At 41.7% G+C, this 72,089-nt stretch overlaps 3 protein-coding genes across 3 annotated transcripts; all 3 read right to left on the minus strand.

Annotated features, from left to right (window-relative positions):
* Nucleotides 1-5,758: 5,758 nt before the first annotated feature.
* LOC120286932 lies at nucleotides 5,759-7,427 on the minus strand. Its single transcript, XM_039299547.1, has 3 exons — nucleotides 7,000-7,427; nucleotides 6,258-6,896; nucleotides 5,759-6,128 (listed from the first exon to the last, which is right to left on the minus strand). The coding sequence occupies exons 1-3, from the start codon at nucleotides 7,425-7,427 to the stop codon at nucleotides 5,759-5,761; spliced, it is 1,437 nt and encodes a 478-aa protein (XP_039155481.1).
* A 15,545-nt stretch (nucleotides 7,428-22,972) lies between these two features.
* On the minus strand, nucleotides 22,973-24,053 carry LOC104416115. Its single transcript, XM_018860132.2, has 2 exons — nucleotides 23,875-24,053; nucleotides 22,973-23,710 (listed from the first exon to the last, which is right to left on the minus strand). Exons 1-2 carry the CDS (start codon nucleotides 24,010-24,012, stop codon nucleotides 23,186-23,188), a joined length of 663 nt encoding a protein of 220 aa, XP_018715677.2. The 5' UTR covers nucleotides 24,013-24,053; the 3' UTR covers nucleotides 22,973-23,185.
* Nucleotides 24,054-48,987: 24,934 nt separating this feature from the next.
* On the minus strand, nucleotides 48,988-52,584 carry LOC104416117 (protein SIEVE ELEMENT OCCLUSION B-like). The gene is made up of 6 exons (XM_010027554.2): nucleotides 52,402-52,584; nucleotides 52,245-52,316; nucleotides 50,898-51,352; nucleotides 50,477-50,571; nucleotides 50,260-50,393; nucleotides 48,988-49,488 (listed from the first exon to the last, which is right to left on the minus strand). Exons 1-6 carry the CDS (start codon nucleotides 52,582-52,584, stop codon nucleotides 48,988-48,990), a joined length of 1,440 nt encoding a protein of 479 aa, XP_010025856.2.
* Nucleotides 52,585-72,089: the final 19,505 nt, after the last annotated feature.

The following is a 72,089-nucleotide window of genomic DNA, read 5'->3' on the forward strand; positions in this document are numbered from 1 at the left end:
CACTCCTTGTTTGGCATGATTAATGTTTCAACTTTTATCCGAATAACATCATTCTTACGAGCTCCCCTCTTCGAGAATTACCGACATGAAGCGCGTATAGTGGCACCCAGAAAATAGGTGGTGGGAATGAGGCTATGCCCCCGGTTTTTTTTTTTTTTTTTTTTTTTACCTCTCATTTAAGAAAAAGAGATATTCAACCGTTTGTGCGGAGACTTGATGGGTCTTTTGAATCAACTTTTCCCTCCGCCATTTTCCTCATCGAACGGTAGCCTCAAAACACAAATAGATATGCATGTATGTGATATACGTATGATATCTATGATGCTATGCATGATGCCATGTGACTCAGTTGCGCATGAAGTGGCTCTTCGACTTTGATTTCAATCATGGAAAGTATTTCTTGACTGCATCTGAGTTTACAGTCTAGGCAATTCACTTGCCATCCATTTCAACTAAAATCATAGCACCACCAGGCGAATCTTTTAATGACATACGGCCCTTCATAGTTCGGGGTGAATTTTCCACGAGGGTCTGTATAATCGGAAGCACTTTCCTCGGCACCAGGTCATTGACTTCAAAGTATCTAGGACGCACCCTTCGATTGAAGGCTTTTTGCAACTCGTCTCGATAGCATTGGCCATGACACACAACTTGCAATCTCTTCTCATCAATCAAGTTTAACTGCTCATGCCTCTATTGCATCCACTCGCCTCATCGAGCATAGATTGGGAAAGGACCCTTAGAGAAGGGACCTCAACTTCAACAGGTAAGACTGCATCCATCCCATACACGAGTGAAAAAGGAGTTGCCCCTGTGGAGGTGCGGATAGAAGTTCGATACGCCATTAACGCGTAAGGAAGTCTATCGTGCCAATCACGATAATTTTCGGCAATCTTCGATAGGATTTTCTTTATGTTCTTGTTCTCCGCCTCCACTGCTCCATTCATTTGAGGACGATATGGTGACGAGTTCAAATGCTTAATTCGAAACTCACTAAACAATCCATCTACGACTTTGTTGTTCAAATTAGTGCCATTGTCGGTAATGATCGCCTCCGGCACCCCGTAGCGAGCGACAAATGAACTTTGCCACATTTTTTGCAGTAACATTAACATATGAATTGGCCTCGATCCACTTGGTAAAATAGTCTATCGCCACTAGGATAAATCGATGCCCATTTGAAGCTTTAGGGTTAATGGACCCAATCACGTCAATTCCCCACATTGAAAAGGGCTAGGGTTGAGACATTTGGTGAAGTTCATTTGGAGGGGCATTTATCCTATCTCCATAAATCTGGCACTGGTGACACCATCGTACGTGCTGAATGCAGTCAAACTCCATGGTCAGCCAATAACCAAGTCGCATGATCTTTCTCACCAAGTGTCCATTCATATGGGGGCCACACTCCCCTTCATGTATCTCTTTCATCAAACGATCAGCTTCTTTAGCGTCGACACACCTTAGCAATGTTGAGTCGAATGACCTTTTGTAGATGACATCTCCACTGACGAAGAATTTCGATGCTAACTTTATTAAATGCTTTCTATCTGCTGCTTCACTTCCTTCGGGAAATTCACCACTCGCAGATACTTCAAGATGTCATGATACCAAGGCTGTCCGTCCGGTTCTTCTTCAATCATCATGCAATAAGCCGGGCGCCTAAAGATTTCAATTCTTAATGGTTCAATGTCCAAGCCTCCAGCTATTTGTAACATTGAAGACAAGGTAGCTAGGGCATCGAAGAACCGATTTTGAGACCTTGGCAAGTATTCAAATTCTATTTCTTGGAATTCTTTCGTCAACTTTCCCAGAACTCATGATACGGAATCAATTTAGAATCCCGTGTTCGCCATTCGCCTTTAGTCTCGTAAGATGATAAGGGTTGAATCACCATAAACCCGCATCTTTCGGATCTTCATGTCAATAGCAGCTTGAGGCCGAGAATGCACGCCTCATATTCGGCAATATTATTCGTGCAAGGGAACGTCAATTTAGCGGCAACAGGGTAGTGCTGACCATCTGGGAGATAAGAATCGCCTGGTACCCGACCAGCTAAATTAACTGCACCATCAAAGTACATCGTCCATTTGTCACTTGATACAAGTAAAATTTGTTCCCCGCATCACTATCCTCATCGGATGTCCCGGACCTCTCGGGACTTTCTGCCAACATGTCCAAGTATGGCGCGACCTTTAACGGACTTCGCCCCAAGCTCGAACGTCAAACTCTGAAATTAAGATTTGCCACTTGGCCAACTTGCCAACCGATCTTAGCCTTCTCCAAGAGGTATCGATGGGATCATTTTCGGTCACCAACAGATTCGGTGATGGAGCGTGTATTGCCGCAGCTGTGCAAACCCAAATCAAGGCCACGCAAGTTCTCTCAACTTCGTGTAGTTCATCTCGGAAATAGTAAACTTCTTGCTCAAGTAATATATCGCGCATTCTCTCCCGTCATTTGGTCTTTTACGTGCTAACATGGCTCCCAACGATTCATCATGTATGGTCGAGTACAAAATTAAGGGAATTTTAAGGAGAGGGGGTACTAAAACTGGTGCGTGAGTGAGATAGTGTTTTTATCTTCTCGAAGGCACCTGGCACTCGATATCCCACTCAATCTTTGCGTTCTTTTCAAGAGCTTGAAGAATGGCCTCGCTGTTTCAGACAACTGACAGATGAACCTCGCCACATAATTGAGCCGCTCCATCAAGCTACGGACCTCCTTGGTGGTGGTCGGGGCTCGTAAATCACAAATAGCCTTAACCTTTGACGGATCAATCTCTATGCCCTTGTTACTAACCATGAACCCTAACGGCTTCCCGATCTCGTCCCAAAAACGCATTTTTGTGGGATTAAGGCGCAGCTTGAATTTCCGAAGACGTTTGAACAGCTTTTGCAAGACTCCAACATGGTCCTCACCCTGTCTTGACTTTGCAATCATATCATCCACGTATACCTCAATCTCCTTGTGCATCATGTCATGAAACAACGTGACCATGGCCCTTTGATACGTTGCCTCAGCATTCTTTAGACCAAAAGGCATCACTTTGTAGCAGAAAGTTCCCCAAGGAGTTATAAATGATGTTTTGCTCCTATCCTCCTTCTTCATACGGATTTGATTATATCCAGAAAAACCGTCCATGAAGGAGAATAACTCAAATCCTGCCGTGCTGTCAACCAAGACATCGATATGTGGGAGTAGAAAATTGTCTTTGGGGCTTGCTCGATTTAGATCACGATAGTCAACACATACCCTGACTCGCCCATCTTTCTTCATTACAGGCACAATATTTGCTACCCAATCAGGATAACGTGTTACTTCGATAAAATCTACTTTCAGCAGCTTCATTACTTCCTCTTCGATCTTCTTGGACAATTCTGGTTTAGTTCTCCTGAGTCTTTGCTTCTTGGGTGGCATATCAGGATCTGTTGGTAGAGCATGTTCCACAATTTCGGGGTCCAATCCCGGCATATCGGCATATGTCCCGCGAACACATCTTGATATTCTTTCAAAAGATTAGTTGTCTTTTCCGCCTCGACTACGAGAGACATGCCCCGATCCTTACTTCCCGACATTCTCTGCGTCACCTAAATTTATGGTGATTGTTCGCTCTTCGGTCAACGGCTTCGATCCTTCATATCGATTCCATTCGCGTTCAATCCCCTTGATCGTCATCGTCGGTGTCATCGGAACCCGAGAGACTTTCTTCATGCACGTCCGAGTCATATGCGTCCTTATTATGATTATGCATAATGTAATGCCTGAGATGCGATAAAATGAGTTAGAGCAATGTCGACAATAAAAATAATGCATGTCGTTTTTCGAAGAATTTTTGAAGTATTTTTTTGTAAAAGTTTCAAGAACTCATCCTCATATCCTCGGATTTCCTCGTCCTTGCAAGGCAGTCAAATAAGGGAGCATGTAGAGACCTAGGCCTCAGTGACCATCATAGGACTAGTTTGATGTGCCTCCACATGTCCTTAATAAAACATGTGTCTATTTTATTGAATGAGGAAAGATAAGGCCGTATTTTAACACACACCACCCACGACCAATGGCTCAAGATCGGGGTTGACCATAGTTCACATTATAGATGACATAAACGGGAAATAAAGAAAGAAAAACTATGAGATCCCACGTAGGGAAGACATAAAACAAAAGACTAGGCTAGACGAGAACCGCCCCTACTTTGAAGGGACAACCATGACTTCGTAGGAGGACTCGGCCTCCTCGCATGCCCGGGATGGCACATATGATGTCTTCCTCGAATAGCTCAGTCACACCATAGATGTCCCCCTCTTCCTCGAATAACATCCTTGGAGGTCCTGGAAATGTTTCTTCCAACAACGGATGAAACGGGCCTTGATCGCCCTCACCCTCCTCGGTTTGGGCAATACGTTCACTCCAATCTCTATACCCACCTCGGCCTCCTCCGGCATTCCGGCCTCTCTGCCTTCCACGGCCCCCTCGGTTGCCATGACCACCTTGCTTGCTACAACCTTCTCGCCCCTCAACATATCCTAGGCCTCTCCTCTTCGAGTTTTTATGAGCTTCAATGGGCTTTCGCACACCCTGACCGTGTGATCCAAGGCCCTCTCCAGGATTATACCCACTTGCCAACATAATTTTTCCCGCAGCTATGGCCGGCTTAGACAAATTAGGAGCCTTTGTGAAGGACCCTATAGGTACATGGACCATGGATACCAGCTCGAGGGTTTGAAAGCTGGATTCCTCGATACACTCTGGCTCCACATAGGGGATGGCTGTCTCGTGATAGATCTTGAAGTCGGATTCTCCATGGACCGTGATAAGCCTGTTGTCCACCACAAATCGTACTTTCTGATGGAGGCTAGAGGCAACCGCACCTACTGTGTGGATCCACGGTCTCCCTAGCAGAAAATTAAAAGCACTTGGTATATCTAACACCTGGAACACGGCTTGGAAAAGTACTGAGGGGCCGCAGCTCAAGCTCAATTTCCCTATCACATCCTTCTTCATCCCATCAAAAGCCCGCACAAATCGACTTGCCAGTACGCATTCTCCCAAGATCAATGCCAAGACGGTGGAGAGTAGCCAACGGGCATATATTGAGTGCCGAACCGTTATCAATCAATACTCTGCAAACAATAGTGCTTTCATGTTTCACCGAGATATGTAGCGCTTTGGTATGATTAGGACCATCGGGGGAGAGATCTTCATCAGTAAAGGAAATTTGATCTTTTAATAGAACGGCCCCAACGAACTCCTTCAATTGGACTTCATCAATTGACTCTGGCACATGCACCTCGTTAAGGACTTTTAGCAAGATGTCCCTATGCTTCTCGGAAGATTTGAATAATTCCAGGAGGGAGATTTGAGCCGGCAACTTCCGCAGTTGATCCACCACGTTGAACTCACTAGACTTTACTACAGCCAAAAATTGCTTTGCCTCCTCCTCGGTTATGGCCTTCTTTTCTATTCCCTTATCAGGTGCATAACAGTGGCCTGATCGCGTGACAGCATCTACCTCATTTGTTCCGTAACCCCAAGGTACAGCTTTGGAATCGAATTTGGGAGGATACTCCAAAGATTACCATTCCGTCTTCCTCCTGGGGAGGCAATTCAATCGTGACCGGCATTGTGTGTCCTCCCGTGACTTCGATAGTCGACATCTCTTCGACCATAAGGTCGATCACTGTGGGTTCAGCAATTTCCAGCTCGATATCACCTGCGAGCTCCTCATCAGACAATTCAATCACCATCGGGGTAATCATAGCTATCAACCCTTCCTCGTATAAAGTCTTCGGGTCTTCGAAATTCCATGCATAGCCTTCCTCGCCCGAGACATACCAGCAAAGTTGCAGAAAGATGAGCGGAATGATGATGGCATTATCACGGATACGACCTTCTCTTCCTCTTCTCCGCGTCTGATTACTCCCATGGTTATCATCCTACGGACGCGGTTCACTTTCTCTTCTAGGGTCACATCCTTCTGGCCTTCATAGTATCCCGCTAGCACTAGGGATTCATACAACTCGGAAGCATCCAATACTAGAGGTTGCTGACTCGCCCGTGTGTCCTCGGAAATTGAGTTCACTCCCCCTACATGATTTGGTAGAGGGTTCTGTTGCACGTTGGGCTGAGCTTCCCTGAAAGTCAAAATGTTATTGTCTAGAAGCTGTTAAACTTTGTATCTTAGCATGTGACAATTATCTACATCATGCCCCATTTCTCCCATGTGGTTTTCACAGGTCTTGGTTATATCGAACCCGGCGAACCTCGGGGGGTTATCTCTAGGCACCTCCTTTGCGACCATCCTCTTTTCAAGAAGCATGGGCAATAACTTTGACAGCGGGCGTGGTGGTGGAGAAAACCCCTTTCGAAACGGCCTCTTGCCATTATCGAATGCTTGTGATGAACTACCTGGAACCATCGTAGGCTTGTGCGCGGGTGCTGCAGTTGGCCGAGGGAAATGGGGCTCTTGCACAAGCGCTACTTCAATTGCAGCCTCCATATCTTTTCTTGCTGGGAATTTCTTCGCACCTCCGTTTGAACTCTTTCCCTCAACCATTGCCCATTCAACTCCTTCACCTACCTCAACTAGATGTGAAAATGTTTGGCAACCCGAGAATACTAACCCTTGGAAGTATTCATAGGGCAATGTCTTGAGGAACAGCTGCTTCATCTCCCTCTCATTCAAGGCCGGCTTCACTTGTGAGGCCATGGTCCTCCACCTTTGCGCGAAGGCCTTGAATGACTCATTCCTCTTCTTCTCAACGCGAGTCAACTCTTCCCTCGTGGGGGCAAGCTCGGTGTTAAACCGGTATTGTTGTAAGAACTCATTGGTTAGGTCATCCCAACTAGTGAATTCTTCAATGTCCAGCGCAATGAACCACGTCAGGGCAATGCCTTCCAAACTATCTTGGAATGTGTGTATGAGGAATGGCACGTTGTCGCATAGCGAGCCATTTTCTCATCTAATACCTAAGGTGGGTCCTTGGGCATCCCGTTCCGTCATACTTTCTTGTGAACTCAGGCTCCTGGAAATTCTCAGGAAAGCTTGTCTTGGTGTATGGAGATAACCTATCAGCTCCTTTCAACTCGTAACCTTGCAAGACATATAGTCGCTCTTCCATCTTTGCCAAACGTTTTTCACTCTCGTCACTTAGGCGGGGTGTTGGGTTTTCCTTCGAAGGAGGATCCAAATTGACGATGACTGGCGTGACAGAAGGAGCTTCTCCGGCAATTTCTTTCCCGGGGAGATCAACAACGTGCGTGCCTCCCGTCGACGGGGAAGCATGTCCTGATAACGTAGGAGTGGATGTTCCAATGACAGCTACAGCGGGGGGTTCCTTAAGCTTCTGGCTTATTTCAAGCATCATTGCGGTGAGTTGGGCCAGTTGGTCCTCCATCTTTGCCATGCGCACGTTGGTATCATCGTTCTCCATTCTGACTTTTGCGCACGTGCGAATTGGGGATCTCCGCTTGGCCGTGTCGATGATCAGTAGAAGACAATTGATCGGTTAGTACCTGAAGCAAAGGTAGATAAGCATATATAAGTACAAGTAATAATTAGGCGGTCGGTCCACGACAAAGATCTAATCGCCACAATTTGCTCGTTTCATTGAAAGCCAAGTTGCTACATAATACAAGAAAAAAAACGCAAAAGAAAACCCTTAAACAACAAAGCTATTTCAAAGACGAAAAGACATTCTCCTAACTCCCAATTTTCAACATCGAGACTCGAGACAAACTCCATAATATTGCAACGTATGCGAATATGGTCCGCTACATATCGTGCTCGACTCAATCTAACTAATGAGGATGGCTTCCGCTTGTGGCAGCTCCACTAACTCGGGTTAACTTCGAAGCACGCTCATCGGCTTCCTTGAGCTCCCTCTTGAGGCGCTTGATCTCAGCTCGGTGGGTGATCTTCAATGGCACTTTAAGAATCTTCGGGCGAAGGCTCTCTGGAATCTTGTGTCTAAGGATGTATTCTTTCGAGGCATAGTAAGTCTTTTCTTGCCCCTCCAACTCTTCTTCGGGCCAAATTAACTTTCGGGGGTGGCACATATCCCACATCGACTTGACCAACGCAACAGAGTCCTCGTGATCTTGGCATCCGTCAGGGAAGTCTATCCTAAGCGGGTCTTCCTGGATCGCCGGCGGAAGCTGCTAAACCTCTTGAAATTGATGGGTGACTCGAGTCGGGCAATATTCGGTGACCCCAGTGATTCCCAACAAAGGAATAGGTCCAGTAAGTCCACACACGAACCGCGCTTTTTGAACTCGGAGCTATTTGGCATGCCATTGGAAATCCTCAGGTCCGGGGTTGGTCATGAAAATTAACCACTCAGAATAATGATAATCGGGGCAAACATTTTTCCTATCTCTAAACTTTAGGATAGGGTGGTTAGAGTCAGAAATGTCATTCACGGTCATCAAGTTACCGAACCCCTTAATGTGAGAAAAAAACCAAATTTGCAAGAGTTCAGGGGGAGCATAGAAAGCTTTGTTTTTGTTTTCCTTAAAACGAGTAAGGGAGAGAAAGGTTTCAGTTAGGACGGCATGAACAAAACCCTTTCCCATACATACCTCACGAACTACCCATGCCACAGAAGGGTTAATAGCATTCCTACAATGTGGGAATACTACAAACCCGAAGAAAGCTAAGAGGAAAATCCTATTCTTTTGAAAAGATTTGGCATTTTGAAAAAGCTCATTTAAGAATGAAAATGGGCAGGTCTTGCGGTTGGCTTTTAAAACTTTCCTCACGTCCTCTTCTTTAATTTTAAGAAAATCGATAAGGTCGATGCATGCTCGGTCCCTACGGTGGGCTAACTAACTTCGACACCAAGGGTTTTCCAATGGCAACGCCATATTCTTCCAAGGTTGGAGTGAGTTCGTGATCACCAAGTATGAACGTGCAAGTTGCGGGCACCAAAATGCGCTAATGCTTGCACAACACCAGAATGAGTTTCTATCTCCAATAGGGGAAGTAAACGTCCAACATACGATCGCACCCAATCACGGCCTGCTGGATCTAATCTATCCCACCACGCACGAAGCTCGGCTTTCGGGATGGAGATGATGCGAAGGTCGGGTACCCCCATCGTATGATCAACCTAATTTGTCATGGACCGGCCAAAATGAAAACAAATAAGTAAATTGCGATGAAAAGAATTCAAGAAAAACTTACCCTACTCATTGAGTAGCGATGTAAAGGTCATAGACATGCGCATGGACAAAGTGGTTCAATTTCTACTCTAGATGGCTCAAAAATGAAGCCATGGGATCACAGACTGAACCAACAAGCTCGTGGCTAGGTCGTGTTACCCATGACTCGCTTCGTCAAAGGACTCGACCCGTGTCGCATGCTCGCACTGGGTGGGGACCTTTGACATCAAGAAAGAAATTTCGGGGTTGAGATGGGCGACTCGTACTACATGCTTGTAGTCGGAGTGGTATCCACCTCAACACCATCCTAAGTGATCCTATGTGGCCTAGGTCCGGTGGCAGGTTGTGTGTGCTAAAGTATAGTGCAATGCAGGAGATACAGGCATGACAATTCATAAGCAATCAACACTTCATACATGGACAATAAAGCATACATTCCTTCACCTCCCTACAAAACAAAGGTGAGCAAACACTTCCCCTTATACCTCCCATTCTACAAAAACATTTAACACCTTTAATGTTTGGGACTAACCTGAAATCCTCGCTACCAAACGAATATTTTTTGAACAAGATTAATTTTGGCCTAAGTCCTCTAAGGTCCAAAACCAAGTCCCCAGGAGTCGCCAAGTTGTCGCGACCTACCCTCGTGGGAGGGAACAAAGTTTAGGTGTATTGCCTAAAGGACGGGGCTAAGGCCCATGATCAGGCACGGGCTCTCCCAAGCCCATACCCCGCGTGACATTGGGATATTCTTTAGAATTTTTGCACAAACGGAGTCGCCACTAGCCTATTGGGGTCGGCTAGAAACCAAGTGAGGTATGGGAGTATACCTCACTTCCTACGCAACCAGAGAATCTAGGTTCGGGGACTTGATTACACTAATTAACCAATTAGTGCTCTTTCGATACCTAATCTTGTTCATTTTAACAAAATGATTTTTGACAGGCAGTTTGGATTAATTTTATACTTATCCACTAACATACGAGGTGATCATGCGGGTGCGCAATCATTAAAGTAATAATCATAACTATCAAGATCCTAATTGCCATAAAATTAAACACATGCAATCAAACATGATTAGATATGCAAATTAAACATGCAACGTAATCAAAATACGAGCACATAAAGGTCTAATTACACTACAATGGCAATACATGGCAAGTCCTAATCAAACCCCATCATTTTTGGATTTTCAAATTTTTAATTTTTTAATTAATTTTTTAATTATTATTACTTTTTTATTAATTTTTTTATTAATTTTTAATTTTTTTTAAAGAAAAATATCTAATTTCTAATTTTTAAATATATTTTTGGATTTTCGAAATTTTTTTTAATTTTTTTTAATTTTTTAATTTTTAATTATTTTATATTTTTTAAAAGAAAAATAACCAATTTCTAATTTTTAAATATATTTTTTGGATTTTCGAAATTTTTTTGATTTTTTTTAATTTTGATTGATTTTTTTAAATTTTAATTTTAAATTTTTTAATTTTTTAAAGAAATATTTTTAAAATTTTAAATTAATTTTTATTTTAAAAGGTGAACCGGGTCGGGTTCGATTCAACCCGACCCGACCTCCGGTCACCGCGGATCGGGTCCGGGCGGAGACCGGACTCGGGTTCGGTCCAAATGGGGGGCCGGCCGAACCGGCCCGACCACAGGCTCGGGCCTTTCTTCGATTCGGATTGGGCCCAACCAAATGGGCCTAATCTAGTCCAATCTCTTTTATTTTTTTTAAAAAGAAGCCCACAACTCCTTAAACCCACAATCTCTTAAATCCCTAAGCCCGCAAGCAAAAACAAACCAAGCCCAAAACAAGCCCAAAATCGTTTAAAAAAAGAAAAACCTACCTGTTTCGCGACTCGCGCCCGATCCGTGCGACCCGGTTCGTGGCCGAAGCCCTACGGCTCCTTGGCGACGCTGACGACGGCAGCGACGGACTTGACGGCGGCGGCGACGCGGCGGGTGACAGCGAAGACGCGGTGGGCGATGGCGAGCTGCTGCAGGGCTCGCGGATTTTGCGGGTGGAGGCGCGGCGGAGTAGGGGCGGAGACGCGGCGATCCTCGTGGTTGCAGGCAAAGCGCGGCGAGTCACAAGTCAGCGTGGTTTGGCGAAGGCAACGAGCGCAGGGGTCGGCGGTGCCAGTTCGGATGGCGTTGGGCAGGGGGGGCGGCGGCTCAGTTTGGTCGGCGTCGGGTTGAGGTCAAGCTGCTGCGGCGGCCGCGGCTCTGGGCGGCGACAACGGCACGGATGGGATCGCGGGCGTAGTGGCTCGGGTCGGGCGTTCCGGTGCGGCGGCGGGTGGTGACGGCAAGAACGGCACGAACGGCGACGGCGAGTCTTCTTCCACCCGAGCTCGCTCTCCTCTCTCTCGCTCTCGTTTGTGCCTCTCCCTCCGGTTCTCTTACGCTCGCTTGGTGTCGGGAGGCTGCAGGCGTTGGTACTATGGGTCGATGCTCGGAGGGCGGCGGCGTCGCGGCTTCGGGCTGCGGAGGCGTCGCAGGGGGTAGCGGTGGCGCGGCGAGGGCTGCCACCACGACTCCTCCTCCCCTGTGTTTCTTTCTCTCATTTTCTTTTTTCTCTGTGTTTTTCTTGTGCTCGGTCCCCTGTTCTCTCTCTATCCCCCCCTGTTTTTCTCCTCTTTCTCTCCTTTTTCTGGTGCAGATCTCCCCCTGCTTCTCTTCGCGTGCGCGCGAATCAGCTCCGCGTGCATCCGAATCGGCTCCCCCCAACCCGCCGACCTGCCAGCGAGATGATGCTGTCTCCTCTGCCTTCCCTGGCCCTGCTTTCGGCTTCGCCATTTACCCAAGCGGACAACTGCTTTCTACTTCGCTGGTTCCCCGTGCAGTAGGCGGCTGAGGGAGAAGACAACGAGGTGGGCCGAGCCAGAGGGAAGAAGAGGGTTGGGCTGTGCGAAGGGGAAGAAAAGAAAAAGAAAAAGTAAATGGGAGGGTTGGGCTTAGGCCCACGCAGGAAAAAATAAAAGAAAAAAGGGGTCGGGTCGGGCCAAGGCTGGATCCGGCCCGACCTGACCTCACAACTCTTTTTTTTTTTTAAGGAAATTAATAGCTAAAATTTTTTTGATTTTGATTTTTTTTATTTGATTTTGATTTTGATTTTGATTGTTTTTTTTTTATACTATTTGAAAGATAAAAAACTAGGTGTCAACAACCGATATGCAGAAGGCATATGATAGAATTCAATGGGATTTTCTTAGGGACTATCTAATTCAGGTGGGCTTCCATCCAAAGTGGGTACATTGGATATTACAATGTGTCACAACTACATCCTATAGTATCAGGTTAAATGGGGAGCTACTTCCTTATATTTTCCTTACTCGTGGCCTAAGGCAATGTGACCCTCTCTCATCATATATATTCATCTTGGTTGCGAATGTTTTGTCAATATTGATCAACCAAGCAGTAAATATGGGACAACTAAAGGGCATCAGATTAAATAGGTGGTGTCCTACCTTTTCCCACTTATTTTTTGCTGACGATGCAATCTTTTTCCTCGATGGCAGCATTCATGAGTGTCAAAACTTGGCTAATATCTTAAATCAGTACTGTGTAGCTACGAGCCAAGCTCCGAATCACAACAAATTAGGGATTATTTTTAGTCGGCATTGCCCTATGAGTCTACAGGAAAATATGTCTCTAGAACTTAGAATTCCTGTGCTTCAAAGGGCTGGTAACTATCTGGGTATCCCCTCGGACTAGGGTCGCTCCAAAAAGGACATGTTTTCATGGATATTAGCACGTGTTCAATCAAAATTAGAATGATGGAAGGAAAAGCTCATATCCAAGGGAGGTAAGGAAACTCTTATCAAGTCTGTCATTCAGGCGATACCGCAATATGCTATGTCGGTTTTCAGATTACCCTTATCGTTGTGTAAAATCATTGAGAAGAACATTGCAAGGTTTTGGTGGAAAAATGATATGCATAGGGCAGGCATTCATTGGAAGAAATGGGATACACTTAAAAGCAGTAAGGATCAAGGTGGGCTTGGCTTTCGGGATCTCATTGAATTTAATAAAGCCATGCTTGGCAAGCAAGCATGGCGTTTACTCCAACAACCTCAGGCTTTATGGGTTCAACTATTAAAAGGGTTGTATTTTCATAACACAAAATTTAAATCAGCAACCAAAGGCAGTCGTCCATCATGGGTTTGGCAGAGTATTCTTACAGGTTGGGATGCTATCCTACCATATACTAGATGGTCCGTAGGCAATGGGCAGCAAATTCGTATCCGTGAGGATCCGTGGTTAAAAAGTGGAACTTTGTTTGGTCCTGCCAACAGAGAGGACCCGAAGTTTGTGGCTGACCTAATAGATGCTACTCACAATACCTGGAATGTACCTCTACTGTATCGCATTCTAGATGTGCTGACTGTTCAAGAAATTTTGACCAGACCAATTAGACCTCTCTATGTAGAAGATAAATTTGTCTGGCTAGCTACAAAGGATGGCACACATACAATCAAGAGCAACTATCGCATTTTAACAGACATGTCCAGCCACAACAACAACCATACACCATCTACCTCTCATCAGACACCTAGCACTCTCTGGTGCAAAATTTGGTCGATGAGAACTGCCCCCAAAGTTAGAGCTTTCCTTTGGTCACTTTGTCAAAATGCAGTAGCATCCCGAGAAAACCTATTTCGTCGATGCATAACTTATGATCCCTACTGTCAACTATGCAACCAGCAATACCCAGAAACAGTAGAACATCTAATCCTACTATGCTCTTGGACTCGCCCTATTTGGACTCATCCATAAATCAACATTGATATTTAACCTCAGCACACTCATCGACTCAACGTTTGGCTTGCTATAAAATCGGTATCAACAGCAAACGCACCTTCGTTAGAACTTCTTGCTAATGTCTATTGGCATATTTGGAAAATGAGGAACAGCTACCTCTTCCGCAATCAACGGCTAAATCTCTTCATTGTAGTCGAAACAGCCTTGACGGAGACTCGACTCCACCAAATCACTTCTCCTTCCTCTGCGAGAAAAGCTGAGTTCAACCTGAATCCGGACCATCTCTGGAGACCGCCTGATCTGGGTACATTAAAATGCAACGTTGATGCCTCATATCAACTGGACAACACAGAAGGGACGATGGCTACGGTTTTTCGAGATCATTAAGCAGACTCATCGAGATCTACACCAAACGATTTCCTGTCGCCTCAGCATTGCTCGCGGAGTTTCAAGCCCTCACCTTCGTGATTCAGCACTTGCTAACACAGGGTTTGCAGCACGCTAGGGTTGTGCTTGAATCGGACTGTAGATCAGTGGTCGACGCCGTCACTGGAAGGAGATCAGCGCCATGGGAGCTTCGTCCCCTGCTTGCAGAGGCCACTGAACTGCTACCACTGTTCCCTAACCTCACGATTCGCTGGTGCCCCCAGGAAGCCAATGGAGTTGCAGACTGGGCTGCAAAGGCCCATCGAGATGCAACTTAGGCCCTCAATTGGAATATATATATATATATATATATATATATATATATTTGGTAAAAGGTAAGAAATATATTAAGGAAGGGCCAAATGTACAAAAGATCTCGACACCAGGAACTTGCACTCCAAATGTAGGAACAAAAGAAGTGGAAGGGTGACTAGATGCAAAAGCCGCAAAGACGGCGCAACAACTACAACAACAAGGCCAAACTAAACATGGCTAGGTCAACCGGCGACCAAACAGAGACAAAAGCGAGGAGGAGGCCACCATCAATTGGAATATATTCCCTCCTCCTATTTTGATGAATCTGATATATGTAGATGCCCTTGTGGCTGGCTGTAAAATGACGTTACTATGAATATATGGTTTCCTTTGACCAAAAAAAAAAAATCACCGAGCGTGATAACCAATAATGAGAGGGTCACTCTACTCTTATATGAGGTTGGATTCGAGTCATGTCACAAGTTAATTTCTGGCCAACTTATCCTTTGGTATTTACTATTTTGTATGAAGAGATTTATTGATTTTTGCCATGCTGGTCGTGTTGGAATGGCTAGTTCATGCACTTACGAATGAACTAAGCATGAGAGGACTACCCACTTATTCCTAAATCTAATGTACGGATATTAATTTAGTTTTAAACTTTTTGATTTTATCAATGTAGTGTGAAATTCTAATATAGTCATTTCAATTAATTTTCATTGATAATCACTAACATGGTAATCCAGTCATCGTCGACTTTCATATGTAGACAACTTGTGAATTGCCACATTCAAGGATATTTGGCAATAATTAATTGTAGGGACTACATTGGAATATCACGCAAAGGTTTAGGATTGCATTGACAAAATTAAAAAAATTAGTATTGGATTGATATCAGTATAATATGTTTATGATTGAATTGATAATCCCAAATTTTATTATGCTCCATTTGGACTAGATATCTTCTTCTTAGTTCAAGATTAATGCAATTTAAACCTGTTTGACGGTAGTCATCTTCCAACAATTCATTGTAACATGAAGTATACTCAGTCAATTTTTTTTCCAGCTTATTCAAACGATGATAATATCTTGGCTGGTTTACTAGAATTTATATTTTCATTCCTAAAAGGGCTGAAGAATTGCTAATAAATGTGATTTTACTACAAAACCAAGGATCACCACAAGATCGTTCATTCGCAAACAATATGTAATACCTATATGTACGAATGTATTCATATGCAACATAAAAGTGATGTTCACTTCTTCTACTTACTTAATAGTGCCAAGACACATTTTCATGAATTTTATTATAGTGCTACAATGGTCCCACTCAATTCTAATTTTGTAATTCTCAAATTATTACTCCATATATAAGCAAGGCTACACAAGCAGAACCGTTTTCCTTCCCCATTTTCCCCGCTGTAAATGGCACACCTTTACCACGAGCGTTCACAAATAACAGCATGACCAATCCAAGCACTAGAGTGTATCATAAGCAAAATCGCCTTTGTTTCTAGAGCATAAATCCATCATCTTTATTTGTTATTATTATTATTTTTGGTTTGCTAATAAGGATGCCAAGTCCCGTGACTTGAAATTAGAGCTAACGAGCATAGCATGTGATATCCAATAATAACAACGTCGTGCTGCCTCAAATGAAATTTTAATTTCAAGTCACGTCTTAAGGTACTTTCTAGCTACCTCGCCCTTTAGGTATTTATTACCTCACATGAAGAGATTTTTTATAGCTGCTACGTTCGTGGAGCTGCAATGACCGGCCCTTATAACCAAGAATGGGACAAGTAGTCATGGATCAGATTTAATATTTTGTAACAGGTATGTGACTCTCATGATAATGTCAATGGGCTATAATTTCAGCCTTGTTTCATTGGCCAAAGCTCATGAGAACAATGATGATAGTCATCTCCTTTTCAAGAACTAAAACTCAGCAAACGTAATAAAGAAAAAAAGAAAAGAAAAAGCACATTCATCCACCAAATTAGAAAAATACCAATATATGATAAGTCACAAAGAAAATAAAAATAAAGTTTAGACATAATCAAAAGCTTCAATGGGAGATTATTTGGTATGTTGAACAATGGAGGCCATTAGGAATTTGGTTTGGTAACTTTTGATTGGCGATTAAAGCTTTGAGTAATTTGAAACCCATTGACATTTTGCTTTAAAATTTTCCTTCTTGGCCAATTTGAGCTTATGGATTAATTCAACAAGTTTGATTTCTATGGGTGCTAATAGCAATGAATATTAAGTCAACTGAAACACATTAAATCCAATTTTAAACGTAAGGGAAAATGACATCTCCGGACCATAACCATCGGCTTTTATGATGTCAAAGCGTTCTCACGACTCTCATTACCAAATTGCTCTCATTACCAAATTTTTTTTGCAGAGGACACCGCCGGACCATAGCCATCGGCTTTTATGATGTCAAAGCATTCTGACGATTCTCTTTTTCATCCACTCTTTCTTGTCTTGATTCCATCATTCGCCTCGGAACAGCCCTTTCTTCATTATGCAAAACCAGCCTTTTCAGTTTTCAACAGTGTTTGACCAAAAAAGAAAAGTTTTCAACAGTGTAAATCATATTGCATATGATATTGTTCTGTGTGTGCAGACTTATTCCATGAAATAATTGAGCTGCTCGAGCTCAGCAGATGGGAATTTCTAACTTCAATTCAAAGTGTGCGAGCCCTATTTTTCACCATAATTACTTGCTAGTTTCCATTACTTAATCGTACATTTCACATAATATATCTAAAAATCATGTACATTACATGAAGCAAGAATAACTTAAAAGAATCATCTTCATGTAAAGGATCATTTTATGCTATTTCTCTCAATTATCATTTACAGTAGTGCAAGATCCAAAAAATTGTGTTTCTATCGTAGGACCTTAGCTTTTACTGCGTCTGTTGGAAATGGTGTGTTCTTTCTTTCTCTTTCTCTTGTTTTTGCATCTAAATTATTTCTAAAAGTTCACTCCGACAGAAACAGAAAATTAACGTGTGTTTCGAATATCGTTCCTAGGAAAAAGAAGAAGAAGAAGAAGAAGGGTTCCCAGAAAAAGAAAAAAAGAAAAAAAAAGAAATAGAAGCAAACTTATTGAAGTATCAAAAAAGAAAAGTAGGAAAAGGAGAAAAATAAAAAATAAAAAGCAACACGTACCTCACGGGAGCTTTGAGAATGACTGACGGTGGTGTACTGAAGATAAGGAATGCGTGGCTGAGGTTTTACCCACATGACCATTCTTCCACGTGGTCTCAAAAGAGAAGACACGATGCGGCGTGATTAATGCCAACCGATGAAACCCTAGAGGCACGACAACCACAGCGATGGTGATTTGTCGGAGATGGAGACACCTGCATGGGAATGCATGAACCAAATATCAACCCAACGCGCCATGCTCTAACACGTTCATTTCAATGTTATATCGTCAAATGAATCAACCATTTCCCTCTTAAAAATACGAAGATCCACTTTAATTGAGATTTTAATAAAATGGATGCACGAAACTGATTAGTAAAATATCTGCATAATAACCTTGATATGTGAAGAAATTTGGAGACCGTGTTTAGATATTTCAATACTCTTCGTCATGATAAGTTGAATTTTCATCCTAAAAATATATAATAAGGAAGCCATATATGAGATATTGTGTAAAATTTTATGACACAACTGTTAAGTATTCAAAAAAATTAAATTGATAAATAATGACTTTGTGTAATATTTAAATATTCTAATAATATTATGCCCCAAGAAATATCATATCTCAAAATTGATCTTACACACAGAAATTCGTTTTTTTTTTTTTTTGCGAATTTCCTGATTAAAAATTTAAGATTGTCAACAAAAAAGAGCTGACATATTACATTTGTAATATATCCCGGCAAATGAGGGGGAACAATCACATAGTGGTATGCTCATACTCTGGATTCTCATATCAACTTTACCGAGGGTACCAAAATCTCAAAATGATTCTTTTCAACGTTATCGTCTTCTTCATTATCTGTCCAACAAGGCATTATGTGGACACAAAGTTTTGGTGGGATCAGATCGAAGATTTTGTACAGAGAACGCGGCGAATCGTGCGATCCAAACATGTGGTGCTCGTCCAAGATTGGACCAGACAAAAGATTTTTCTAGAAAAAGAAAAGAAATGTAATAGAAAAGAAAAACAGAGAGGCAATAACTCACGCGAGCAGTTTAGGTGGTCCTTGGACTTTAGATGGCTTTTGTTTTATGCGATGTTTCTGCCCTTGCGAGGAGTACGGGTCGCACGCACGTTTGGCCAATTTAGAGTGGCGACGCTGGTGAAATTGAAATGTGTAAGTACGTCGACATACACGGAATCTAGGGCTCCGGCCCACCGCCGTCCATAGGCGAGGCAGGGAGTTATTTCTTATGCGGATAATACATTGATGGAAACCAATCTGAAGCTATTGAAATACCTATAGTTAGCAGACCCATCACTCAATTGATAAAATGCTGTAGGAAGGTCCCCTAAAAATGTATTTTCTAGGAGTAAATGCAGTCGGTAGTAAAAATTATTTTTTCTCCCTATCCTGTTCAATGATGAATGGTGTTCATCATTTCACTCTCTGTGCATTGCCTGCTCCCTTCTTTTGTTTTCTGGTTTTTTGTTCCTTTTAGAGTGCGGATCGCTAATGGTCTTAGCGGTGGTCAGGTAAATGCGTTCTTCTAATGAAAAAGTATTTACCATCTATTGCTTACATACTAACACTAGTCAGACAAAGTATTTTCACATTAAAATAATTAGTTAATGTTATATTGATAACATCGTAAGGTTATAATAGTTTACTTGGCATACATTCTTGCTCGGGAAGAAAGTGGATGGGGTAACTTGTGCACCACCTTAGCATCGCAGATCAATGCAGAAATTGTTTCAATTGGTCCAAAACATATAATACAGATATTAATTTAATAATAAACTTTTTGATTTTGTCAAATTAATCCTAAATCTTTGTGCATAATGTCAATGTAATCCTCTCGATCAATTTTTGCTGAAAACTACTGACGTGATGGTGTGTCACCAAGGATAGCTGAGATGACTTTTTTTTTTTGGTAGAAGGTAAGAAATATATTAAGAAGAGCCAAATGTACAAAAAGATCTCGACACCAGAACTTGCACTCCAAATGTAGTAACAAAAGAAGTGGAAGGGTGACGAGATGCTGAGATGACTTGATCGCTATGTTAGTGAGTTTTGTCAAAAAATTGATCAGAAGAACACATTAAAGCATTGTGCAAGAGTTTAAGACTAAATTGGAAAAATTAAAAAGTTTATGATCAAATTAGCATCTTTATAATGAGTTTATGATTGATTCGATAATTTTCTTCGTGTCAACATATATTTAAATGAAATTTATGTTGTGGGAAGTAGAAACATTAGCAACGGCCTAACACGCAGTAAATTTTACACAAGAAAGATTTTTTTTTTTGTTTATTTGTTTATTTTATTTTTTTGTGTCCAAGAGAGTCACGCACGCTGCTTCATTAGCTTAGACAAGAAGGCATTTTTTCCAACAACGCTACGATTCGACGAAGGGCCATTCACACGACGAAGCAAAGAAATGAAGGTGGGACAATTGAGAACATCGATTTCTCGTGAGGATGATGGGACAATCAATGATTCCGCGACATGCATTTGCCTTTTCCTTATTTATTAGCTGTGCATCCCCCTAATATCATTATCATCTTTACTTTGCTTATTTGTCAATTCCATGTCCACTAGCTCAGTCATACACTTAGGGCGCGATGACAACCATTTTGTTCCGAAATAGTTTTCTGCAGAAATAGATTTTTCTATTTCTATTTCTAGAAGAGCTTCTAAGCAAAATAACCGTTTGATAACGACACAAAATTTATACTCTAAAAATAGAAATTTGTTTGATAATGATACAAAATTTCTTCCTTTCGGATGACGGCGGCGACGACGACGACCTTTAATATAAAAAATAAAAATAAAAATAAAAATGATTTAGTAACAAAAAAAAAAGAATAAAATAAAATAAAATAAATAAATCATAAAAAATAAAATAAAAATATCATTTTATTTTAAAATAAAAATATCCTTAAAAATAAATTTATTTTATTTATTCTATTTTATTTTATTTTAAGAATAAATTTATTTTAAAGTGAATAAAAATTAAAAATAAAAATAAATTTATTTGGCAAAACACTCAAGGCAAATAAAAATAAATTTATTAAATTTATTTTTATTTATCATAAATAAATTATTTTTAATAAATTTATTTTTAATAAACTAAAAATAAAATGATAAATAAAAATAATTTATTTATTTTTAATAAAATTTTAATAAATTTATTAAAATTTTTAAATGAATAAAATAAATATTTTTATTTTTATTTTTAATAAAATGAGGAGAGGCGGAGGAGGAGGAGGAGGCAAAGACGTAGAGGAGATGAGGGAGAACTCACCGAAATTACGGGTTTAGTGGGAAAAATTGTTTCTAATTTCTTTTCCAAATCAATTTATGGAATAGAAATATATTCAAAAATAGAAAAACTAAGTAGGTTTATTAAACAGTTTCTATTCCAGAAACAGGTCTAGAATAGAAAAATTATTTCTGGAATAGAAATTTTAGTTATCATGCACCCCTTAGCAACTTTCAAGGGTTTCCAAGCTTTATTTTTGACCTGGAAAAGTAGCATGATGACTAAAATATCAACCTAAGTCTTTACACAAATATTTATTGGACAACCTAATAAGAGCAATCTTATTTTAATGGAAGATATTACTTAGAGTGGAAATTCATTTGATGATTCCTTGTTCATGGAAACCAAGTGAGGCCTTAATATACTGTCCAAACAGTCTTATATCTAGTCATAACTATTTCATTCATTTGGAATTCTCGTGTTAAAAGTTCGCGAGTCTATCATTAAAGGCTTATCTATGTTTGCAAAGCTTACTAGTCTTTTTAGATAAGGTAAAGAATGTGCAAACACAGATTGACCAAAGGTTCGCTCAAGATGTCATTTGAACTTGTTATCACAACCATTATGTGGTATCTGATTATGGCCCTGTTTGGTTCAGTTTTGGGGATGAGCATTTGGACTCCAAAGTCTCTTGGCCAAATGCAAACGTGTTTGGTTCGGTTTTTTGGGCGACTTTGGCAAGATGTAATTGCATCTCCAAGTGGCTCTAAGGGCCTTTAGCCAAATGGAGGTCCGAAGGTACTTTGGGAAGTTGCATTTCGAGAATGCAAGTTTGGGTATTGTTCATCTTCGAGGGTACTGTTCATCAGGTGAGGAAAACCACTGCATGGAGGCCGACGACCACCGGCCGAGGGGTCCCGCGCGTCGGCGAGGCGCTGGCGATCGTCGCCCGAGGGTCGCCCGACCCCGGCAATCGTCGCCGGACGCTTGGGTCGCGCGACCCGGCGACGGTCGCTTGGGTCGCGCGACCCGGCGACCATCGAACGTCGCCGGGTTGCACCCGGCCATCCGGTCGCCAAATTCAATCCGGCAAATCCTACATTTTTCGGACTTAAAAAAAAAAAAAATTGTTTTTTTTAATTTAATAAAAGTCCTTTACAAATGCAAATTTTATCAAACGATATTTGCATTTCGGAAAACCCCATTCACCCAAAGGTATTTGCATTTTGACAAATGTATTCCCCAAAAGCCAAACCAAACGGGCCATATGTTGATGAGAGTAGTACCACTCTCTCCCCTGATCATTGGCTTAGGCCCAACTTGTCTAGCTTCTTACCGAAAGAGATATCTATTGGTTTTTATTCAACTTATGATATTCATTTTGTTTCATAATATACTTGGTCTCTCACAATACATTTATGTCAAACACACAACTCATTGTACTTGATATGTAACATCAAGTGAACTTAACATTCGAAATATCTTTACAGATTTTAAATAAGATTTGGAGAAATTCTAAAGTTTATAGTATTGCGCGTGATTACTTGTATTTAGAAGTTCGTTTTGTGATTTCTATCATCGACATATCTTAATTTGTAGAATTTTGATTAATTTGTCCATCTACATGCGAGTTGAACAACTATAGTTTCTTTAAATATGGGAATCTAACGTCCCACTTTCTAGAAATTTTAAATAGCATAGATTAATTCCTTCGCTTAGAGAGAGAGAGAGAGAGAGAGAGAGAGAGAGAGAGAGAGAGGCGTTTTATGGTTTTGCCCCAAGGAAACAGAAGGACTAAGGAAAAAGAATTTTGCTACAAGACAGTACATATAACAGAGTCAATCTCTTTATTTATTTAATAAAATGGCAATAAGGCCCTGAGAGGCTCTTATGGCCCTGCGTCCACGCGCATCACACACAAGCTTATGCCAGAAATACGCATCAGCCCTCTTGTGAACAAGGAGGCTGGTATTACAAACCGATAACACACGAAACTTGTAGCAAACACACTTCCACACCTAATACACTCAACAAACAGCAAACACACTTTCACACCGTACACACTCAACAGTCAACATGCTCTGGACTGCCCGCTTTTTATTTAGTGTTGGCATTGGTTATGGACCTTGCACGTTGCGAGCCCCCTTTAGTTGGAATCGGAATGGCAACACCTGAAGCTCAGATCATACCTCATGAATTGGCTACAGAAAGGGCAGCGCAAATCCCCCAGACCAGTATAATCAGGGATGTAGACATGCACGCAGGCAGACCGTTCTTGAACATTGTTATTTTTCTTTTTGAAAACTTCTGCAAGATTTATCCTCCCACCCTGGGCAATCAGATTCGTGAACTGTTTCCAAGTCGTGTCGAAGGGGCCAACATGCAACATCGACAGATCAGATCCTTCGGTGAGCATTGCAAACCCGCCTTCTTGACAGGCTTTGTAGGCTTCACACAACTCGGATACATCACGATCATTCAATGGCTCAATTTCAGGTTTCAGAATTTGCAGAGCCTGCAACCTACAAATCAAGCAACTCCTTAAACGGATGAAGAAGCGCTTCATGTTCTCAATGTGAACCACTCTAAGGCCGGGAATTTTGCCGGTGACCTCAGCTGTATTCGTAGCGGGAGTGCCTCCATAAAACAATGTGTACTCAGTCCTCCTAATCTGTGTGAACATGATAATGTTAGATGTAAGATTACTCAGTACAATTCATGCGCAATGTAAATTATTCTCATGCGTGAGGTCATGCTCGTTTATCAATAGGAATAAATACTGTGAGTACCCAACAAAAACTACCATTGACAATTTAGAAAGATGAGTCTGTTTACCGCATCCGATGTCTCGGGTGAGACTATTGGTTCTTTGATTACAAGCTGAACCCAATTGCGTGGTTCCCTCCAAGGATGGGTACTTTCTGTCCCTGTGTAAGGGTAAGCATCCGTCCCCCATATGCGTAGCATGGGCATAGCATCCGTGTTCTCCACCCAAGCAAGCGAGTCCAACACCACAACCATGGTTTCTTGTTTGAAATGCCACTCTTCCTTGATATATGTAGCGGCCCACTCATTCATCTTAAGTGGGTTTACCCTAAAAGCCCAGGGCATCAGAGACTTAAACTTTTGCAGTTCTTCCTTATTATCGTGCTTCGCATCCACAACAGGAACCCAGACAAGCTCATAGAGTGTCTCCTTTTCGGTTAGAAACTGGCCAAAACCATCGTTCGAGTCGTACTTTTTATCGAGCCTTCCCTTAGTATAATTATGAACAATTTCAAGAGTTGTAATGTCATCCGTAGAGATTTTTAGATCTGAAATAATCAGCAACACATTCTTGTTCCTGAACGACTCAAACTTGACCTGCATATGTCCAATGAAGAAAACAAGGACGTGTATAAGTCGTTTAGTAATATAAGCGGAAGCAATTAGGGAGCCAGAATAATGACTGAGTTCGATACTTCCTAAAACTAAACAAGTATATTTAAGCATAAGCTGAAGTTTTCTCTTCTGGTCTCTATCTGGTACTCTGGCGGGATATTGTGTGTAGTTTGCCAATCAACATGTGAAAACTGGCGTCAAACTAGGTGACCAGTCTGGACACATAATAAAGGATAGTCATATTCTCTCCTCTCTCAATGACATAAAAGGCTTACAGAAAATATCTAAAGAAGCCATTGATAAATGGAGAATTTTTTGCCTTGTCTCTTGGAAAATGAATAAACTACAAAAGTAAAGACTAAAGAAATATAATGTGGACAGGAAACTGTTTTTTTTTTTTTTGCCAGAAGTACAGTAAACACATCTTAAAAATTCATGAATGATGTTAAGTGAAAATGGTTCCAAGACCATCAAAGTGGTAAAGACTACAGATCATGACCTTGGTTTCTCATACATGACAATTAATGCTTCCTCCTGGCCTCTATTCTCTCTCTATCTCTCTCCAACGTATGAACACAAGATGACTGTGGACCGACAAAGGTAATTTACAGTTTTCCATAGGAAAATGAGAGCCTTTAATGTCAGAATAATTATATAGACTTCAGATTTTCCTGGACAAACATAGCACCATCATAAAGCAGCTTTAGAAGCATTTCGAATACTAGACCAGCTTTCCGCATAACCAAGGAAAAGTAGCATAGGTCACTGTATGTCCAGCCATGACTCTAATAGTCCGATAAAGTGACAAGTGTGTATAGTTGGAATGAATCCTGTGGTACATTCACTTAAACTTTGCAACGTACCTCTTGGAACAACCAAGGAATATGCCGACATGTTGACCTAATAGTCCCTATTCCATAATGCCATCCCACATGTACGAAAATATTCTATTCTAAAATTGTGGAACAAAATTAACTTACTCATCCTATGGAAAACCAACTAATCATTGCTCCACATGATTTTGTCAGGTTTATTGCCTTAAGCTCAAATTCAAAGAATGACTCATCACTCGGAAGAAATCTCCTCATTTAAGACCGAGGGGAAATCCACCCATTTTTTATTTTTTTCATCCACAATCAAATTGTCGCTTCCAGCAGTACAGATTCCTAGAAAAAAGATTGAAGAAGTGGGCAAACTAGTAGATTCTGCAGAGGGCAAACCGGCGCGTCATTGGGACCAGTAACAATTAGATCCTGCATGGAGTTCTCCACAGCAATCATTCTGGTCAGAAAGTCCACAATGTCCACAGGAACTCTGACCTTTTCCACGTACTTCTGATACTCCATCCGGGCTAAAATCAATGAAATGTGGACATTAAGCCGTCGAACCCGAGAAGAATATCAACGCACTAAATCAACTATCCATGAATGGGCTACCTATTTGCTTCTCGCAAGCCCCGACCGCCGTGAGAACAGCCCTTTTCCTTTCCCACACGCTCGACGTAAGACGTGTCAGGTCTCTCTCTTCAAACCTGAAATAATTGCAGTAACTATAGATCACTAGACCAAAAAGCAGAGCTCCATCTTCTTGTGCGTCACCACATTGTACCAGGAAAACAGAGTCATCGACAAGGTATATAGCAGAGCAAGTGCATATGAACAGACAGCATGTGAGTCTCCCATTTTCTCATGGTTCAAAATCTGAAGGGTCCTAATACCAACGAAAAGAAAGGGAGAACAAAAGGTGTATTTTTCCAGTTGACATTTCGACAAACACACGGCTTGCTCATGCAGTATCAGATAGATAAACCAAGAAGCCGCGGTCATACTTATAATTGACATCCGTGAGCCTAGCGAAAAAGTTTCCAGTGGCCAGGATGGTGATGATGGTCTCGCAGCTCCACCTGGGTATTGTTCGACCTGTTTTTACCAATTCAGGCACAGGCTTCCGATCGCGCTCATTCACCAGCTTGTAGAGATCGAGCAAGCGAGTGGTCAACTCCAAGAGGTCGTTGACCACCTTGTTGAAAGGTGTTATCGCCACCTTCTTGTTCTCATCGGATATGAGCTTCTTCTTCAGTGCGCTCAGGCCCTTCAAGACGCCAGTGGACGGGGTGAACGGAGCTTCGGAGATGTACCAGAATTCGCCGTATTGCAGAGCCAAGGCTGCGAGGACCAACGCGACTTGGGTGGTCCGACGATAGCTTGATAGCTTCAGGAAGATCGCCAGCAACCTCTCCTCCAGATCTTTGCCGTGCGTAACTTCGCATGTCATCTGAAGAAGAAGAAGAAGAAGAAGAAGAACATTTTGACTACTTCCTTTTGAAATCAAATAAAAGCATCTCAGATACAAAAGCATATTAAAAATCCAGCATAAATATTTATTTTGCAAGTCGTATCCACTAAATAACATTTTAGTTTTATCATGGAATTCAAAAACAATATGATTAACAGCAAACCTGACAGCCGATCCATTTGATCAGATGTGAAATGTTGCTCGGCACAATGGATTCCGAGACACCCATACCAACCTGCAACAATAAAATCTCAAGCAGTTAAGAGCAACTTCTACACAGCCATGCATTACGAACGACCTTCTTGAGTATCTCGGTCCCTATTCAATACCTTTCTGGTGTCGCCTTCCTTCTTGACTGGTGGGATGGCCTCGGCAAATATGTTGTTGGTTATCTGGAGGAGATCATTCACACTGCATTTTTCTTCTTCGGTGGAGTCATAAGATTGCTTTCCTAAGACCAATTCTAGGAACTGTTGGTTGTCGATGAAGTTGATTATATCGGAACTGGCCATACCATTCGCCATGTTGCTGCCACCATTGCCGTGAAAGGCCATGTCTCTTCGACTGCGAGAGGAAGAGAAAATAGAAGATCAAGTAAGGTTAATCAAAAGGATGAAGAAGAAGCAGAAGATGGTGATGTACGTGCATGGGTACGTTTCACTTGCGTCCGTCTCTTTATATGGCCAACCATGCAGTGGGAACGCATGCAAAGTGGGAGAGGAAACATGGACAAGTCCCCACCGTTTTGGAAAAGAAAATAAGTGGATCCCAGGTTCAATACACTTTCTCTTAAAGAAATATATCTTCCGTACGAAAGGTATCTTAAACAAAAGGACAAAATTTAAAGCCAAGTTAACCCCAAACCCCACAAGATCATCTTAATGCTTTCCAGTCTGGAACGTGTTTTATGAGTAAAACAAGCTTGTCGTTAACTCTTTCACGTGCCGGTCATTGGTGGGGGTGTTGGGTTTCTCGGACTAAATGATACTTGGTTGCATTCGCCAAGGAAATTATATTCAGCGTTTGCCCCGTCTCCCAGAAGACGAGGCGCTCGGCATCGGTATCTAAAAAGACAGTGCACTATAGGTTGCACTTTTCAGTCAGAAAGAAAAGCACCTGGTACGTCGTGTTGCGCGTTTCCCACCTATTTTGAATAGGAGAAAACACCACCAAAAAACATAAATTATGCTCATCGGGACAAAGGTACCTTATATATATATATATATATATATATATATATATATATATATATATATTTTTTTTTTTTTTTTGTGTTGCCAAAATTTTAAAATTGTACCATTGTGACAAGAATACTAACCTTCTATCACAAAAATACTCCAATGTTTTTTCTCTCATGTCACCGATGCCTCGAACCTTGTACTAGTTAACAATAATATTCAGCGTCTACCACCAAATATTATAAATTTTGCCCACTATGGCACTAATATCCTAAACTCTTTTTCGGTGTCACTAATATCCCTAAACTTGTATTAGAGACCCAAACTTTTTTTTAATCACCCATACTCCTATAGCCACATCATATTCACGTTGGCTTTGTTTGTTTGTTGTTGTCCATGCAAGCTACCATGTCAGATTTTAAAGGTGGTCTTGAATGAAACTATGACTGAGGATATTTTTTTATTACATCTATTTAATTTTTTGTTATATTTGGTTGTTTGGATTTCTAGTCAAGATATAATAGAATATGAAATTTAGGGATTTTACTATATCTTATCTACTATTTAATTAATCATAATAATAAAACCACATATGTTCACATCTTATCATGTTTATTGTTTGGCATAAATGAATTTCAGTGTAAATGAACCTAAAAATTGCACAAACGAAAATAGTAAGAATCTTTGACAACACTCCCGCTTACTTCATTTTTATTTCTTTTTTTTTTTTTAATTACTTTTCACTCTCTTTTTTAATTCTTTTATTTTTAATTATTTTCCCCTCAATCATTCTCTAATAATATTTGAAAAAAATTCAAATAAGGGCCTAAAGTATCATTGTTTTCTCAAATAAAGATCTAAAGTGGACTTTATTTCAAATAAGGATCTGAAGTGATCAAATCGTTTCAAATAAAAGCCTTTGGCTGGCAATGGCTAGCCTTCACGAAAGGGTATTTTGTTCAACAAAAATCTAACTATATATTTTTAAATTTTCCTTTTTTCTTTTCCTTTTATTTTCTTTTTTTTTTTTTTCCCCTCTTTCCTCCCAAAGCCATCAACGACAATGCCCGGTAGAGGTGGGTCGCTGGCATTTGGGGAGGGCAGCCCTTGCTAGCTCCAACGAGAGCAACTTTCGCCAGCCTAGGCAAGGGTGAGGGATGCCCTCGCAAGTTCCATATTTAAAACAAAGTCCACTTCGGACCTTTATTTGAGAAAACGGGGACATTTCAGGCCCCTATTTAGAATTTTTCCGTAAAATTTTGTTAAATTATAAACTATACTAATATACTAAAATTACAAATACCTAAAATATATAATAAACATAAATACTAAATATATGTTTATACATCTTAAATTTATATTATAAGATTGGAAGAAATTCAAATATATAAGAAAAGGAATATGTAAAAATGAAATTTTTTTAATTTTTAAATTTGAATTTATTTATATTAGAATTCAAATATTATTTATATTCAAATATATATATATATATATTACTTCTATTAATTTAAGAAATTTGTTATTTGAGAAAAATAAATTTTATATTATGTATATTAAAAATCCTACCCACCTTTATTCTATTTCTCCTAGGGGATAATTTTATTTGGGATATATCCACTATATCCATTATATTAGACTTTATTTTTTCTCACGCAGACACCAAATACGAGATATGATAAATTTTATCATATTATGGATTTTATTTTAACTATTGAACGTAACTTAAAGAGTTTTGACGACATTTTTTCTTCTTTTTTTTTGGATTTGGTGTCGCAGTGGTTTTGTGACACAAAAAAAGTTTGGTTTAAGTGTCAATGTATACATGACTTAGGATTTTTTTTTTTTTGGGTGGTCTGAACCCCTTTAAATTATGTTAAAAAGTCAGATAAGATGTTGTGGCTTAAATATTATTGTAACATTGCTCATTGACGCTTGTGATTTTGTATACTGAGTTTTTTCTTGATCAGTTATTTGCCTGGGTTAATTAGTTATTATAGCGTGATATTCATGCATCATTATCTTCCTGGTCAGGTATCCTTTAAATTTAGTGATCCTTTTGCAATATTGACATGTTAGCACAGTACAGTTTGGACGATTGAGATTAATTCTCTCATTTTTTTTTCCCACTTATTTTCTTGTAATATATGGGCCCAGCCAGCCTATTTCTCTGAAAGCACAGCTCAGCCCATCAACCCATTTATTTCCTTCTTCTCCAGTAAATGGTGCAAGAATACCGCCATCGACAATAACGAAGAAGGGAGCTCGCCTGTGAAGAAATAAAAGGGGATATGAGAACATCCTTGCGCATTCATGATCCGGACATCTCGACAAGCCACTTCAAGTCTGAATTAACATCGGGTAAGTATTCGATCCTATAATTCGTCTAATCAGAGAAATTGTCGAGGTTAAGGCATAAAATTTTAAAATATGTCAATTCTGTGTTGTTGCGTTAGATTTAGGGGCTATGAAATCATAAAACAATTAGGAAATCAAATTTTAGGATATTGTGGAGTTGTGAGATTTGACGGAATTCGATTTGAAGTTATGATATGATCAGGGTGAATTTTTGGAGTCTATGCACGCTACTGAATCGGTTACGAATTTCTTATTTCGATGATGGTTTTCACCCATCTTCAACCGTCTTTTGAGTCGATGAAGCTTAGGATCTTTTAGTATTTTGAAAGGGCTTTCTCTAGGTAGTAAACTCTTGTAAAGAGATATCTGCTGGTCTTTTATTCAATTTATGACGTTCATTTTATTTCATAATCTACTTGGTCTCTGACAATATATATGTCAAACACAAAACTCATTGTACTTGATATGTAACATCAACTGAACTTAACATTCGAAATGTCTTTACGGATTTTAAACGAGATTTGGGGGAATTCTGAAGTTTGTGGCATTGTTTGTGATTACTTTTATTAAGAAGTTTGTTTTGTGATTTCTGTCCTTGACACATCTTAATTTATAGAAGTTTGATTAATTTGTCCATTTAAATGTGAGTTGCACAAAACTATAGTTTCTTTAAATATGGGAATCCAACTTCCCACTTTCTAGAAATTAAAAATAGCATAGATTAGTTCCTTCGCTTAGAGAGAGAGAGAGAGAGAGAGAGAGCGGGGGGCGTTTTTTGGTTTTGCCCCTTGAGGAACAAGGAAACAGAAGGACTAAGGAAAAGGAATTTTGCTACAATATAGTACATGTAGCAGAGTCAATCTCTTTATTTATTCGATAAAATGGCAATAAGGCCCTGAGAGGCTCTTATGGCCCTACGTACACGCGCATCGCACACTAGCATATGAAAGTAATAAAAACCAGAAATACGTATCAGCCCTCTTGTGAACAAGGAGGCTAGAATTACAAACCGAAAACACACAGAAACTTGTAGTAAACACCCTTCCACACCTTATACGCTCAACATTCAACAAACAGTCGACAAGCTCTGAACTGCAGCTTTTTCTTTAGTGTTGGCATTGGTTAAGGAACTTGCACGTTGCGAGCGCCCTTTAGTCGGAACCGGAGAGGCAACACATGAAGCTAAGATCATACCTCATGAATTGGCTACAAGCAGGGCAGCACAAATCCCTTAGACCAGTATAATCTGGGATGTAGTAGTGCACGCAGGAAGGCTGTTCTTGAGCATCGTTATTTTTCTTTTTGAGACCTTCTGAAAGATTTATCTTCCCGTCCCTGGTAGCCTGATCCCTGAAGTTTGGATCATTCAAAAGTGTACAAGTCGTGCCTAACAGGCCAACATGCTGCATCTGCAGATCAGGCCCTTGGGTGAGTATTGCAAACCCGCTGCTGCTTTGACAGGCTTTGTATGCTTCACACAACTGTTGTACTATGGGATCCGTCCATGGCTTGATTTCTTTTTTCTGAATTTGCAGAGCTTGCAACTTACAAATCAAGCAGCTCCTCAAGCGGATGAAGAAGCGCTTCGTGTTCTTGATGCAGACCACTCTAAGGTTGGGAATATTGTGCATGCCAGTGACATCAGCTATTATATTCGTAGTGGCAGTTCCTCCCCAAAACAATATGTACTCATCAGTCGTAATTTGTATGAACGTGATGATGTTAGGTGTAAGATTACTCAACCCAGTTCATGTGCAATGCAAATCATTCTCACTCGTGGGGTTATGCTCTGTTAATACAAGCGCAGTAGGAACAAAAACTGTGCGAACCCAACAGAAACTACCATCGACAATTTAGAAAGGTGAAGTCTGTTTACCTTATTCAATGTCTCGGTTGGGACTACCGTTTTGATTATTGTCGCGACCTCTTTTTTTCCGGCGGCGCCCAATTGGGGCGGGCGCCTAAAGGAGGCTAATGGTTCGGCTGGGTTTTTTTAGCCTGGACTCTTCCAAGTCCACCAATTCACGACTTAATAGTCCAAGTTTTTAACCTGTAAGTTAATTTTAAAACGGAGTCACCACTAATCGGTTTGGGGTAGGTCGATTTGAAACCCAAGCGAAGTATCAAGAGAAATACTTGCTCCTGCACAACCAGAGAAATTAGGATCGGGGACTTGATTACACTAGTTAATCACTAATGCCCTTTCGGTATCTAATCTTGTTTAAACCTTTAAGGCTTTTTGGATGTTTGAGGGATTTTCCATGCATTTTGTGAAGGAAAAACATTTTTTGGGTATTTTTCTCATAAAAAGCATTTTTTGATTTTTGATCTTTTTTGGAAAATGTAAGTCTTTTTTGATTTTTCTAACTTTTTTGGCTTTTTTGGGAAAATATGGATATTTTTGATTTTTTTGATTTTCTGGAAAATAAATTATTTTTTATTAAAATATTATTTTATTATTATATAATATTAAAACCGAACCGGGTCGGATCCGAGGTTGGGTCCGACCACGGCCATTCGTCCAGGACCCGGACGGGCTTGCAACGCAGGCCCGGCCCGGGACTTTTCTTTTTTTCCTTTTTAAGCAATTGCAGCCCAAAAACAAAGCGAAATAGGCCCACTTCTCTTAGGCCCATGCAAATTCGGCCCGTGCAACTAAACCCTAGGGGAACCGGGTCATGTGCCCGACCTGATTCCACCCGATTCATAGCGCTCTCTCTCTCCCACCTCTCTCTACTCGCGGCGCCAATGGAGGGACTAAGGCGGCGGCACTCATCGACGATGGCAACGACGCAGTAGACAGAGGCGACGGTTAGGTTCCGAATGGCAAAGCAATGGCGGGCAGTGGTTGATACTTGTCTGCAGAGGGACCTCGGTGCGGGGGCGTTGCTGGTCGGCGTCAGGGCTGTGAGCATAGGTGGCCTCATCGGTGGCAACTGGGTGATGATGACGGCGTCGAGGAGGGCTCGCAACATAGTGGTGGACGGATCTGACCCTCCATTTTCTGGTTTCCCTCTCGCTCAGCCCCCTACTTCGCAGATCTAGAATCGCCTCTTCTCCTTCGGCCTCCGTTGTTCGCAGATCTATGCTTGCAGGTGTTCGGGCCTCCCTCGAAGTCTCTCGAGGGAAGCTTCTGGCGCTCGCAAGCTTTCGATCTCTCCGTCTATCTCTCTGCTTCGGTGTTGGCTTCATTGACGAGCCCCTTCGGTCTTCCTCCGATCTCGGCCGTCCCTGGATCTCGGCCTGCTCATCCTCGAGCCCCCCCCTCGAAGTCTCTCGGTAAGAGGTTCGAAGATTTGCAGCCTTCGATCCTTCGCCGCTTCTCTCTCTCTCCCTCTCAGGCCAGCTCGCCGCCGGCCTCCCCCGAAGTCTCTCGAAGGGAGGTCGCTTGAGCTCGCGACCCGATTTCCGCCTTGCTCGCTCTTTGTGCTCCCCGAAGTCTCTCGGGGACCCCTCTGAGCTTGCTGGCTCGTGTCCTCTTCGACGGAGGTTGTGCCCTCCTATTTATAGGCGAGGAGGAGGCCTGTTGATGGAGGTTCGACCATCAGCCCTCGCACGCCGACCGAACCCCCGCGGCTGAACCGGCGTCCCATCCGAGCTCCTCCAACAAGGCGTGCTCAGCATTGAAGGAAGCCAATAATGGCGCTTGAGATCTGTCTCTTCCGGCCGACGTCGGCCTACCCTCCTCGGCCGTAGGTGGTCTTTGAGCGCGTCGTCGTCGTTGCGCGTGAACTACAGAGGCAGAGAAGGAAGGAGCGAGGAAGAAGAAGAAGGAAGAAGAAGGAGAGAGGGGGTGGGCCGGGTCATGCGAGCCCACGCGAAGAAAAAGGATGGGGCTGGGCTTTTGTTTTTCTTTGTTTTTATTTATTTTTTTGTTGTTTTTGTTATTTTTTTTGTTTATTATCCGAAAAAGGAAAAATACATAAATAAAGAAACTAAGGCCAAATTAAAAACCTAATCAAAATTTAGGTGTCAACAGCTGCCCCTCTTTGAAGGCGAGTTCGCAGAGGTTGCATTCGAAGACAAATCTGATACCTAAATTTTGTGTATACATATGCAGTAGGTTATATCTTATTTAAGACCTATTGTCCTATGCAGAAAAAAGCAATATAATATTATATGTAGTAAGACAGATAAGAAGATACCTGTAATTACTTACCGGGCACGAGCGAGATAGGGGTGCGAATCTCGAGCTTGACAAGTATTAGGGCATGCTCTTACCTAGTAACGTGAGGAGGTTGCTCGTTCAAGACTCGAACCTTTCTTCGGTCGCATTGACGGGAAATTGCTTTTGCAGGACCCGAACCATTCTTTGGTCGCCTGTTAGAGTAATAAGTTGTTTACCCGACTTTTCTCGGGGGATGTGCCGACCTTTCTCGAGACATTTGTTTGTGGGGTGTCTGATCATTGTCAAGGACACCGATTGGTACCCAACCTTTCTCAGGAAATGCGTCGACCTTTCTCAAGGCATCAGTTTGTGGGGTGCCTGACCTCAGTCAAGGACACTGGTTGGTACACGACCTTTCTCGGGAGATGCGCCGACCTTTTTCAGGGCATTGATTTGTTGGGGTGCCTGACCTCAATGAAGGACACTGGTTGGTACCCGACCTTTCTCGGGAGATGCGTTGACCTTTCTTAGGGCATCGATTTGTTGGGGTGCCTGAGTTCAGTCAAGGACACCGGTTGGTACCCGACCTTTCTCAGGAGATGCGCTGACCTTTCTCAGGGCATCAATTTGTTGGGGTGCCTGACCTCAGTCAAGGACACCGGTTGGTACCCGACCTTTCTTGGGAGATGCGCCGATCTTTCTCAGGGCATCAGTTTGTGGGGTGCCTGATCTTTGTCAAGGACACCGGTTTGTACCTGACCTTTCTTAGGGGATGCGCCGACCTTTCTCAGGGCATCTGTTTGTTGGTGCCTAATCTTCATCAAGGACACCGGTTGGTTCCTGACCTTTCTCAGGAGATGCGCCGACCTTTCTCAAGGCATTTGTTCTGGAAGATACCTGGACATTCACAAGTATTAAAAGAGTAGTTGGATATTCACAAGTACTAACCTAGAGGATATTTGGGCCTTTGCAGGCGTCAAAGGGGTACTTGGATGATCACAAGTACAAACTCTTGGAGGATACCTGGACGTTCGTAGGTATCGAAGGGGTACTTGGATGATCACAAGTACTAGATGCGGGAAAATACCTAATTGCTTGCAGGTATCGAAAGAATACTTTGATGGTCACAAGTACGAACTCTGAAAGATGCCTGGACCTTCGCAGGCGTTAAAGGGGTACCTGGCTGATTGCTCGTAGGTATCAAAAGAGTACTTGGATGGTCACAAGTACAAACTCTGAAGGATGCCTGGACCTTCGCAGGCGTTGAAGGGGTACCTAGCTGATCACAGGTATTTAAGGGATACTTGGATGATCACAAGTACGAACTCTTGGAGGATACTTGGTCGTTCGCAGGTATTGAAGGGATACTTGGATGATCACAAGTACAAACTCTTAGAGGATACCTAGATGAACACAGGTATCAAAGGGGTACTTGGATGATTACAAGTACAAACTCTTGGAGGACACTTGGATGAACACATGTATCAAAGGGGTACCTGGATGATCACAAGTACTAAACTCTGGAGAATGAAATATCGAGGACGTACTTGAGATATTCGTGAAGGTCTCTCGCCTCCTAGTAAAGGGAATATCGAGGACGTGCCCCACATATTTGTGAAGGTTTCTCACCTCCTGGTAACATAAATTTGAATGTAGCACAAGGTTTACCTGGATAGCCGCAGGCACTCAAAAGGGCTGGAACACCTGGGTAGCCGCAGGTGTACAAAGTACTAAAATACTTGGATGAACGCAAGTATTTAATGATACGATCAGGGACCACTATGGCAGGTCCAAGTGTAAGAAAGCATACCTGGGTAATCGCAAGCGCATAATGTTGTGGAATACTTGAACGGCTGCTAGTATTCAATGATACAATTTTGAGGACAACTCGAACAGGTTGGGTGTCACAGAAAGGGAGTATTCGAACGGTGGCCGGTACTCAAAGACAAGAGGATACTTGGACAGTCACGAGCATCCAAACTTTAAAGACAACTCGAATAGGTCGAGTGTCAACAGAGGGAGCACCTGAGTAACGGCAGACACTCAAAAACAGGGGGATACCTGGACAGTCGCAAATATCAATGCTTTGGGGACAACTCGAATAGGTCGAGTGTCGATAAGAGGGAGTACCCGGCAAGTGGTGGGTACTCAAAGACAAGGGGATACTTAGACAGTTGCAAGCATCCAAACTCAAGGGACAACTCGAATAGGTCGAGTGTCAAGAAGAGAGTACCTGGATAGTGGTTGGTACTTTAAGACAAATAGGGATAGGGATATACTTACCTGGCAATATCTCTGATCTCTGAGAGTATGTCTACTATTTGCACAATAAGCACACATGATTGTATATGCTATAAATTCATGAGTTCAAATGGGATTCATGCATGACAACTTTGTCAGTTTTGCATCATCCGAATTCCACTGGAGAAGATTTTGAAAAATAACATTCATTTAGAATGTAGATGTCTTGAGCATGCCAGATGAGGGACTTTTAGTCTGAAAGGACTTTCCGCTCACTCTCATGGAAAAGGCTATCCTGACCATTGATACATGATTTATAAGGACCACACTTCTCACTGTCATCATGTCAGCAGGGGTCCGAGTATTCTCGCAAGTGGTACGACTTTACCAATGTGAGAGGTCTTTGTTAAAACTGTGATGAAGTCTTGGTCAGTGGCTCATCAAAGGGGACCATCAAGGTCGAAGCTGATGGACGAAAATGTTGCACGATCATCTCTGGGTTTACAAGTCAAGAACCCTACGAAAAGAGATAGAGTAATCTTGCTCGTACTTTTTCAAGCGATACTTATAGACATATAAAATTCTACGTTAATTGAAATGCCCTAGTATGAAAAGACTTTTTTAATGGGACGCAATGTAGGCTTGACTCATGTGTAAGAGGGTAAGAGTTGGTGACTGTCTTGGCATTTGTCACTGGTTTTTCTTCTCACTGTCAGATGGAGGCTCTATCAATCGAACCACAACAACAACTTCTCTTAGGAATACAATTGACTGTATTTTTTATTGGGGGCATTGGCCTTGCTTTTACCAGGCACACTGCTTTTTCATGGCCCTATTTTTTATCCCAACTTTTCATTTATGGGCATTTGACCTTGCTTTTACTAGGTACACTACTTTTTTATGCCCCTAGTTTTTTCAGTTTTGTTGCTTGAGGAACTGATCTAGGCAAGTTCAATCGAAGCATCGTTATTTAGACTCTTGAATCTTCATCTTCAGCCGGCGCTCTAGGCTATGGCAATAACTTCTACTTTGTCTCAATGTGAGGGTAAAATTACAGACTCACTTGGGTTGTACAATGCATACAAGTGCATAGAGAAGGAATTGCTCTTCGTCATTCTAAGGCAATTAAATTAATGCGAGTGTTCATATGCAATAAAGACACCCGAAGATTGATGCAAGTGCGAGCAAGAAAATTTCTATCTCTCTTCTCACCTTGTGATGTTGCTTCGCCTTCGATTTGCCCCAGTGTGGGGTGGTTCTTGACGGGGGGTATGAGAGAAGCTTCACCAGTGTAAGGAGCTCAAAGGGGTGAGCAATGAAATACCTTTCACTGTTTTGGTTATCGTACCATTCACGAGAGAACTTTTTACCCTGCAGCCATGGAATCTTCTGCACTCATCTCACAAGTGTATAGATGGGGGACTGTGTGTAGGATATGGCTTGCCCTTCATCATCTTAATGTGCCTCATTCAGCATACTCAATCAATCTTGTATTCTTCACTTAGCTGTCTATTCTAATAATCCTCAGTGGAATCAGTGACTTAAACAGACAAAATCATCATGCAAAACCCATTTGGAAAAGGCATGCAGCATTTTCAATATGAGGGAGCTTGTACTCTTAAAACAAATGAATGGCTTTTGCTAAAAAAAAGACCCTATTGACAGCTTTAAAGGTTAACAGAATGGTGTTTCCAAATATGTTAAATCTTGAATATCAAAAGGGTTATTTACAAAGGGGTGTCGATGGTTGTCCCTATTGATTAGGGATATGACACATGAATGATCAGCCAATGATTGGGAATCTGATCGGGCATCTCTGTTTTTGCCCTTGCAGAAGAGAAGATGTACAAGTAAATCAATTAGTCTGGCCAAAATCAAATGTGAGTTTAGGGTTGAAGATTTTCTGTCATTTGCTTTGGTGATTACTCATGATGCCATTTTGCTTAGGAGAGTTTGTCATGCCTCTCATTGATTTGTTATCCTTATTTTTGACAGTCAGGTGATCCTACAAAAGATAGGAAAGAATGTGTTAGTCATGAATTCTCTAAGGAGTTGAACAACTGGGAACGATACAACATTACCCTCCATTGGTTTGCAATTGATTGGATAGACTTGAGGCATCAGGAGGATATGAAGTCCTGCACTTTTCACTCCGTTAGGTCACCACTAGGCTAAAGCACCGGTGGTGTTCGTCGCTTCTTTTTTCATTTAACCGAACCGGCTTCTGGACGACACGTTCTTTTACGCGAAGTCAGGTGAATTCGATACGAGTCACTTGATTTGCCTAAATTAACCATTAAGCTTGGTTCTTGAATCCCAATGCTTCCTGTCAATAGGGAAAATATGTCAAAAGCGAGTTCAAAGAGAGGAAGTACTGGAAACGATACCGAATTCCCCTTCCTTAGAGTTTGTATTTGCTGACTCCTAGGGATATTTGAATGTCGATGACAGCCTTTTCGTCTTGACACAGTTTGACATTTCTTTCGATTGGCCTTCCTCATTTGTGGCCATGTATGCATGATTGATGGTCGTTGATTCATCTTCAACGCCTTCCTTCTGTGGAATTTTTCTTCTGTTTTTTTACTATAGCAGAATTAGGCAAAGTCATGAACCTCAAGCTTCCATGGAACATCATCATTTTGAATAGGGGGCTAGAGATCGCTTCAACTGTCTAGATTTCCTCCTCGTTGACAGTAGCCAATTCAAAGAAAGAGAAAAGATCCCTTCCTTGTGCTTCTAGGCTTGTCGAAGCTGGAAGTCCTATTGATGAAACCACAGCATCTAGTTGCTTAGGCACATTGTGGGGAAAAGATATTGCTCCGGCTTGAGAAGGAGTTGGGCAAGAGCGAGGTGGAGTGCATAGAGCTCTTGGGGATGGCTTGATTTCAACCGTATGCTTGTACATATTACGTCCTATCTTTCGTTTCCTGTAAATAGAAGAGAGAGGACATCATTTTCAACATTATATTCAGAGAATAAAACTTACCTTCTTTGAAGTGGGATGATCTTTTCTGTTTGCCCCACTGCCTTCTTGAAAAAGTGTCTTTGAATTTGGCGAGTTCACATGATGTGCCAGCTTCAAATGCCCCCTGTCACATTAAGTCAAGGGGGATGGGGATGATATTCTGAGACACGAAGTGAGTGAGTCAGAAAGACAAATATAATTAAATTTAACATCTTGTTTTGACGAAAGCTTTTGGTAATGAAACATTTTTTGTTTTCAAAAGTATATATCTTTGGGGGGAAGAAAGCATGAGGAAGCCCAGCCCTCAGTATTCTCCTTGGATGATATTTTTTTCATGGTTGGATAGCATCACTGGGCTGGTTTGGGATACCGCCTCATGCTCTCAAAATATAATATTAGAACTGTACATTAGATTATTGGAATGAAAAATGCAACAGTAGCACACTAAACATGATAAGAAACATGACATTACAAAAAAAGAAGCAAAACCCATGAAAACTCCTATGAAAAGGAGCACTTTGATAGTGCTGGTTCTGAAATCAAGCGCCTTTAAGTTCCTCGCCTCCAGTAAACTCGAAGTATTCGCATGAGAGGACCACTTCATTGAGGCTACGGAAATGCAAGCCATGCAACCAACATGATCCTTGCGAGGTAAAGCCCTTATGAACAACTTTATCATTTCTTCTTCGGCCAGTTGAGGGTAGGTTTGCATCATAAAAGCCTTTCACCTCTTTGCATATGCTCGGAAATCCTCCATTGGTCTTCTTCTGAAGTAAACCAAGTTCCGGCAAGGCAATTCAGTCTCAATCTGGCTTTGATATTGAAGTAGGAATGCAGAAGACAACTCATTCCAATCTCTCATGAGGTAGATATCTGCTGTGACGAACCATTGCAATGCAGACCCTGTAAGACTTTCTTGGAAGGCCTGAGTTGTGAATGACATCGGGCTATAGTATCGACCCATTTCAGTGTGGAGATATTGCAAATGAGCCACAGGGCAAGTCGTGCCATTATACTTGCGGGGATTAGGTATCCACATTTCTCTAGGGGTCATGATCCTATGAGGGCAAGATGGGCCTGGTGTGTTTTGGTTAGGCCACTGGTTTTCCTATTGCATATTCATTGCAGTGGTGAATTTTGTTGCTTCAGGAAAGCTAGACTCTACCGAGATCATCCCATTGCTTTCTTCCAGGTCAAAATCACCAAACGAGGATGAGGCATTTAAGTTATCCTCATGGTCAGGTGACAAGCTTAGTAGTTCATTGGGAGACAAGTCATGGCGGATAAAAACGAATGTTTCCACTTTTAACGGGCTTTGGATCTTGTGTGTGGGTGGGAGACAGTCATACGATGAATGGCCGGTTTCATCTGTATAACACCGGTAGCCCTCGAGATTGTATCCTAGGGATTGGTAGCCTTCAGGGTTGTACCTTAGGGGATGCTCGAAGTTTTGGCGCGGTGGCCCATTGGCTATCAAATTTTGCCTACACTCAGTGGCAGATGTTGAATCAAATTGCTTAGACTTTCTTTTCTTAACTCCTAGTCCAGACCTTTTGAGTAAAGCCATTCGTTTTGCCATTTGGACTTTGTTAAGGGGAGTGGGAGATGGTGGAGCTTCACTCTCTAGGTTGATAAAGGTAGGCATTCTTTAGACCCTAGCTCTTGCAATAAGCTTGGGGAGCTGTCTTGCCATGCCCCAGTCTTGAACAGGCTTTGTGTCATTGACCTTGTACGCAGGCTCCTTGCCTTTCCTAGTGGGAAACTTTTTAGCAATAGGATATTGCTCAATCGCCCATTTATCATGCAAGGCTTCATTGACATCTTCTTCTCTTGTCTCTGCGACTATTGGCTCCTCGTGTTCCGCGACCATCAGTTCTTCGTAGGGCAGGGTGATGTCGGGGCTGATGTCAACATTATATTCTTGGTGGAAAGTATGAGTTAGTTCCCCCCAGGTCTTAAGGAGACTAATCTTCTTGATAATGTACCACCGCAAGGCGAGGCCAGTTAGGTTTGATTGGTACGATTGAATCATCCTTCGGACCAGGTAGACCTGCAAGTAAGTCTCTGGGCGAGAGGTATCAACATACCTTTCACATTCAAGTGCTTTGAGCTCTTTAGGGATCTTAATACCGACGTAATTAGACAAGTCCATGGGATCCTGCCCTTGCAGTTGGCTCAGCTTCTTCATGATCTTTACAAACTGTCTATCCTGTTGGTCGTCCTCTAGCAAATTCGTGGGTGTCATGACGGTGTTTAAAGTAGCTATGGAGTTGGGCTTGGCTTGAGTGGATTCCATTTGCCTCGAGAGTTGTCGAAGGACAATGGACATCTGTCCTACACCGTCTTCAATGTTGGCGAGGCAATTTTGTACATCATTCTGATCGGGCCCTATCACGTGAGGCCATTCGCGGGTGGCCGATAGTTGGCGATTCATAATTACCTGGCGTCGCGAAAATAATGAATGAGCACGAAAGTAAATAAAGATTGACCCATGGCAATGGTCTAACTGTTTTTTATTTATCAAAAGAGGATTTTATAGACCGCCAACTTCTGACATCTAAAACTTGAAATTGAAATGAGAGAACGAAATACTAGATATTAAACAAAAGTCCCTAAACAATGGGACAAAACTTTCACAATATTAACACTAAGGGGCACACGATTGCCATTTTATATGCGACGGGGAGCCTTGTTCTTGCACAGATGCTTGCTTCCTTGGACTGGCTTTGAGACATGTATCCAGCCTATTCCCAAATCCCTTTGCATAAGCTCTGCTTGGTCGTGTTGGCTGATCTCGCTGAATGGGTGAGGGACTAATGGCTTCCATTTTGTTGGGATACAATGGTTGTAGATGTAGGACTCAGAGGCGTGGTGGGCGTTTTCCTATCCCTCAAGCCCTTCAGGTACCACGATTCTTTTGCGATGGCACTTGCTCTATGTTTCCTCGATAATGGCAATCTCGAATGCGTAGTCACGGCTTTGATGGGTAAAACGGAGTGGATCTAATTTCCTCTTGGAAAGCGGCGAGATCTCTTGAAGGGCTCCATACTGTCAAGCCACCCGAACATAAAAGTGGATGTCCTCGGGCACTAGAAATGTGCCATGGCCTGCAGGACTTCAGGATGAACAAAGATTTGGAACAATGATAGGAGGTGACCGACTTTGGCTTTCACGTGCTCTTTGGTAAACTAGTCCAATTGACCCCACCATCTGAAGAGCTTTGCTTTGGGAGTGGGAATAAACTGGATATCATCCTCTCCCATTGCATATAAACTGGGACTCGAAATACCTACCCTAAATTGCCATAGGCCAATAAAAAAGACTGAGTAAAAGTAAAGAAACTACTTTACTTTTAAAGAAAATGGCATGCACAGAGACATGCGCATGGGATGTATGGCTCGATTTCTAATTGAGAAGGTTTGTTGAAATTAAAAGGGTATCCGCCTGTCGCAGTCTCGCGTTAGCAGCATACCCTCTTAACCTCGGCTAAAGAAATTCAGGGAAAATAAAGGCAACCTCTACATCGCAGTCTCGCGTTCAATGCCGTATCTTTCTTAACACCATCCTAGATATCCTATGGTGGCCCAGGTCCGGCGGCCGGGTTGTGTGTGCCATGTGTAGTGCTAAAATAGTAAAGTATGCACAACAGTTTATGATCACAAAACATTATGAAAAATAAACCTCTAAGTCTTTACCAAAAAAACCTCTAAGCTACTAACCTGCATAAAAAAACAAAAACAAGTCAGGCTAGTGTTTAAACAAGATAAAACGGCCCAAGTCCTCAAAAGTCCCCAACGGAGTCGCCAAGCTGTCGTGACTTCTTTTTTTTCGGCGGTGCCCGATCGGGGCGGGCGCTTAAAGGAGGCTAATGGTTTGGTTGGGTTTTTTAGCCTGGACTCTCCCAAGTCCACAAATTCACAACCTAATAGTCCAAGTTTTTAACCTGTAAGTTATTTTAAAACGGAGTCGCCACTAATCGGTTTGGGGTAGGTCGATTAGAAATCCAAGCGAAGTATCGAGAGAAACACTTGCTCCTGCGCAACTAGAGAAATTAAGATCGGGAACTTGATTACACTAGTTAATCACTAATGCCATTTCGGTACCTAATTTTGTTTAAAACTTTAAGATTTTTTGGATGTTTGAGGATTTTCCATGCATTTTGTGGAGAAAAAACATTTTTTAGGTATTTTTCTCATAAAAAGCATTTTTTGATTTTTGATCTTTTTTTGGAAAATATAAGTCTTTTTTTTGGCTTTTTGGGAAAATATGGATATTTTTTATTTTTTTTATTTTCTGGAAAATAAATTATTTTTTATTAAAATATTATTTTATTATTATATAATATTAAAACCGAACCGGGTCGAATCCAGGGTCAGGTTTGACCCCAGGCCATTCGTCCTGCAGGCTCGGCTCGGGACTTTCCTTTTTTTCCTTTTTAAGCGATCACAGCCCAAAAACAAAGTGAAATAGGCCCACTTCTCTTAGGCCCATGCAAATTCGGCCCACGCAACTAAACCCTAGGGGAACCGAGTCATGCACCCGACCCGATTCCACCCAGTTCGAGGCGCTCTCTCTCTCCCACCTCTCTCTACTCGCGGCGCTGATGGAGGGACTAAGGCGGCGGCACTCGTCGACAATGGCAACAACGCGGTAGATGGAGGCGGTGGTTAGGTTTCGAATGGTAAAGCAATGGCGGGCGGTGGTTGATACCTGTCTGCAGAGGGACCACGGCGCGGGGGCGTTGCTGGTCGGCGTCCGGGCTATGTGTGGCATCCCGGAATTTCAAAGCCAAGCCTTAAGGTGTGTTAAATGTCTTTAATTAGGTGATAGAATTTTATGGCTTATGCTTTAGCCAATTTGTCTTTTAATTTGATGAATTTTGCTTGTGTTGTGGAAATTTAAATTTAAATGCTTGGCCATATGATTTAAATTTCAATAATTGAAATATCCCAAGACTTTGGCCAAGATGAAATTTGAATTTAGAAATATTTATAAAAAGGAATTCAAAAAAAGAAAAAAAAGAAAATAGGGCTATTTTCGAAATGGGCCTTGGACCCATTAGCCTAAAGCTTGGTGGGCCAAGCTAGTCGGCCCATTGGGCCCAAGAGGTGGCTGTCGACCAGCCCAAGGGGGGATGGCCGGTTGGGCCTAAGCCCAAGCCCATTGAAATTCAAGTTTAAAAACAAGAATTACAAGTGGCAAGACAAGTCCTCATGCATTGGCCATAGGTGTGGTGGATCAATCATTACCTATGATGAGCCTAGGGGAGTATAAAAAGGGATTAGGAGAGAGAGTGGCCGTTTTCTTCATTTGGCCGAGAGAGTGTGCGAGAGAGAGAGCTTGAGCGGAAGAGAGGCCGAGAGGAAGAGGAAGGAGGGAGCCGCCCGTCCGCCGTACGTCCGCCTTGTCCGACCGTCCTACGCCGCCGTACGCCGTTGTTTGTTGCTTTTCGTTCATCTTGGAGGCAAGTGGGGGTCCATAACTTCTCTTGCACGTTGTTTTGATGGTTGCATGTTCGGTTTTAGGGGTGTTTTGGGGCGAAATACCAAGCAAGGGTTGCATGTGTTCATGTAATGTGGCTGCTTTCCGTTCGGTTTGTGGTAGACAGTTTCTTATTCGAGCTTGCATGTGTATTTGGAGTGTGATTTTGGCTTCGGTGTCTTCATGAAAGTTGAAGCTAACATCTTGTAGTATGACATACTCGAATTTCATGGAAAACGAAGGTGATATGAGGGGTCAAAAGCTCTGTTATACGGAGACTTCAGATCTGCGAATTTCCTACTGACCTCTTGATGATTTCTTGGTTGCATGTTGATTTCTGTTGGAGATCTCACTTTGTTGTCTTCATGGAAGTTGTAGGTAAAATCATAAACTACAACATACTCAAATTTGAAGAGAAATGAACAAGTATAGCCTAGTTAATCGGCTAGATCTTTGAGACGTTTGGTTCTGTTGAAGTATACCGAGACACCCGAGACTTCAAGGACTTAAAAGAGGATCATACTTTGGTTATTTAACCTAGATCTCTTCATGAAACTTGTAAAGGACACATTGATACATAACATACTCGAATTTCAGAAGAAACTAAAGAGATTTGATGGGTCAAACCTAAGTTTTTCGGTGATGTACGTTCTGGACGAAACGGTAGAGGTTCCAGAAGCTTCATGGAGTTGTATAAATTAATATAAAAATAATTTGGCTTAGGGTTCTTCATGAAAAGTGCACGAAAATGTGTTTTCTATCACCCTGTAAAATTTGGGAATTTTCGGAGGTCATATGAGTATTTTAATCGAATTAATTCGAAAACTGTGTAATCTGGCCATTATCCGAATATTGTGTGTATTTTGTGGAAATTATGTGAAATGCAAATTTGGCCATGAATTTGTGTGAAATTGTGATTTTAATTGTTTGTTTAATGATTGTTTGAATATTATGATTTTTGGAAAATCATAAATATTAAATATAATATTTATTTATGAAAATAAATAAATATAATAATAAAATAATAATAAAATAAAAAGTGGATTATTTTATTGGCCAAGAGTTTTATTGAGTTATAATGCATTGTTATATGACATGGGTGTATGTATGCACATGAATATGATGCATTGTTATATGGCATTGATGCGTGTATGATTATGAATCATGATGCATGTGTGTGAATCATATGCCATGAAATAATAAGATGAAAAGGATGATAAAAAGTGGAAAGTGGTATGTGAGTAAGAGGTTGTGGCGGAGGATGTTGTCTCGGTGGCCTGGTGGCGTAATTCCGAGATTCCCGGGAGTTTCGGGATGCCCGGAATGTGGGGGCCGGAAGCCCCTGTCGGAGGTTTCGCCCGAAGGGAGTGACTCGCGATGCCGGGATTGGGGTGCGAGATCCCCGCTAGAAGGGTAAAGGCCGGAAGCCCCGTCGGAGGTTTCGCCCGAAGGGAATGCCTCGTGATGCTAGTTGAGATGCGAGATGCCCGGAATGTGGGGGGCCGGAAGCCCAGTGGCCATGAGATGGCTGGAATGCCGATCCCCGTCGGAGGTTTCGCCCGAAGGGATGGTGATGATGGTGAATTTGATGATTTGAGAAAAGATAATGTGGGGATCAATTGATAAGTAAAAGTGGAAATTGATCTATGATATGATATGCATGGTGATGCATGGCTAATGATGATATGATATGATATGCATGGTGATGCATGGCTAATGATGATATGATATGATATGCATGGTGATGCATGGCTAATGATGATATGATATGCATGGTGATGCATGGCTAATGATGATATGATATGCATGGTGATGCATGGCCAATGATGGTATGATGTGATATGCATGGTGATGCATGGCTAATGATGATGTGATATGCATGGTGATGCATGGCTAATGATGATATGATATGCATGGTGATGCATGGCTAATGATGATATGATATGCATGGTGATGCATGGCCAATGATGGTATGATGTGATATACATGGTGATGCATGGCTAGTGATGATGTGATATGCATGGTGATGCATGGCTAATGATGATGTGATAAGCATGGTGATGCATGGTTAATGATAATGTGGTATGCCATGATGATGATGATATATATGATGTGATGATGCATGATACGCATGATTACAAGGTAGGTGATGCTTGCAACGTGTGATGATATGCATGATGCATTGGAATGTTATTGATTTCCCTATCTGCCGAGTGGTTGTACTCACCCCTTTTAGGGATAACATTTCGATTAGCACTATGCCGCTACCTGCTGTTTTGCGTGGGGTATTTTACGGTCTACCGTCTGATGTTGAGGTGGAGTGTACGGAGATAGATTGTCCCTCTATGCCCGGATTGACGTTTATCCGAGTGCGATGCTTAGTTATGTATGATATCGGCCTGGCTGGGGGCCCTGTCATACAAGAGTTCCTGTCTGTGCACGTTCGACGGGATGGAGCGATGCGAGGGATGCTGTCGCCGCCACCACCTGATGCACCGGGTTGGGTGTGAGACCTACGCGCGATGAGTAGGAGCCGTCTCTTTTTGATGTAGTTAGTCGACACTTTCGATGGGGGGTTTTTGTGCTCGCATGATGTTAGGGGTCGAGGTTTCTTTTTGAGGTTTTAGGCTGGACATGGCTAAGTCCTAGCTTTTCCTTGTTATGTACCGACCCGAGAGTAGTCCCATCTTGAAAATATATGTAAATAATGTGTCGACGTTTGTTTATAAAAATCCCGATGTTTAGCTGGTGTGTATTTGTATCATGGGTTAGAAGGGAGATAGATGACGATGTGAATTTTGCTTCCGCTATGAGTCGCGCATGGGACCGCTTTAAAAAAAAAAAAAAAAAAAATGCCATGTCTGGCAAGGCTTAATTTAGCCAAGAGATAGAGATGGTAAAGGATGTAACACCGGCGCTGGTGACGACCTGCGAAGGGTTCGGGGTGTCACACTATGAGCGCAGGCGGCCTTGTCGGTGGCGACTGGGCGATGACGACGGCATCGAGGAGGGCTCGTAGCACAGCGGTGGACGGATCTGACCCTCCACTTTTTGGTTTCCCTCTCGCTCAACCCCCTACTTCGCAGATCCAGAACTGCCTCTTCTCCTTCGGCCTCCGCTGTTCGCAGATCTGGGCTTACAGACGTTCGGGCCTCCCTTGAAGTCTCTCGAGGGAAGCTTCTGGCACTCGCAAGCTTTCGATCTCTCTGTCTGTCTCTCTGCTTCGGTGTTGGCTTCACCGACGAGCCCCTCCGGTCTTTCTCCGATCTCGGCCTGCTCGTCCTCGATCCTTCGCCGCTTCTCTCTCTCTCCCTCTCGGGCTAGCTTGCCGTCGGCCTCCCCCGAAGTCTCTCGGAGGGAAGTTGCTTGAGCTCGCGACCCGATTTCCGCCTTGCTCGCTCTTTGAGCTCCCCGAAGTCTCTTAGGGACCCCTCTGAGCTTGCTGGCTCATGTCCTCTTCGACGGAGGTTGTGCCCTCCTATTAATAGGCGAGGAGGAGGCTGGCCCATGGAGGTTCGGCCGTTAGCCCTTGCACACTGACCGGACCCCCACGGCTGAACTGGCGTCCCATCCGAGCTCCTCCAACAAGGCATGCTCGGCATTAAAGGAGGCCAATAATGGTGCTTGAGATTTGTCTCTTCCAGCCAACGTCGGCCTACCCTCCTCGGCCGTAGGTGGTCTTCGAGCGCGTCGTCGTCGCTGCGCGTGAACTACAGAGGCGGAGAAGGAAGGAGCGAGGAAGAAGAAGAAGGAAGAAGAAGGAGAGAGGGGGGTGGGCCAGGTCATGCGAGCCCACACGAAGAAAAAGGATGGGGCTGGGCTTTTGTTTTTCTTTTTATTTATTTATTTTTTTGTTGTTTTTGTTATTTGTTTTGTTTATTATCTGTAAAATGAAAAATACATAAATAAAGAAACTAAGGCCAAATTAAAAACCTAATCAAAATTTAGGTGTCAACAATTACAAGCTTAACCCAATTGCATGGGTCACCCCAAAGACGGGTACTTTCAATCGTTGTGTCACGTAAAGCCTCTCTCTCCCATATCCGGAGCATTGGCATGGCGTCTGCGTTCACCACCCAACCAGATGAGTCCAGCACCACAACTATGGTTTCCCGCTTGAAACGCCACTCTTCTTTGATATACGTAGGGGCCAGCACATTCATTGTTTGGGGGTCTACCATATAAGCCCATGGCATCCGAGACTTCAGTTCGTCCAAATTCTTGGGCGTCGTATCCCCAATAGGGATCCAAACATGCTCATAGAGCTTCTCCTTCTCGGTTTGGATCGGGATATTACGATCACTCCGGTCTTCCTCTTTAGGGCTCCCTTGAATGGGCTCAGGAACACCACGAATGCTTTTAAGAGTCTCAATGTCATCCTCAGAGATCTTTAGGTCCGAATTGATCAGCAACACCCTCCTCTTCCTGAACGACTCAAACTTGACCTGCTTATGTCCAGTTAAGAAACGGAGGAAGTGTATAAGCCGGTCAGTAATATAAGCAGAAGCAATGGAAGAGCCAGAATAATGAATGAGTTCGATACTTCCCATGATTTAACAAAGATATATGTAAGCATTAGTTGAATTTGTCTCTTTTGGTCTCTATCCGGTACTCTCATAGGATATCAGGTATGCTTTGCCAGTTAACTATTCATACCAACAATAGTGTTAAACTGGGTGATTAGTCTGTACACATCATAAAAAATTAGGCATATGTTCTCCTTCCTCTACGACAAAGAGAGCTTCTAATAGATATCTAAACAATCAATTGATAAATGCAGAGTTTCTTGGCTTCCTGCCTCTTGACAATAAAAAGTAATGGAAAATGACACAAATAGTCCATGAACTTTGGCCTAATGTGCAATGTGACCCTTGAACTTTTAATTTGTTCAATATAGTTCGTAAACTTTTGGTACATATTCAAATTAGTCCTTAGACTGAGTTGAACATATATCAAAAGTTCAGGATCACATTGAATAAATTAAAAGTTTCAGGACTATATTGAAAATTATGTTAAAGTGCATGGATCGCATTACACAAATTAAAAGTTCAAGGACCACATTGCGTATTAAGCCAAAGTTCATGAACCATTTGTATTATTATCCCAAAAAGTAAAGCCTAAAGACATACTTCGCACGGTTATCCCTTCCGCAGTATAGATTTCCTATAAAATAGATTGAAGAAGGGGCACAAAAGGAGATATTGCAGAGGCCAAACCGGCTTGTCACTGGGATGAGTAACAATTGGATCCTGTGAGAAATCCTTCGGAGTAAGCAGTGAAACCAGAAAGTCCACTATGTTCACAGGAGCTTCGACCTTTCTCACGTACTTCTGATACTCCTCCGTCCGGTCTAAGATCAATGAAGTGGACATTAAGCCGTCGAACACAAGAAGAAAATCAACGCGCTAAATCAACTATCCATGACTAGGCTACCTATTTTTTTCTCGCAAGCCTTGATCACTTTGAGAACAGCGCCCTTCCTTTCCGACACGCTTGACGCAAGAGTATCCAGTTCTGATTCTGCCGACCTGAGATCATTGCCAGTAACTATAAATCACTAGACGAAAAAAGCAGAGCCCCATATTCTTACGCGTCACCATGCAGTACCAGGAAAACGCGAGAGTTATGGACAAGGCATATAGCAGAGGAAAGTGCGTATGAATAGTCGCATGATTCGAACGTGAGTGCTCCTGTTACCTCAATTTTTCAAAATCTAAAGGGTCTTAATAACAAAGACAGAACAGGCGAACGAAAAGGTTTAGGTGTATTTCCTCTTGGGGCATTTCGAGAAACGCATGGCGTGCTCATGCTGCAGTATCCGAGAAATAAACCAAGAAGCGGGCATCGTACGTACTTATCGTCATCTATAAACTGGGAGAAATAGTTCCCGGCGGCCAGAATGGCGATGATGGCCTCGCAGCTCCACTTGGGTATTTTTCGAAATGCCTCTACCAATGTAGGTACGTGCTTCCCACTGTGCTTTATCACCAGCTCGTCGAGACCAACCAACGAAGCGGTCAACTCCACGAGGTCGTTGACCACCTTGTTGAGAGGAATTATCGCCGCCGCCTTCTCATCGTCGGATATGAGCCTCTTCTTAAGTGAGGTCAGGCCCTTCAGGAGGTAAGTGAACGGGGCTTTTCCGACGTCGTAAGGAGCTTCGGAGATGTACCAGAAGTTGCCGTATTGCAGAGCGAAGGCTGCGAGGACCAACAGTACTTGGGTGGTCCATCGATAGCTTGATAGCTTCAGGAAGATCTCCCGCAACCTATCTTTTACACTTTTCCCGCGCTTAGCCTGGCATGTCATCTGAAGAAGAAGAAGAAGAAGAAGAAGAACAAGGAGGAGGAGGTCGTTTTGACTTTTTTTACTTCTGAAAAATCAAATAAAAGCATCCCAAGTTTATCTTGAAAATGTTATATATATATATATTAATTTTGACTAGGAATCCAAAATTCATATGATTAGTTTTATACCATGCTATGCCTCAAATGCTACATAAAACTAATAATGTTAAAATCCATTAGTTTGCCGCCGTTTTAGTGATATCTTCATTTATTAAAAACAAAACTCCGGGATTCAAATCATAAATAATTAAAAAATGAGTACTTACTTAAGAGCTACTCAATTTTTATCTATAAGAGTGCATTTCTTTTTATGGAAACTAAATCATTTGAAAAATATTTTTCGAAAAATAATTGCCTAAATTACTTATAAAAATAAATAAACGAAAAATATTTTCATTGTCACGACTGACAAATATTTCAAGTTGTATAATCGATTCTTTTAGGAAAACGAATTTTAAATCATTTATTTTATGTGAAACAAATGGAGGTTAAGAGAAGAATTATGTAAGAACTCTAATGTTGTATGAATGAGAAACAAATGCTTGTGTGTTGAAGCAACATTACATGAACTCCAGCTTTCACCTTCCTCTATGTCGTTGCTATTTCTTGTTTTAGTAAAAGTAAAAGCTTAACCTGGCAATTCATCATGATTGCCCTTCCTAGAAGAGCGCAAAAAGTTTCTGAAACCTTTTAAATCACAGTACCACCCGCTTATCTTAACCTTGGGACCACGCCCATCATCATGCCAACGGAGCCTCATGTAGACGGAGCAGTTTACGTGTATCCTTAGAAAATTAATCGGGTCGTAAAGATCCGAATACCCCATGTTACAACAATTAATAATAATAACATACCTGGCAGCCGATCCAGTTAATTAAATGTGCAATGTTTCTCGGAATAATGGTTTGCGAGACATCTATAGGATCCTACAATAATAAAAACTCGAACAATTAGGTGCAACTTCTACACAAATTCGACATTATGAAATGATACCGGTCCCTATTCAAACACCTTTTTGTTGCCACTGTCCTTATCGACAAGTAAGCTGGCGCCCAAAATGATGTCGTTGACGGTGCCGAGGAGATCATTCACATCGCACTTTTCTTCAATACAGGAATCATAAAAATGCTCTCCTATGATCGTGTTTATGAACTCAGGCTCGTCGATGATGTCGATTTCGGTCGAATTGGCCATGTCGCTGCGGTGAGAGGGGTTATGCAATGCCCCCTTCTCTATGTATCTTCCACGATGGAAGGAAGAAAACAAGAGATCAAGTAAGGTAAGAAGAAGGACAAAGAAGAAAATGATGAAAAGAAGGTGAGTAATGTGAATGTTTATTTGCTCTTGCGTCCATCTCTTTATATAGCCAACCGGGCATCATGCAACGCATGCAAAGTAGGAGAATAACACTGATTAATTGGAAAAGAAGCATAGGTGGTGTTGGGGTTGTGAAAGGATCTTACAGTCGGTTTATAAGTATAAAAGAAAACCTCATCTTTGAGCTAGTTTTGAGGTGAAAAAGGCTCAAGACCACCTAACACTGATATCAAAAAAATATATCAAATTCAGTTCTAAACCTTTTAATTTACATAAATTTTTTTACGTTTTACCAATTGTGTCTATCCAATAATATTTTATTGAAATTCATTGATATAGACGTTGGTCATCCTATGTGGTACAGCATGCACTGACACAGACGAATTTTTTAATAATATTTTAATATTGTTCCAATTTTTTATTTTTTGTTCTTTTTCTTTTTCTCTTCTTTCTTTTTGTTTTCTTTTTTATTTTTATTTTTCCCTTTTTCCCTTTGCCGGCCCCAGGCAAGGGCCCCTCACCCGATTTGGGCGAAGGGCTGCCCTCGCTAGATCACCCTCGCCAGCCATGGGCAAAATCTTTAATCTTTCGGCCTCAAAAAGTGGGAAAATCCCCCCGAAGGGACGGTTCTTGGGTGTTTTCTGGTTTGCCTAGAGAAGAGACGTAAAAGGAATATCTGGGCTTGTCTCTGATCTCGAGCTTCCCTCACAGCAATCAGCCTTCCCAGCTCAGTTTCCTGCATTCGCTTTCAACCTCCACAGGCCCTCTCACCGTGACTGGGAGACCTTCGCTTCATTAGGTGGGTGGTCTTCATTATATCTAAACGGATCTCACAGGAGGCAAAAAAGGAAAACTTTCTTCATTTTGAATTTTTTGACCAAACGTTTCGCATGTCGATTGGATCTTGGACGCAGAGGTGCGGTCGTTCCCGCAGGGCATTGTCGCGACCTCTTTTTTTTTCTGGCGCCCACTATCAGGTACGAGTGCCTAAGGAGGCTAATGGCTCGGCTGAATTTATTAAGCCAGGACTCTCCTAAGTCCACCAATTCACGACTTTAATAGTTTGAGTTTTTAACCTATAAATCAATTTTTAAAATGGAGTCGCCACTAATCGATTTGGAGTGGGTCGATTAGAAACCCAAGCGAAGTATCGGGAGAAATACTCGCTCTGCGCGCAACCCGAGAAATTAGGATCGGGGACTTGATTACACTAGTTAATCACTAATGCCCTTTCGGTACCTAATCTTGTTTAAACCCTAAGGCTTTTTGGATGTTTGAGAGATTTTCCATGCATTTTTGGGAGGAAAAACATTTTTTGAGTCATTTTCTAATTTTTTGGACACAAAAGGGATTTTTTTGGGTTTTTTTTTGGTATTTTTGGGAAAATACAAGTCTTTTTGGCTTTTTCTAAAAAATTTTGGCTTTTTCATGAATTTTTGGCCTTTTTTGGATTTTTGGCATTTTTGGAAAATATGGAATATTTTTTATTTTTTTGATTTTTTTGGAAAATAAAATATTTATTTATTATTAAAATATTATTTTAAAATAAAAACCGACCCGGGTCGGATCCGCAGGTTGTGTTCGACCCGGGTCGGCGACCCGAACGAGGACGGGCCCGCAACGTGGGCCCGACTCGGATTTTTTCACTTTATTTATTTATTTTTTATTATTGAAACGACGCCGTGGCCGGGCGTTCGGGGACGCCCGCCCGGCCCGACGACCCGGATCTGATCCGACCTCGCGACCCGACTCCCTGGCGAACCCTACCCGGATCCGACCTGAATCATGACCTGGCCTTCCGCCGCCCCCGCAATTTTTGGAATCCCTACCCGGTTCCCGATCCGGGTCCGACCCAATAACCCGGGGTCGCGACTCGGAAAATCGGGAACCCTAGGGTTTCCGAATCGCTGCGTCGAGGAGGGAGAGGGTCGAGGCACAATGACGGGGACGACGGCGACGGCGACGGCGACGGCGGCGGCGACAGCGACGGCAGCAACAAGGATTGGACTGCGGAGGGGGGGAGGCTATGGCAACGGTGATGGCGACGTCGGTGGTGGCGGTAGCACTACCTGTGGCGAGGTGGCGGCAAGCGGCGGAGACGGCGACGACGTCAAAGGGTGTGCGACGCGGCTCTGCAAGGGTTTCGGCTTGCGTCGGACAGCGTCGGAGGACGATGGCGAACACGGTGGCTGGCTGGAGCTTCGATGCGGGCGGTCGACAATGTCGGAGATGGCGGTGGTGACGCGGTTGCGCTGGCGACGACGAATGACCAGATCTGGTCAGATCTGGGCTTTCGCCGGCCCTCCTCGTCGCTGCGCTCTCCCCTCTTCCAGAACTCCTTCGCCTCCTCCGACCTCGCTTCTCTCTCACTCCGGTCAGATCCGAGCCTCCACCGGCCGGATCTAACCTCCTCGGACTCGCTCGCCGGCGGCCTCCCCCGAAGTCTCTCAGTGGGAGGTCAGCCGAGCTCGCGGCCCGAGTTCTCTCTCGCTCGCTCTTCGATTCCTCCCCCGAAGTCTCTCAGTGGGAAGATCTTGGAGCTCGCTCTTCCCGTTCTTCGACGAAGGTGGTGCCCTTTTATAGGCGAGGGGGCAGCCGGTCGATGAAGCTTCGACCGCCGGTCCCCGTGCGCCGAGCGGCCTCCGCCGGCCGAACCGGCGTCCCATCCGACGCCAGCTGCTCCCTGCACATCCTTATCTGACGCCAGCCGCCCCTTGCTCCACGCGCGCTGCTGTTCCTCCATTTTGCTCCGGCGTCGCGCGCATCCTCCTCTCCGGCGCGTGCTACTTATCCGGTTGGGGAAGAAGACAGGGGAGGAAGAAGACAAGGAGAAAGGGCCGGGCTGAGCCACGCGGCTGGGCCTCGCGGGCCTGCGAAGGAAAATAAAAGAGGGAGGGGCTAGGCTTTGAAGGCCCAGCCCTTGTGGCTATTGGCTTATGCTTTTCTTTTTGTTTCTTTTCCTGTTTTTATTTGTTTTTTGTTGTTTTCTTTTTTTATTATCTACTTATCCGAAAAGACAAAATAAATTAAAAACTTGATTAATAAAATTGACCTGATTAAAATTGAGGTGTCAACAGGCATCGACGTGAACCGTCTGCCTCTGTCGATGGCAGACTGCAAGAGCAAGAGGAGGCGGGGGTGTTATCGCCCAGGCACGATGATCTCCATTGGCCATCGACGAGGCCCGGTAGAGGGTAAAAGAGAAAAAGTAAAAAGAAAAAGAAAAAGAAAAAAGAGAGAAAAGGGAAAAAAAGAAAAAAAGAAAAAATAAATAAAAGAAGGAATAAAGAAAAAAGGAAAAATTAATAAAAAAATTCAAGAAAAATAAAATATTATTAAAAATTGTCACTTTGTCAACGCTAATTATGCTACGTAGAATGCTTGGCGTCCATATTGGCGAATTCTAGCTAAAATTAGTTGGATGGACTCAATTGGTAAAATGTTAAAATGTTTAGGATTAAATTAGTAAAATTGAAAGGTTTAAGACTGAATTGGCAAAAAAGAAATAGGTTTAAGACTTTTTAGATAATTTTCCCAATATCAGAGTTAGGGTACCGATAAGTCTGGATCTAATAGTTATACAACAAATCTAAACCTAACAGTCACATGGGAGATTTGGGTTGTTGTGACTCCAATCAGGCTGTGATAAGTGAGGTGGAGATACTTGGGGTTATCTCACATTAGTTGTAGAAGGGACTTGTATGAGATATCCCACATCGGTTGTAGAAGAGGCTGATAGTGAAGGGAAGAATGTTGGCGTTATCCCAAATTAGTTGTGGGAGAGATTGATAGTGAGGGAGAGAATATTGGGGTTATCTCACATCAATTGTGGAAGAGACTGATGGTCGATTTATAAGCATGAGAGGAAGTCTCACTCTTAGAACTAATTTTTGGGGTGAGAGAGATCCAAAACCACTCAACAGTTGGGTAATCCGAATTGATCTTGTAAGAGATCCGTTACAGAATGAATACGCTAAGTATATCAAGATTTGGTCTCAAATTCATATTTCGTCGACCAATTCTTTGCTTAATAGATGCTCGCGATTGCCGATATGTGCTCTTTTTTTTTTAAAGACATAACGTACTTCAAAGTCGAATTCGAAATATTAAATATAACAGTCAAAAGTCAAAAGCAAATCGACATGTTCCTCTGATTTTACTGGCCAAGGGTAGAACATAATATCTAGAAAGTTATCACTGTGAGAAAGAAAAAAAGACACCTATTACATTGTTTTGTGATTCACGTTTCCCACCCTTTCCAATTTTATAGTATTGAATAATGTCCAACATGTATATAATATTAGGGCTTCGATACTTTTGAACGTCATCCACCCTCGCTTTTGATTTGCATATTGAGATTACATCGATTCGTGATGCACATTTTCCACCCTTTTCAATTTTAGAGTAGTGAACAATGTCCAACATTCATATAATATTAGGGCTTCGATACTTTGGAACATTATCCATCCTTGCTTTTGATTTTGTATATTGAGCTTTTATTTTTATTTTTTTTGTCAATAATTTATATGAGTTTATTAGTTATCAAGACATCAGATTCGTGCATCTACCTTTAATTGGATATCTTCTATATATAGAGATCCTTTTGAGACTACATGTCAGCTCAATGCATTTTGGACGGTCTAGAGAGAGAGAGAGAGAGAGAGAGAGAGAGAGAGAGAGAGAGAGAGAGATTTGAATATCTAGGGCATCTTGATATTTCGGAGTGAGGGTTTCACGAGAATTTCCAACGAAAAAGGTCTATAGCACAACCTCGCAAATCAATTGGAAGAGGACAAAAAGAACGAACAAATTGTTAAACCGCTCTCTACCTTTTCTAAAAGCTTAGACCATTAGGAAATTGGCCAAGAAAGACGAGGAAGGAAGTAATTAATTTCCATTCAACTTAGGTGCAAACTAGAACTTCATTTTAAGCTAATTTATTGCAATAACAATAAGAGTACATCGTGCATAATGACATTGCAATCATGAAACATTTTTTTAGCCGATTCAGTCCTAAACTTTTTGCAATTATGTTAATTTAGTCAATCCGGCTAATTTTGACAGGTAGGCATTGACATGGGTCGTCTAATTCAATCATAAAACTTTTTTTTTGCTAATTTAATTGTAAACTTCTTGTAATTGTGTCTATTCAGTTCATTTGGCCATTTTGATTGGCTGGCACTAACGTGGACATCGACCGGTTTCGGCCATCCGACCAATGCTAGCGTGGCGATTTTTTATAATTTTATAATTTTTATTTTCGAATTTTATAATTAATTTTTAATTAATTTTTCTTTTTCTTTTTCCTTTTCCTTTTCTCTTTTTCCTTCTTTACCCACAGAGCCGACTAGGCCGGGCAAGGGCCATGAAGCCCTTGCCGGCTCACAGTAATTAATGAGGGTCGCGGCTCTCACCCGGCCTTAGCCAGATCTAGGTGAGGCCAGCCTTGCTATGGGCAAAGGCGGCCTCGCCCATGGTTGGCAAGGCCATGGTGGCCTTTGCCCAGGCCATGGCCTTGCCAACTGCGGGGAAGGTTGCCTTCGCTTGCAATTGGAAGGGCCATAGCGAGGCTAGCCTCACCCAGTGGCTGGCGGTAGGCAAATAAGCAAAAGAAGGAAGAAGAGAAAAAAAAAGGAAAAGGAAAAATAATAAATAAATTCAAAATTCAAAAACAAATTATTGACAAATTGCCACCTCAATGTTGGTTGGATGGTTAGCATCCACGCGTCTGGCTGCCAACATTAGCCAAATGAACTGAATTAATATAATTGCAAAAGGTTTATGATTGAATTGACTTTAAAAAAAAAAAGTTTAGAATTGAATTGGTACAATTACAGTAAATATATACCCATGGTTGTTGTTCCAATTATAAGGTATGTTCACACTGAAGATGCCGGCTACACTAAAAATGTCTAACATTTATATAATATTAGGGCTTCGATACTTTTGAACGTCATCCATCCTCGCTTTTGATTTTGTATATTGAGATTACATCGATTCGTGATGCACATTTCCCACCCTTTTCAATTTTAGAGTAGTGAATAATGTCCAACATTCATATAATATTAGGGCTTCGATACTTTGGAACATTATCCATCCTTGCTTTTGATTTTGTATATTGAGCTTTTATTTTTATTTTTATTTCTTTTGTCAATAATTTATATGAGTTTATTAGTTATCAAGACATCAGATTCGGGCATCTACCTTTAATTGGATATCGTCTATATATAGAGATCCTTTTGAGACACTAACATGTCAGCTCAATGCATTTTGGACGGTCTAGATTGATTCTTTCGTTCCCCAAATTTATCTGGTCAGGGCCAATGGGGGGGGGGGAAGGAGAGAGGGATAGAGAGAGAGAGAGAGAGAGAGAGAGAGTATTTGAATATCTAGGGCATCTTGATATTTCGGAGTGAGGGTTTCACGATAATTTCCAACGAAAAAGGTCTATAGCACAACCTCGCAAATCAATTGGAAGAGGAGAAAAAGAACGAACAAATTGTTAGACTGCTCTCAACCTTTTCTAAAAGCTTAGACCATTAGGAAACTGGCCAAGAAAGACATATAAGGAAGTAATTAATTTCCATTCAACTTTGGTGCAAACTAGAACTTTAGTTTAAGCTAATTTATTGCGATAACAATAAGAGTACATTGTGCATAATGACATTGCAATCATGAAACTTTTTTTTGAGTTGATTCAGTCCTAAACCTTTTGCAATTATGTTAATTTAGTCCACCTGGCTAACTTTGACTGGTAGGCGCTGACATGGGCCATCTAATTCAATCATAAAACTTTTTTTGGCTAGTTTAACTATAAACTTCTTGCAATTGTGTCTATTCAGTTCATCTGGCCCATTTTGATTGGCTAGCACTAATGTGGACATCGACTGGTGTTGGCCATCCGACCAATGCCGACGTGGCGATTTTTTATAATTTTTTTTCGAATTTTTTAATTAATTTTTATTTTTCCTTTTCTTTTTCTCTTTTTCCTTCTTTACCCACAATAGCCGACTAGGCTGGGCAAGGGCCATGAAGCCCTCGCCGGCTCACAGCAACTAATGAGGGTTGCGACTCTCACTCGGCTTTAGCCAGATCTGGGTGAGGCCATCCTGGCCATGGGCAAAGGCGGCCTCGCCCATGGTTGGCAAGGCCATGGCCTTGCCAGCTATGGGGAAGATTGCCTTTGTTTGCAACTGGAAGGGCCATAGCAAGGCTAGCCTTGCCCAGTGGCTGGCGGTAGGCAAATAAGCAAAAGAAGGAAGACGAGAAAAAAAGAAAAAGGAAAAGGAAAAATAAAAAATAAATTCAAAATTCAAAAACAAATTATTGACAAATTGCCACCTCAATGTTGGTTGGATGGTTAGCATCCACGTTAGTGTTGGCTGCCAAAATTGGCCAAATAAACTGAATTAATATAATTGCAAAAGGTTTATGATTGAATTGAATTTAAAAAAAAAGTTTAGAACTAAATTGATACAATTAGAGTAAATTTAGATTTTTTTTTTTGTAATTTTCCCTTTGAACACGTACCCATGGTTGTCGTTCCAATTATAAGGTATGTTCACACTAAAAATGCTGGCTACAAAAGAATTGATGGACAAACAAAACAGTTCCCAAACTCGGGAAGAGCTCTAGTTGCAACCATAGATAGAGAAAAAAAAGAGAGGAAAAACAGAAAAAGAAAAAAAAAATATTCAGAAAAAATATTAAAATATTATTAAAAATTATATAAATTAGTGCCAAGTGTGCCACATAGGATGGTTAATTTTCACATTAGCGAATTCTGACCAAAATTGAGCGAATGGATTCAATTGATAAAATTAAAAGGTTTATAACTGAATTGGTAAAAATATAATAACTTAAAAAAATAACACATTGTGGTCTCAAAGATGATGAACCTCTTTCAATACTTAAGTAGGGACTAGGGAGTAAGGATTATGGATTGAGTCTTATTTATATTTCATCATGTTTGAGTTTATTTGTATTTCTTTAGATGGTGGCCATCATTACTAGGATAATATTATTTCCTAGAAGGCCAAATTCATCCAAACAATTGAAAAGGGATCCTTAGTCCGATGGATGGTATTACTTTGGCATGAGAATTCATTTGATGATTCCTTGTTCATGGAAATCAAATGAGGCCTTAGGTTATTACCCTACAATATTCGATTTGAGCCATGACTACTTCATGGTGGTTGGTGCACCTGTCACTATAGGCTTATCAATGTATCCAAAGCTCACTATTCATTTTATATAAAATAGCGAATGCCCAAAGCATAAATTGGCTAGAGGTTTGCTCAAAATGTAATTTGAACTTATTACGAATTGCCGTGTGGTATGCAACTAATGTTGATATCTCTGGAAAGTTGTGGCACTATGGTGGGCTATATGGACTCTTTATAGCCCAGCCCCCCCCCCCCAACCCCCCAATGGTGGAATATATGGACTTTTTATAGTCTTTGATTTGAGCCCTATTTGAGCCCTGACTACTTCATGGTGGTTGGTATCTTTGGAAAGTTGTAGCACTATGGTGGGCTATATGGACTCTTTATAGCCCCCTCCCCCAATGGACTCTTTATACCCCCGCCCCCTCCCCCAACACACACAAAAGGCCCAACTTGCCTGTTTGCTAAACGGCCCAACTTGTCAAGCTAATTCTTACCAAAAGAGATATTTGCTAGCTTCCGACAATATATTTAAGTCAAACGCAAAAAAATCATTGTCCTTCATATCTAAACATCGAGGGAACTTAACATTCAAAAGGGGTTTTGAGGGGTTTTGAGGAATTCTCTAAAGTTTGCGGTATTGCACATATTTAATCACTTTTAAAAGTTTTTGTGACTTCTATTGTCGAAATATCCTAATTTAAAGAAGCTCGTTTGATTTGTTGATTTAAATATGACATGGGAATCTCGACTTCGCATTCTAAAAAATTAGAATAGTATAGATTAATTCCTTCGCTAATATACATGATCGCATGTGGACGGTACAGGACGAAGGGAAATAGAAGGACAAAGGGAAAAAGAAGGGCTAAGGAACAAGAATCTCTTGCTAGAAGATAGTACACATAACATAGTCAATTTCTATATTTATTCAATGAAACGGCAGTAAGGCCCTGAGAGGCTCTTATGGCCCGAAGAACAGTCGCATTACAAGCAATATGAAAGTAAATATTAGTTAGCTCTCTTGTGAACAAAGAGGCTATTATTAACACACCACACTTGTAAAACACACTTGTCAAACACACTTGTCGCACCTTATACACTCCACAACCAAACATGCTTCGAACTGAAGGTTTTTTCTCAGTGTTGGCATCGGCTGAGGCCTTCGCGCGTCGCGAGCCGCCTTCAGTCGGAGTTGGAATGCCAACACGTGAGGCGAAGATCAAACCTCATGAGCTGGTGACAGACAGGGCAGTACAAATCCTCGAGATCAGGATACCGCGGGACGCAGACGTGCAGGCACGTAGACTGCTGTTAAGCGTCTTCATACTTCTTCTCGAAACCTTTAGCAAGATCTGTCCTCCCATCCTTGGTCTGATCCCTCACCAATTTTAAATCACTCGAAAGGCCCACAAGCTGCAACTGCAGATCATGCCGTTCGGTGAGTATTGCAACCCCGCCTCTTCGACAGGCTTGGTAGACTTCACTCATCTCGTATACCATGTGATCGCGCAATGGGTTGCCTTCTTCTTTCCGAATTTGGAGGGCTTGCAACCTAGTGATCAAGCAACTCCTTGAGAGGATGCGGAAGTGCTTCTTGTCCTCAGTGAGGACTTCCCTAAGGATACGAACTCCATCGCGGGCATCAACTGCTACCTCCACAGCAGGAAGTCCTCCCCAAAACAATATGTACTCATCCTTAACCTGTATCACCAGACAGTTTTAGAAAGATGAGCGTGTTTACCGCATCTGATGTACCATCCTTGTCTACCGGTTCACTTAGTAGAAGCTGAACCCAATTCCGTCGGCCCCTCCGCAGACGGGTACTTTCATTCCCTGTGTAAGGGAAAGCATATGTCCCCCGTATCCCCGGCGCAAAGGGCATGGCATCTGTGTTCTCCATCCAACCAAGAGAGTCCAACACCACAACCATGGTTTCTCGCTTGAAATGCCACTCTTCCTTGATATATCTACCCTCTTGATTTCGTCTTCTCTCTTCTAGGGTTTATCCTTTTCTTTCCCTTTTTCGGGGAGGTTGATGACCGCGTCCTTGTCTGTGATCGCCCGCAGATCTTTGCAGCAGCCCGGTGGATGGGTTTTCCGCGGGGTTGGTAGACGAGACCAACGTGTTCGAGCGGAGCGTCTCCATAATCGGCCCTCCCGACACCCTATAGTGAGTTGGGAATCGATTCCCGTGGATTTTTTTGAGCTCGAAGCGGTGCTCTCGATGGAGTTTCTCTTTTCTTGGTTGGTTTTGTTCTGAAAAGGTGCTTGCTTTTTGGGTTGCGCGTTTGGAGATGGTTTAAAGAAAAAGTGGGTCGTTTGCTATATTGACCGTAGAAAGAGGTTTTTCAATTGGGTATCTGTTTATTGTCATGATGCTTCGGCTCCAACTATTCTCTGTACGTGTGCGTTCTTGAATCGAAATTTGGTGGCTGACTGAGGAGATGTGTGTTTTCTAGTTGTTTGAGAGACAAAAATTGGCGGTGGGGGTTGCGTTAAACCATGGAAAAGAAGGGTATGGCTCGGATATCGCGTGCTTGCCTAATGGTTTGATTGATGGATATTACTTGATGAATTTGTCTCTTTTGGTCTCTGTCTGGTACTCTCGTAGGATATCAGGTATGCTTTATCAATTAACTTTTCATACCAACAATAAACTGAATGACCAATCTAGACACGTCATAAAAAATTAGGCATATGCTCTCCTTCCTATACGACAAAGAGAAATATCTAAACAAGCAATTGATAAATGCAGATTTCTTGTTTTCCTGCCTCCTGAAAAATGAATAAACTTTAAAAAGTAATAGAAAATGACACAAATAGTCATTGAACTTTGGCCCAACGTGCAATGTGACCCATAAACTTTTAATTTGTTCAATGTAGTCTGTGAACTTTTGGTACATAGTCAAGTTAGTTCTTAGACTATATGCGAATATTCAACGTTGTCCCTGATTTTGAATTAATGAAATGACTACATTGAACATTTTCATATAATTTAGAAATTAAGTTAAACACATATCAAAAGTTTAGAGATCACATTAAATAAATTAAAAGTTCCTGAACCACATTGAACATTATACTAAAGTTTAGGGACATCATTGCACAAATTAAAAGTTTAGAGACCACATTGCGCATTAGCTAAAGTTTATGAGCCATTTGTGTTATTATCTCGAAAGGTAAAACCTAAGGTTACATTTGGTTATCTGAATTTCTAACTAGGATATGACTAAACAAGATAAGATATGAAATCAAGGGGTTTTTGCTATATCCTATTCATTATTTGGTGATTGTAGTAATAAAGTTAGATATATTCACATCGTATAATATATATATTGTTTGGTTAAAACGTCATATCAATATAAATTAATCACAAATTTTACAAACGGAGATGGTAAAAATCTTTCATAACAACTTTATTTTTAATTTATTTTCCTCTCTCTTTCTCTTTTATAAATTAATTTTTTTATTTCTTTATTCCCCTTCCATCATTCTCTAATAAAATTGCATATGTAGAAAACCGTATTAATATACCTAAAATACTAAAATACCTAGAAAATTGTATATATTGAATTTTATATTATTAGATAAAACTTAAATTCGAATATATAAATAAACAAGATTAAATTAAAAAAATTATTTTTGTTATTTTGAATTTTCTATATTAGAATTCAAATATTATTTATATTGAAATATAATTTTAAATTTGTTAATTTAAGAAGTTTTTTATTTGAGAAAAAACTTTATTATTATGGATATTAGAAATTATTGGTGAGCATCGGGACAGGGTCAACCTTGGATCAAACTGGACCGGCCCAACCCTATTGGTCTTGGTTCGATTCCCAGGGAGACTAGGTCGATCCTTGGTCATAGAATTCCTGGACCAAAGATTGTGCGGGTCGGTCCTCGGTCCTGTGAGTTTCGGGTCGGTCTAATTCGGACCAACTCTGACTATATATATATTTCTATTTCTCTTACATCTGCTCTATTTCTATTTTGGCCCTCGAACCCTCTTTTAAAACTGAAGATGGCACTTTCATCCTCCTTAATTGAGACCTTAGGAATTTGTTTATCAAAGGCTTCTTGGTTGGCCAATATATTCTCCAACTCTATTAGAGTTGGCTCATTTGCCCATCCACGGGTGGCTGTAACAATACTGTTATACTCCGACCTTAACCTGTGAATTATTATTCTTCTCATTCTTGTCTCAAAGATGGCATTCTGAGGATCTAATTTTGAAATTTCTTCACAAATAGATTTAACTTTGGAAAAGTATTGACTTACTGTCATAATTTGTTGCGAGATTGAGAAGAGCTCGTTCTCCAAACATTGTAACTTGGCATCATTTGTACTCGCAAACAATGTCGCCAAGTTATCCCAGGCCTCCTTCAGGGTCTTCGCACTCTTTATATGTTGCAATAATTCATCTTCAACAGTTACAGCAAGAATGTAAAGAGCCTTACCTGATTTTATGTTCCATTTTGTTAATCCGCTATCATTCGTGGGTGGCGTGGTGTTGCTCCCGCCAATGATATCCCACAAATCTTGACCTAGCAAGTAATATTGCATGCGGGTACTCCAATTATTATAATTTGAGTTGTTGAGCTTCTCGATGCCACTTACCAAACTTGAGAAATCTGTCATTATGACTTGGTTGTAATGCCCAGCACTATACCAAGTAAGCCTGGTCCCAAACCAACCGACTTCACAATCCCGGATTGTGCATTGGCAGAACTCTGACGTACTCTGCTCCCTAGCATGATGATCCCTGACCGCTTACTCACTTACAATGGTCCCCGACCACTGTCTTGGCACGGTCTCCAACAACCTACTCTGATACCAATTGTTGAATCTTGCGGAAAAGTGATACAAATATAATTCATGAAATATGACTTTCACTATTACAATATTTTCTCACACCACATACAATACTTGGACAACTCTACGCAATATCTCTCACACTCACATGCATACATAGCACACTCTACACAACACACTCTCAAGACTAGGGGTGTGCAAAAGAACCAGGACCTGCCAGAACTAGACCGAAATCACTCGGAACCGGTGGTTCTTAAGAGAACCGATTCGGTTCTCGGTTCCAATTTATGGGAATCGATGGGTACCGGTCTGGTTCCCGATTTCATGGACGGATCCACCTGCCCGCCCACCTGGACCGGACCGGTTATATTATAATAATATATTAATTTTTAACATTAAAAAAATCAAAATTACTCTAGATAGGGAAATTGTTCAATGGATTGATCCATAGAACCGGAGTCCATCTGCACATGCCAACATGTATCTAAGCGCATGTGAGTACCTAAGGATAGCGAGGTAGATAAAGAGATAGCTAGAGGCTGGAGGACTAGCAATACGTGCGCAAAGAAAAGAAATTCCAAGGTTGTGTCTTAATTACTCTCTATACAACCATAACATACCGTGAACAAATCTTTAACTTTGATCATATAGCTATTGAATAGATTGAAGAAGCTTTTAGGCATTTCCATCTTCCAACAATTGAGCAAACATAACATGTCAATTTTAACGGTAAGACATAACCAACTTTGCAAAAGCTTCCTACTGAGTGGAATCAGCCACTACACAATCGTCTTACAGCATTCGGCTCTACATAACACCGCTCGACACGGTCCTATCGGTCCTTTCCAGTAAAACGGTTTTGCAAGACTATTTAAGCAAGCAAAAGGGCCACGAACAATAAATTATAGTGCAAGCAAACATTTATCCCTTTCAACTTATGCCATTTTTATCGAAAAGGTTGGACCGGTTTTATGGATCCATAGCCTAGTCCGGTTTCCGGGTGGATCTATGCAACTAGCGGGTGGTTCCCGGTTCCATTTTTTGGAACCGGTTCTTAGCGGGCAGTTCCCGATTCTAGATTGGGAACCGCCCACCCAGACCATGCACACCCCTACTCAAGACCCCTACACACACACCCACTCACTCTTGATCTGTCTACACTTACACTACACACACCTCATGCATGCACTCCACACCACTACACACACTCAAGGGGTAAGAGCCCCTATTTATAGGGTGTAAGGTCAGTAAATGAACCGCCTTTTGCACTCCTCCTATTATTATTTTATTACAAGTTGCTGATCGTTTGTCAACAATTGCAGCTGAGGAATTATCTAGAGAGAGAAAAATCTAGAGGAGTAGAGAGAGAGAGAGAGAGAGAGAGAGAGAGAGAGAGATCTGGAGAGTTCCAGGAGAGAGAGAGAGGCGGTGATCTTCTCAACACAACAAACACACTTTCACACCGTATACACTCAACAGTCAACATGCTCTAGATTGCTCGCTTTTTATTTAGTGTTGGCATTAGTTAAGGACCTTGCACGTTTTGAGCCCCCTTTAGTTGGAATCCGAATGGCAACACCTGAAGCTCAGATCATACCTCATGAATTAGCTACAGAAAGGGCAACGCAAATCCCTCAGACCAGTATAATTAGGGATGTAGACATGCATGCAAGCATACCATTCTTGAACATTGTCGTTTTTCTTTTTGAAAACTTTTGCAAGATTTATCCTCCCACCCTGGGCAATCAGATTTGTGACCTGTTTCCAAGTCGTGTCGAAGGGGCCAACATGCAACATCGACAAATCAGATCCTTTGGTGAGTATTGCAAACCCGCCTCCTTGACAGGCTTTGTAGGCTTCACACAACTCAGATACATAGCAATCATTTAATGGCTCAATTTCAGGTTTCAGAATTTGTAGAGCTTGGAACCTATAAATCAAGCAGCTCCTTAAATGGATGAAGAAGCGCTTCGTGTTCTCAATGTGAACCACTCTAAGGTTGAGAATTTTGCTGGTGACCTTGGCTATATTTGTAGCGGGAGTGCCTCCATAAAACAATGTGTACTCAGTCCTCCTAATCTGTGTGAACATGATAATGTTAGATGTAAGATTACTCAGTACAATTCACGAGCAATGCAAATTATTATCATGCGTGAGGTCATGCTCGTTTATTAATACAAAAGCAATAGGAATAAAAACTGTGCGTACCCAACAAAAACTACCATTGACAATTTAGAAAGATGAGTCTGTTTACCGCATCCGATGTCTTGGGTGAGACTATTGGTTCTTTGTTTACAAGCTGAACCCAATTGCGTGGTTCCCTCCAAGGATGGGTACTTTCTGTCCCTGTGTAAGGGTAAACATCCGTCCCCCATATGCGTAGCATGGGCATAGCATCTGTGTTCTCCACCCAAGCAAGTGAGTGCAACACTGTCACAAACCAAAGTGGAAACGAGAAGAATGTTGAGAATAGAAGAGAATGTATTTTGTGCACTTCATTAATTGATTAAATGTACAAAGGGAATTAAATAATACAAAGGATGTTTAATGAATAAGGAAGTATATCAGATCTAATCCTAGATTGATACAAAATAATCAATTACAATCTCGAGTATATATCCACCATAATCTGGCGTATCTTCGATATTTGGTGCATATCTTCCAACACTCCCCCTCAAGCCGGTGGCTTGTATATGTCCAAGATGCCTAGCTTGCTTAGGAGATATGCATGTTGCCTTTGACATAAAGGTTTGGTGAATATATCCGCAGGCTGTTCGGTAGTCCCGATTCCTCTTGTTTTGATTATCTCTTCTTGAATCTTCTCTCGAGTAAAGTGGCAATCGACCTTTATGTGTTTTGTTCTTTCATGTACTATTGTATTTGCCGTAAGTTTGAGTGCGGAATCATTATCACAGAACAGTAAGGTTGGTCGTTTGACTTGTACTCCGAGATCTAGAAGTAAGCCTCATAACCAAACTACTTCACATACAGTCTTGGCCATGGATCGATACTTAGCTTTAGCTGACGATAAGGAGACAGTGGATTGTTTCGTTGTCTTCCATGAAAGTAATGATTCCCCAATTTTGATGCGGAAACCAGTGATAGATCTTCGACTCATAGGACAAGTCGCATAATCCGCATCACAGTAAGCTGTCATTTCCATGTTGCAATTGATATTACTAGTATGAGTACCTAGAGGGGGGTGAATAGGTGCCTAAACAATTTATCGATATACGGAAGCGATTCTTAGCATATAATAGAAAGTAAATTCTCTCTTAATTAACAAAATGAAATACGATTGAGGTAGAGAGAGTAAGGAAGAGAAAATTGAACACGGGATTTATAGTGGTTCGGCTTATTCCAAGCCTACGTCCACTCTTCCGCACTGACAGCCCACCGGCTGGATTTCACTATGATCAAAAGAGAAGTTACAGCACAGCTTTGCCTTGATTCCACAGTGTAGATGTTCTACCACATCTCATCAAGGTCTCTCACAAATATAGACTCTCTCTTTCGTATATAAGTATTCGCTCAAAGGATTTGTCTAAACAAAAAGGAGCTTCAGACTTTGGAATTCTTCTATCGCGCACACCTTGAACAACTAAGACAATCTTCCTTATATACTCCTTTATGCCATCATACCCGTTGGCACTTACCAAAGGAATTCCTCCAATCTACCCGTTGGACGGAATCAATTAGGAAGATTGTCCAAGCTATAAATGGAACGTGTTGATAGCCCATCAATCTGTTCGCCCATACAATCAAGATCTCGGTTTCCATAAGCGAACCTTCCAATAATATTTAGGCAATCACCGGATCTTCAATTTATCGAATCAATCTTCGATCAATCAAAGGACTCCGTTTATGTCTTCTCCAGCCATGAGATCTTCTCCAGTTGATAAGGTTAAATCCTCAACGAAACATCCAGTTCTAGATAACCTTTCTTCAACGGATTAGAGACTGTCAATGAAGATAGACTTTGAGTCTTGAGTCTGGCTGTCCCAAGGTCTTCAAACTTTAAATAGTAGAGTCTGCAAGCCTTCAGACTAGACTGATAGAAACGATTTGTCAACTTCAAAACACTTCAAGAAGATTTCTCCAACAATCTCCCCCTTTTTGATGGTGACAAAACTTTCCTGCAGATTTGGATATCTTTGACCTGCAAAACATTTCTCAAACACATATGCATATCTTATAGAGGTAAATGTCTTAACAGAATAACACTAGAATCTGCAACCACGAAAAATAGGTTAGTCCAAGTATATGATGAAGCCATCCATAAGATATCAATATTAGTTTAATAGAAGCAGTCAAGTCCAAGTCTAGTTCGGTTCTCATCCGAGACACAAACCAAAGTCAAACAGATTCAAACCACAAAACAATCCAACAAAAACAATTAAAAGTTGAATGAAAGGTTTTTTGATCAAATCTTGCATCTCTCCCCTTTTTGTCATCATTAAAAAGGATGAGATGAAGTTAAGATTTCTTGGGAACGCGGACAAGCTGGAAATCTTCCATAGACTGAACGATGCCTTCTAGCCTTTTAAAGTCTTCCTTTAGCTGTGCAACCTCCTCACTCTTGGCATTGGCCTGATTCTGAATAGAGAGAGCTTGCATTTTATCATTCAATGAACAGGAAGAAGCTTGACCTTCATTCTTCAAGCTTTGAACTTTGCATCCCAAGGCATAAATCTGACCTCGCATCTCCAAAAGAATATCCATGATTCTGCGAAAATCTGCTCCATTATCAGTTTGAGTACTTGCTTCGGCTCGATCTGATGGAGTAAATGCAGAAGATGGTAGATCAGCATAATCTTGCAGGTTTGGCGATGAAACTTCATGACCTTCTTCTGGAAATTGAGATGCATAAACATCCTTTGGGTCTGCTGGTGAGCGATTGACTCCTTCACTTGCATCAGGACATGAAGACTTCACTCCTTTCTCCTGATCTCCCCCTGTTTCCATGCCTATAGGTGGAGAAGAGTGTTCTTCAGGTTCTCCTTCTTCTCTTCTTTCTTCTTCAGGTCTTTCCTCCTCTGTTTCTTTTTCAGCTTCTATTTCTTCTTCTTCCTTCTCCTCTGCTTCTTTCGTCATTTGCTCCGATTCTTTCTGTGGAACAATTAGACTTAAATTCTTCAAAGCCAATGCAGAGATGGTGATGTCTTCCTCATCATCTTCATCCTCAACAAGGAGAGCTCTTCTTCTCTTGGATGGAGCAACCATTGGCTCATTCCCTTTTCTTTTAGCTGCAGAAGATATTTGATGAGATTTTGCAGGAGTCTTCTCCTTGAATTTTTCCAACTCCTTGCTCAGTTCCTTCAGACGCATTTTGGTCACCATTTTCAGACCTACCACCATATGATCGCATGGTCGAACACAAAAGATTTGTGGAGGTTGAATATTCAGATGTCTAAATAACTTCGTAACAAGGCTTGGATAAGGGAGTTGACCTCTGTCCTTCATCATTGCTCTATACATGTGAAACATCACAGTGTGAGGGAGAGAAAACCTTTTTCCAAAGAGAATGGCATACATCAACTTGGCCTCGAACTTGAAACATCGAGTCTTGGAAGTCGATTTCGGTCGGAGGCAATTAATCACAATCTTGTGAAGCAAGATGTTGAATGCACCCATCCTTAAGTAGGTGATCTTTTCATCTGTTCTTCTGTCCTTCACCAGTTCAAGAGTGGCCCGAGCAATAGAAACTTTGATTTGCTGATATCTTCCTCTTTCGACTTCTAACACATCTGCTAGCATATTCATATCCACAACATAATCTTGGTCTTTAACGCTGAACGAGAATCTATTCACATCCAAAAAGCTTAGATTTGAATAGAAATATGCAGTTAATTCAGCATAGGCCTCTCAGAGTCGGAGCGAGAACTTTTCAAGTTGAAGATAACCGAACTTTTCCCTCAAGTTCATATTCACAAAGATCCAGAAAATCAAAATCTACACTCCTAGGGTTTATCACCCCACGCTTCAGCAATTTAGAGTACAGATCCTTTTGCTCCTTTGATCTGAACAAATCTCCCCTTTTTCCTTGGTTATCAACCGCAACACCCATTTTCGGTTGGAATTGACTGTACAATTTATCATCATCATTCCCATCTACAGGATTCGGCCCCCAGTCACGAGGATCACTTGGGATATTTGCAAGGGTTTCCTCAGCCACCCCTTTTCGAGCAATTCCCAAACTTTCCATTTTTTTTCAGAAAGATATATTCGTTCCCATGTCCTTTATCTTTAAGAAAATCATCAATGTAGTTCAAAGGGGTACGAATTCCTTTTAGGGCACGATATAACTGATAAATATAAGCGGGCTTTTGAACTCTTACGGTGCTCGCATCCTCGATGATTTCTTCCGGTTGTTGTTGATCAACGCCTTGAGGACTAGATGGA

The sequence above is a fragment of the Eucalyptus grandis genome, chromosome 8 (genome assembly GCF_016545825.1).
Source record: "Eucalyptus grandis isolate ANBG69807.140 chromosome 8, ASM1654582v1, whole genome shotgun sequence".
Classification (NCBI taxonomy): Eukaryota; Viridiplantae; Streptophyta; class Magnoliopsida; order Myrtales; family Myrtaceae; genus Eucalyptus; species Eucalyptus grandis.

What these genes read in the sequence shown, in the direction of transcription:
- LOC104416117 (XM_010027554.2), bottom strand. Translation starts at nt 52,584, where the DNA reads ATGGCCAATTCGACCGAAATCGACATCATCGACGAGCCTGAGTTCATA. An exon ending in GGCTTGCGAGAAAAAAATAG is followed by an intron (nt 50,394 to 50,476) that starts GTAGCCTAGTCA and finishes CATTGATCTTAG; the next exon opens with ACCGGACGGAGGAGTATCAG. An exon ending in CTCATCCCAGTGACAAGCCG is followed by an intron (nt 49,489 to 50,259) that starts GTTTGGCCTCTG and finishes GGACATAAGCAG; the next exon opens with GTCAAGTTTGAGTCGTTCAG.
- LOC104416115 (XM_018860132.2), bottom strand. Translation starts at nt 24,012, where the DNA reads ATGCCCATGCTACGCATATGGGGGACGGATGCTTACCCTTACACAGGG. An exon ending in CACCCGAGACATCGGATGCG is followed by an intron (nt 23,711 to 23,874) that starts GTAAACAGACTC and finishes ATGTTCACACAG; the next exon opens with ATTAGGAGGACTGAGTACAC.
- LOC120286932 (XM_039299547.1), bottom strand. Translation starts at nt 7,427, where the DNA reads ATGGAGAACGATGATACCAACGTGCGCATGGCAAAGATGGAGGACCAA. An exon ending in GAGCCTGAGTTCACAAGAAA is followed by an intron (nt 6,897 to 6,999) that starts GTATGACGGAAC and finishes ATTCCAAGATAG; the next exon opens with TTTGGAAGGCATTGCCCTGA. An exon ending in CCTAGAGATAACCCCCCGAG is followed by an intron (nt 6,129 to 6,257) that starts GTTCGCCGGGTT and finishes TTTGACTTTCAG; the next exon opens with GGAAGCTCAGCCCAACGTGC.